This window comes from Pagrus major, chromosome 22 (genome assembly GCF_040436345.1).
Source record: "Pagrus major chromosome 22, Pma_NU_1.0".
In the NCBI taxonomy this organism is placed as follows: domain Eukaryota; kingdom Metazoa; phylum Chordata; class Actinopteri; order Spariformes; family Sparidae; genus Pagrus; species Pagrus major.
Window position 1 is genome coordinate 6,767,167 of NC_133236.1, and position 72,089 is coordinate 6,839,255.

A 72,089-nucleotide genomic window follows, 5' to 3' on the forward strand; every position below is an offset into this window, starting at 1 on the left:
GTTTCTTATTGTGAACCTTACTTTTTCCCTTTGCAGGGCTGTTTCCAGTTCTCTCCTCTCTCTCTCATATGCCCTACACTCCATCAGAACATGCTGTACTGATTCATGCTGGTCACAGGTTCTACATTTGCCAGTAGGATGTTTCCCAATTATGTGTAATGTACTGTTGAGCCCTAAATACATAAATAGACATCAATACATAAGACATAAATACAGGCAGATTTGATGTTGGTACATAGTTTGACTGACAGTAACTTAATTTCTGCACTCAGCAACAAAAACTAACTATATGTGAAGTTGCTCTGATCCACCAGAAAACTGGGTTGCTGAAATTACTAAATTGCCTCTTGCTATTAAATGCAATACACAGCAACAACAAAGTTGTTCTGGTTTTACGGCTTTGCCATCACAGCTGTTCAGTGGCCAGAGCCCACTCACTTGCTCAAAGACGACTGATGGCGGAAGTTGTACATAACGTTCACAAGCACGAGAACATTAGTTTGACATTATGAACCTTGAAGCTTAGATGGACACCTGTATATGTTGGCAGATTAAGTATTTCATATGCAGGCTGAATCTGGGAGGTGAATGAAGTAGATGTTTTAAATACAGAATTTAACAACTGTACGGTCTTGAATTACACAAATGTTGATTAAAACAGTATTCCGTTTAAAATTATGCACTGCAAATGCTCAATAATTTTGAGGCATTATTTGAGAACAATACAAATATGTAGCCTACTATATACTTTGACCACACTGAATTTTTTTTTGTTTTCTGCAGGAAAATATTATTTTGAGGGATTGCATGACTGCAGCTGACTGGTGAAATAAAGAAAATTGGTGATGACCATGGTGATGAGGATTCTCCAACTGAATTCTTCACTTTTGCCTTTGAAAAAAGAGAGGACTATAACAAACTGTGCAAAACTTTTGAATGCAGCAAACTACTAAGTACTACTAAGTTTTTGCCAGATTTGAGGAAACAGAGGAAGAGGCATTATTATTCAAAATTATGTTTCCATTCAGTTTATAATCACCTGAAACAAGCAATTGTTGTGTTATTTAATGAGCCCTAAATATCTACAGAGGGAGTGACTTTCATGAGGCATTTCATGCTCGAAGCTTCATGATGTCATGAATATGTTATTTAATGAGCTCTGTTCAATATTATGATTGTTGACCATTTATATTTATCAGACGACTTTTCTCAAGAAACTGATGCAATAAAATCTCTTGTCTGTCTCCATATTCTAGTCGTCAATACGGCCTGAAAACCACTTTGTAACTGTTTATCTGTTTTATTCTACATGATGTATTTATCCATAATAAAATATGACATTATGATTCATATCTCATCTCTCCTGTACTGGACTCCTGCAGGATGTCATGAAGCTTCAGGTGAACTGATCTGCTTGTTCTCATGTGTTGTATGATGTCACAGGACACACAGGAAGTGATGTCTTTATTTATTTCATCTTAATCTTTGTCTTCTCATGAACATTGTTACTGTCTTTACCTGATGTTGTGTTTATAATGTGAACATGCTGTGAATAAATCCTTTAATATGAGAGAAGCTGTTTTTATTAACATGGTGTTTATTTAATAGGTCAAATAAAATCATGTAGTCACATTTAAACAGAGAAAACTTCAGATCAAACTTCTTTCCATCAGGAGAAAAGTGGAGTGTTTCCCATCATGCACTGTGTTCTGTGGGGAGAGAGAAACATCTGCAGCTCTCTATGATTTAATTCTGATGCTTCAACACATCGAAATATACGAGAGGAAGCTGGAAGGCAACAACTTAAACAACTGTAGTTTCACTCTGAACCTGCGCAGGAAACTTAACCAGAACACAGTCAGAGAGTGAGGGCAGTCTTAATCCAGGTTGACGCCTACTCGACTCAATGACTTGCCAGAGCTAAGGGCGTGCTTGTTAATAAATAACCAGTACGTGACTGAAAGGCGTCGTACCTTGACATACAGTCTTTAGTCCTTGGTGGTGCATATATGTGAATGGGTTTATCTACATACCCACAACAGTAGAAAGGATGTCCGAAGTCTCCGGAGCGTGTCGGTCTCTCTTCCGAAGAATTTATCTTCAACCGACCCAAGACTTCAGAAGCTCTTCTCTGTAAGTAATCGTGTTTGTTGAAGTCAGATGAATCAGTCAGCTGTGTGAGGGACATTCTACCAGAAACATGAATTACACTTGTATAAATCTTGTGTGAGAAGATGAAACTAAACAGTCAGTGTTGATATTTACCTCCACCTTCATCTACACAGTTAAACACATTCATTCATCAATATGTAGTCAAACAGTCAGTTGTGAGCTCCTGATGTCCTGTGTGACAGTGATGTGAATGTGAATTGGGATAAAGTCGTCGTTCGTCTCCAACTGACTCTGTTTTGTCTCTACTGAACTTTACTAACAGCCGCTGGGTTTCAACATGTTTGTCTTTTATTCTGCTGCACATTTAGTGAAGCTCAATCCTCAACAAACTTGTTTTGACTGTTGATGTTTCAGCTTTCTTCTTCTTCAGGACGTTTCAACTGGACTCATTCACTTTTTACTATAAAATCATCAAATATGACGCATTGTTACTGACATCTGACAACAACTTGAGCCTGTTTGTGTTTATTTGCAGTTGTTTTCTCATGACTTTATATGGAGACACTGTTTGTTTATATGTGTTTCGAATGTATCAGTGTTACAACATTGACAACATGTCACCATGTTCCAGATACACAGCTTTCAAATGTCGGCAGCATTGTTCTGCACTGCCGCTAGATGGTGCTGTTGTCATGTGTCCTGCTGATGGTGGTGGACAGTTTAACCACTGGCGCCATCTTGTGAGAGACGTACAATACAGCAGTTTAGCGTCAGCATCGAGACTGTCCAGTCAGGAAGTCCTTGTGTGTAATAATGAGCAGGACAATAAAGACAAAGGAGTATTGTAGAGACTAAAGACAGACTGTAGGTGTTTGTTGTGGTACATGTGAGGACTGAACTGTGATCACATGTCTCTTCACCTCTGTCTCCTCTCACAGGGAGAAGATGATCTGCAGGATCCTGCTGCTCATCAGCCTCAACTGTGTCTGTGGTTAGTTTACAGCTTCTCTTTATTACACTGTGATTCAATGAATCAGTTAAAGTAGCCACATGTGAGCAAACAGTTGATGTTGATGAGCCTCTGCAGCTCTGAGACGTCACTAAACTGTCCACAGAAACATGTGTAGATGGAGTTTAAAGTTGTCAGTGTGTCTGCTCCTCACTTTCCCTCTCTTTCTCCTCAACAGGAACATTTGTAGTGAATGTGACACAGACCTCCTACCAGGCAGAGAAGAACCACAACATCACACTGGAATGGATGTTCACAACCACAACTGTCACTTCCCCCAACTCCCTTTATATCATCTGTGAGATGAAAACTGATCACACAGGCTTAGTCCTGTTTCATCTACATGGAGGTGTTGAGGTTCCAGAGTCTCAGGATCAACAGTTTGTAGGACGAGTCCAGTGTGACAAAGACGTCCTCAGAGATGGACGACTCAGACTTCATGTGTCCAGACTCAGGACTGAGGACTCAGGCTGGTACCTGTGTGAAGTGAGGACAAACTATGGTGTGGACTTTGGTGAATGTCGGCTCAACGTCTCTGGTAAGTTGGTTGACTAGAAGTCAGTAGAACTATTATCAGGTTAAATTCAGCAGCTTTTTTGGATCAATAAGAACCTGAAGAAAAGTATTGAGGACGACCACAATCCACAATCCTTCACTTCATTCTCACAGAATCTGAGAAATATGTCACAACTTCAGCTGTTCTGTTGTTTGGTCTCTTTACAGCAGCGATGGATTGGTCCGAACCTGAGAGACCCAACACAGACACACCTGAGGGACTCAAATGGCCCATTTGGGGAACAATTGCCTTCGTCAGCGTAGTGGGACTGGCAGTGGTAGTTGTGTCTGTTATTTATCTTTTAAATATTCACTTTCTGTCTGTTGAACAAGATTGTGCCTCAGACTCCAGGAGAGGACTTAAGAAAAGTTACAGCTCAGCAGAAACAGTTTGATCAACATCTCAATGAGACGTTAGGACAGACACCTTGAGAACATAACGCCTCCGTGCCAGTGATGACTACATCCTCAGGCACCTGGACTCCCCAGGAGCCTCCACCAGGATCCTGTTTGTGGACTCAACACCATCATCCCGGCTCTGCTACAGGACAAGCTCTCCCTGCTGAGCGTGTCCGGCTCCACCTGCAGCTGGATCACAGAATATCCATCAGTACTGTGACCTTGAACAATCCATGTCAAACATCCTATTTACATTTATATTTATATTATGTCTTCATTATTTTTTGTGGTGTTTGTTCTTTTGCACCTACACACCACAGCAAATTCCTCATATGCGGAAACTTACTCAACAAAACTTAATCAAAAGGATTCTGATTCTGATAGCAGTGACCGGACTACTGATAAACTGTACATGTTATATATTATCAGACTTTTTCTGAGATTTTTTATGGTTTTATATGTGTATATTTGTATATATGAGTTTATATTATATATTTGTGCTTTTTAAATTGTCTGTCAAACCAAACTGAAAATGATCCTCCTGTAAATCATTCTGACTTTGAAGCTCTTTAGAACTTTGCTCTTAAATATGAAATGTGACTGTTATTAAAATAAATCTTTCTGTTACTTCACTGTGTAACATTACTGTGGCTGTAGGAGCTCAGAGGGAGTGTGGTGACGGATGATTGCTGTTTGTCAAAATCTCTCTTTTGTATTAAGATTGAGGTTTTTCCCCCTTTTAACATCATCATCTGTTTGAGTACAGAAGATTAAAAATAAGTGAATGTTTGAATCATGAACTGAATCAGTCCACTGGGAACCTGTTGGGTCGACATGAAGGAGACTCAAGTTTCTGACGAAGCTGCTGTTTCACTCCAAACAGAATAAAGTCCAGCTGTAACCAGACAGCAGCAAACTCAACACGACACAGATTCTGTAGCATAGAGATCCATATGAGAACTTAAAGAATGACCTAAAACAGCCTCTACACTCAACATACCATTCAAAGGTTCAATAAACAAGTTAGAGCTGAACAATCTTGACTTTTATTCAGGAGTTGTGAATTAATCAGGTCAAACGTCTTCATGTGTGACACTGATGTACTCAAATACTCAAGTAATGTGAGACAAACTGAGTCAGAAGTCACATTTAAATCAAATATCACAGATAAAACACAACGTGAACATCTTTGAGACCTTCAGTCACATTTCAACAACCTGATGAACTAAATCAGAGGTGTCCAAATTCTGTCCCGCGGCCAATCACGGCCCGAGGTCAGATTTTATACGGCCCGCAGCTTATGTCTTAAATGTTATAATTTAAACACCTCAAATTTGATCACGTTATGAGAACAAACAGAGAAAAAAGTTACCTACACACACACACACACACACAAATCTCAACCCTGGGTTGTTTGATTATTAGGGTAAAGCAGCAAAATTCTATAGCCCCCCACCTGCTGATTTTGGCATTCATAACTTCAACAAATATTTAGTGCTCTGATAATGCTACATTCTTATGTGCCAAGTCTTTATGGTTACATCACTTCCAAAGTGGAACAAGCGGAGATCCTCAGTTCACTGCAAAAATGGGGAAATGACTATGGTGACGAGGAATCTCTAGCTGAATTCTTCACTTTTGCCTTCGAAAAAAGAGAGGACTATAACAAATTAGGTCGGTAAAGTCAGTGGCACCTCACGTTGCCACCGGAAGTGCCACAGCAAACAGCGACAGCTGCCGCTGCCACGATTTGCGCATGCTCTGTCCGCACACACTGAAGCTGGTCTGCTGCTCTCTCCTTCACTGCCAGTTTACACTCTGGGATGTAAACGGCTGCCCCCATATGCCCAGTTTCTGGATCTTTTCACCCATCTGTAAATATTAATAGCTTATTTGCATCGTTCTTTCCAATATAGTGTTGCACTATTACGCCAGTGTCACTCTGTCCTGACTTCTTCTTGAGTCTGTGCTGAATATTAAAATCCACCGACGGCTCCTGAAACACCCGAGGAGGAATTTCTGGTAGAGGAACACTCAACATATACTGCACATGACATAAACCAATACTTTCAGCCTTTACATTTCCAACCCAGCCCAGACTCCAGAAGTTTGTCTTGCTGTGCTCTGAGCACTCCTCTAGTATGGCCTTTGCTGGGTGAGACCTTTTGTGGCCCTGCAGATACACCCAGTCTGCCAACATGAGCTTCACCCTCCTTATTCTCAGAGGTTCTTCCCCCATCTCAACTTGCAGGACTGCTGCTTCTTCTTCTTCAGATTTTAATCATGTTATATACGTTGTGTTATTTAATGAGCTCTGTTCAATATTATGATTGTTGACCATTTGTATTTATCAGACGACTTTTCTCAAGAAACTGATGCAATAAAATCTCTTGTCTGTCTCCATATTCTAGTCGTCAATACGGCCTGAAAACCACTTTGTAACTGTTTATCTGTTTTATTCTACATGATGTATTTATCCATAATAAAATATGACTTTATGATTCATATCTCATCTCTCCTGTACTGGACTCCTGCAGGATGTCATGAAGCTTCAGGTGAACTGATCTGCTTGTTCTCATGTGTTGTATGATGTCACAGGACACACAGGAAGTGATGTCTTTATTTATTTCATCTTAATCTTTGTCTTCTCATGAACATTGTTACTGTCTTTACCTGATGTTGTGTTTATAATGTGAACATGCTGTGAATAAATCCTTTAATATGAGAGAAGATGTTTTTATTAACATGGTGTTTATTTAATAGGTCAAATAAAATCATGTAGTTACATTTAAACAGAGAAAACTTCAGATCAAACTTCTTTCCATCAGGAGAAAAGTGGAGTGTTTCCCATCATGCACTGTGTTCTGTGGGGAGAGAGAAACATCTGCAGCTCTTTATGATTTAATTCTGATGCTTCAACACATCGAAATATACGAGAGGAAGCTGGAAGTAACAACTCAAACAACTGTAGTGTCACACTGAATCTGCGCAGGAAACTTTGAACCAGAACACAGTCAGAGAGTCAGGGGAGTTTTAATGCAGGTTGACGCCTACGACTTGCTTACACTTCCTAGAGATAAGAATGTGCGTGTTAATAGAAAAATGGGGCGTATCTGGTGAAAACGAAAGAAGAAAAAAAGAATCTCATCACTAGCGGAGCGAAGGGGCGTTTCTTGGTCACACAGTCAGTAGTCATTGGTGGTGCATATATGTGTATGGGTTTATCTACATACCCACAACAGTAGAGAGGATGTCCTAATTCTCCGGAGCGTGTCGGTCTCTCTTTCGAAGAATTTATCTTCAACCGACCCAAGTCGTCAGAAGCTCTTCTCTGTAAGTAATCGTATTTGATGAATCAGTCAGCTGTGTGAGGGACATTCTACCAGAAACATCATTTCCACTTGTATAAATCTTGTGTGAGAAGATGAAACTAAACAGTCAGTGTTGATATTTTCCTCCACCTTCATCTACACAGTTAAACACATTCATTCATCAATATGTAGTCAAACAGTCAGTTGTGAGCTCCTGATGTCCTGTGTGACAGTGATGTGAATGTGGATTGGGATGGAGTCGTCGTTTTGTCTACTGAACTTTACTAACAGCCGCTGGGTTTCAACATGTTTGTCTTTTATTCTGCTGCACATTTAGTAAAGTTCAGTCCTCAACAAACTTGTTTTGACTGTAGATGTTTCAGCTTTCTTCTCTTCAGGACGTTTCAACTGGACTCATTCACTTTTTACTATAAAATCATCAAAGAACAAACAGACTCGGGAACAGCTTCTTTCCACAAGCCATCACTGCACGGAACACAATAGAAACACGCTCGCTCGCTCGCACGCACGCACGCACGCGCACACACGCACACACACACACACACCCACACACACACACCACCCAAGGACAATGTGCAATAATTGTAAAGAATATCTTACTGTACATACTTACAACCTGCAGCACTGCACATATGTATTTACATTTTTATACTTACATTGCACTACTTGCCTTGTACTTTTTACTTTATTTTATGTTTGTGTGAAATACTCGGATGCTGCTAAAATTTCGTTGTACACTTGTGCAATGACAATAAAAGGATTCTGGTTCTGAAAGTCATCAAATATGACGCATTGTTACTGACATCTGACAACAACTTGAGCTTGTTTGTGTTTATTTGCAGTTTTCATGACTTTATATTGAGACACTGTTTATATGTGTTTCTAGTATATCAGTGTTACATATTTACATAATATAAGTTTTATACATCAGCTTCATTCTTTAAATAAATAAAATACCAAATCAGACTCTGACGTCATGCTACATGCAGCTGATAGGAACCCTGTGGTGTTTTTTTTGTTCCTGAGATGTCCACATACTATTGGTCACTTTAGTTTTATTATGAAGTTAAATGATTTTCTGTTTTCGCCATTTAATTTGTTGAACCACAGAGCTGTTGATGTGTTTTTACTGAGTCACCATCAAAGCTGTTGGACAGCAGGACAATAAAGACAAAGGAGTATTGTAGAGACTAAAGACAGACTGTAGGTGTTTGTTGTGGTACATGTGAGGACTGAACTGTGATCACATGTCTCTTCACCTCTGTCTCCTCTCACAGGGAGAAGATGATCTGCAGGATCCTGCTGCTGCTCATCAGCCTCAACTGTGTCTGTGGTTAGTTTACAGCTTCTCTTTATTACACTGTGATTCAATGGATCAGTTAAAGTAGCCACATGTGAGCAAACAGTTGATGTTGATGAGCCTCTGCAGCTCTGAGACGTCACTAAACTGTCCACAGAAACATGTGTAGATGGAGTTTAAAGTTGTCAGTGTGTCTGCTCCTCACTTTCCCTCTCTGTCTCCTCAACAGGAACATTTGTAGTGAATGTGACACAGACCTCCTACCAGGCAGAGGAGAACCACAACATCACACTGGAATGGATGTTCACAACCACAACTGTCACTTCCCCCAACTCCCTTTATATCTTCTGTGAGATGATAACTGATCACACAGGCTCAGTCCTGTTTCATCTACATGGAGGTGTCGAGGTCCCAGAGTCTCAGGATCAACAGTTTGTAGGACGAGTCCAGTGTGACAAAGACGTCCTCAGAGATGGACGACTCAGACTTCATGTGTCCAGACTCAGGACTGAGGACTCAGGCCGGTACCTGTGTGAAGTGAGGACAAACTATGGTGTGGACTTTGGTGAATGTCGGCTCAACGTCTCTGGTAAGTTGGTTGAGTAGAAGTCAGTAGAACTTTATTATCAGGTTAAATTCAGCAGCTTTTTTGGATCAATAAGAACCTGAAGAAAAGTATTGAGGACGACCACAATCCACAATCCTTCACTTCATTGTCACAGAATCTGAGAAATATGTCACAACTTCAGCTGTTCTGTTGTTTGGTCTCTTTACAGCAGCGATGGATTGGTCCGAACCTGAGAGACCCAACACAGACACACCTGAGAGACCCAACACAGACACACCTGAGGGACTCAAATGGCCCATTTGGGGAACAATTGCCTTCTTCATCATAGTGGGACTGGCAGTGGTAGTTGTGTCTGTTATTTGTCTTTTAAATAGTCCCTTTCTGTCTGTTGAACAAGATTGTGCCTCAGACTCCAGGAGAGGACTTAAGAAAAGTTACAGCTCAGCAGAAACAGAAGAAACAGTTTGATCAACATCTTAATGAGACGTTAGGACAGACAACTTGAGAACATAACGCCTCCGTGCCAGTGATGACTACATCCTCAGGCACCTGGACTCCCCAGGAGCCTCCACCAGGATCCTGTTTGTGGACTCAACACCATCATCCAGCTCTGCTACAGGACAAGCTCTCCCTGCTGAGCGTGTCCGGCTCCACCTGCAGCTGGATCACAGAAGATCCATCAGTACTGTGACCTTGAACAATCCATGTCAAACATCCTATTTACATTTATATATATATTATGTCTTCATTATTTTTTGTGGTGTTTGTTCTTTTGCACCTACACACCACAGCAAATTCCTCATATGCAGAAACTTACTCATCAAAACTTAATAAAAAGGATTCTGATTCTGATAGCAGTGACCGGACTACTGATAAACTGTACATGTTATATATTATCAGACTTTTTCTGAGATTTTTTATGGTTTTATGTGTATATATGTATGTATGAGTTTATATTATATATTTGTGCTTTTTAAATTGTCTGACAAACCAAACTGAAAATGATCCTCCTGTAAATCATTCTGACTGTGAAGCTCTTTAGAACTTTGCTCTTAAATATGAAATGTGACTGTTATTAAAATAAATCTTTCTGTTACTTCACTGTGTAACATTACTGTGGCTGTAGGAGCTCAGAGGGAGTGTGGTGACGGATGATTGCTGTTTGTCAAAATCTCTCTTTTGTATTAAGATTGAGGTTTTTCCCCCTTTTAACATCATCATCTGTTTGAGTACAGAAGATTAAAAATAACTGAATGTTTGAATCATGAACTGAATCAGTCCACTGGGAACCTGTTGGGTCGACATGAAGGAGACTCAAGTTTCTGACGAAGCTGCTGTTTCACTCCAAACAGAATAAAGTCCAGCTGTAACCAGACAGCAGCAAACTCAACACGACACAGATTCTGTAGCATAGAGATGGATATGAGAACTTAAAGAATGACCTAAAACAGCCTCTACACTCAACATACCATTCAAAGGTTCAATAAACAAGTTAGAGCTGAACAATCTTGACTTTTATTCAGGAGTTGTGAATTAATCAGGTCAAACGTCTTCATGTGTGACACTGATGTACTCAAATACTCAAGTAATGTGAGACAAACTGAGTCAGAAGTCACATTTAAATCAAATATCACAGATAAAACACAACGTGAACATCTTTGAGACCTTCAGTCACATTTCAACAACCTGATGAACTAAATCAGAGGTGTCCAAATTCTGTCCCGCGGGCCAATCACGGCCCGCAGCTAATGTCTTAAATGTTATAATTTAAACACCTCAAATTTGATCACGTTATGAGAACAAACAGGGAAAAAAGTTACCCACACACACACAAATCTCAACCCTAGGTTGTTTGATTATTAGGGTAAAGCAGCAGAATTCTGTAGCCCCCCACCTGCTGATTTTGGCATTCATAAATTCAAACAATATTTACAGCTCTGATTGTGCTACATTTGCACGAAGTCTTGATTAAATCAAATGTATTATCAAAAACTAGCCAATGTAAAACCAGAGTCACTTCATCCTGTGGCAGGTGAGTGGCAACTGATAATGCTACATTCTTACGTGCCAAGTCTTTATGGTTAAATCACTTTTTATTATCATTAATTTTTAATTAAAAACTATCATTTAACAGCCCCACAGTCACTTCATCCTGTGGCAGCTGCCTCAAAAAGCTGTAGTTGCCGTGGCAGGTCGGTAAAGTCAGTGGCACCTGAAGATGCCACCGGAAGTTGCCACAGCAAACAGCGACAGCTGCCGCTGCCACGATTTGCGCATGCTCTGTCCGCACACACTGAAGCTGGTCTGCTGCTCTCTCCTTCACTGCCAGTTTACACTCTGGGATGTAAGCGGCTGCCCCCATATGCCCAGTTTCTGGATCTTATGACCCATCTGTAAATATTAATAGCTTATTTGCATCGTTCTTTCCAATATAGTGTTGCACTATTACGCCAGTGTCACTCTGTCCTGACTTCTTCTTGAGTCTGTGCTGAACATTAAAATCCACCGACGGCTCCTGAAACACCCGAGGAGGAATTTCTGTTAGAGGAACACTCAACATATACTGCACATGACATAAACCAATACTTTCAGCCTTCACATTTCCAACCCAGCCCAGACTCCAGAAGTGTGTCTTGCTATGCTCTGAGCACTCCTCTAGTATGGCCTTTGGGTGAGACCTTTTGTGGCCCTGCAGATACACCCAGTCTGCCAACATGAGCTTCACCCTCCTTATTCTCAGAGGTTCTTCCCCCATCTCAACTTGCAGGGCTGCTGCTTCTCCTTCTTCTTCAGATTTTAATCATGTTATATACGTTGTGTTATTTAATGAGCCCTAAATATCTACAGAGGGAGCGACTTTCATGAGGCGTTTCATGCTCGAAGCTTCATGATGTCATGAACAATATGTTCAATATTATGATTGTTGACCATTTGTATTTATCAGACGACTTTTCTCAAGAAACTGATGCAATAAAATCTCTTGTCTGTCTCCATATTCTAGTCGTCAATACGGCCTGAAAACCACTTTGTAACTGTTTATCTGTTTTATTCTACATGATGTATTTATCCATAATAAAATATGACTTTATGATTCATATCTCATCTCTCCTGTACTGGACTCCTGCAGGATGTCATGAAGTTTCAGGTGAACTGATCTGCTTGTTCTCATGTGTTGTATGATGTCACAGGACACACAGGAAGTGATGTCTTTATTTATTTCATCTTAATCTTTGTCTTCTCATGAACATTGTTACTGTCTTTACCTCATGTTGTGTTTATAATGTGAACATGCTGTGAATAAATCCTTTAATATGAGAGAAGATGTTTTTATTAACATGGTGTTTATTTAATAGGTCAAATAAAATCATGTAGTTACATTTAAACAGAGAAAACTTCAGATCAAACTTCTTTCCATCAGGAGAAAAGTGGAGTGTTTCCCATCATGCACTGTGTTCTGTGGGGAGAGAGAAACATCTGCAGCTCTTTATGATTTAATTCTGATGCTTCAACACATCGAAATATACGAGAGGAAGCTGGAAGGCAACAACTCAAACAACTGTAGTTTCACTCTGAACCTGCGCAGGAAACTTTGAACCAGAACACAGTCAGAGAGTCAGGGGAGTTTTAATGCAGGTTGACGCCTACGACTTGCTTACACTTCCTAGAGATAAGAATGTGCGTGTTAATAGAAAAATGGGGCGTATCTGGTGAAAACGAAAAAAGAAAAAAAGAATCTCATCACTAGCGGAGCGAAGGGGCGTTTCTTGGTCACACAGTCAGTAGTCATTGGTGGTGCATATATGTGTATGGGTTTATCTACATACCCACAACAGTAGAAAGGATGTCCTAATTCTCCGGAGCGTGTCGGTCTCTCTTTCGAAGAATTTATCTTCAACCGACCCAAGTCGTCAGAAGCTCTTCTCTGTAAGTAATCGTATTTGATGAATCAGTCAGCTGTGTGAGGGACATTCTACCAGAAACAATAATTCCACTTGTATAAATCTTGTGTGAGAAGATGAAACTAAACAGTCAGTGTTGATATTTTCCTCCACCTTCATCTACACAGTTAAACACATTCATTCATCAATATGTAGTCAAACAGTCGGTTGTGAGCTCCTGATGTCCTGTGTGACAGTGATGTGGATGTGGATTGGGATAAAGTCGTCGCTCGTCTCCAACTGACTCTGTTTTGTCTCTACTGAACTTTACTAACAGCCGCTGGGTTTCAACATGTTTGTCTTTTATTCTGCTGCACATTTAGTAAAGTTCAGTCCTCAACAAACTTGTTTTGACTGTAGATGTTTCAGCTTTCTTCTTCTTCAGGACGTTTCAACTGGACTCATTCACTTTTTACTATAAAATCATCAAAATCATCAAATATGTTAGAATCAGAATCAGAATCAGAATCAGAAAGAATCAGAAACAGATTTATTGCCAAGAAGGATTTTACACCAACAAGGAATTTGTCTAGGTGAATAAGGTGCATACATTGAAGACAATAAACATTAAACAAACAGTGACTGTAATAAATATTAAAAAGAAAAAATATTTTTTTAAAATATTAAAAATAGAAGATGTACAAATTCTGCATTAATGTAATGCAAAGATATCAAGGGCGGTGATGAGTTTGAGTGCCAGAGTGCAAGAGTCAGTGTCAGTTTCAGTGTCAGTGGGGGTGGGGGTCCAGGTGTCGTGCCAAAAAGTGATTGTCTGCCAGAATCTGACTTCCGGCCGCGGGAGCGCGCACAGCAGCCCGTTGAGCGGTAGCGCAAAACCGTCTGCTTTTCTCTGGATTAAACAGTCATAATATGCAGAAACACACAACTGCATTATAATGTAGGCCTAATTATAGCTTCGAAAGCTTAACGTTTATCACGTAACGGCAATTACGTGATAGACATGTCTCTGTGCTTGGTTGTCTGATGACTTTGTGTAGCCCTGTCTTTGGAAATTAGACTGTAATGAATATGATTTAGGCTATTGGTGGGGTTTCAATAAAGATATGATAACTTTTGCAACGATCCTCGTGACTGCATTGTTTTTTATCTGATCTGGGCCCTTCATAGTATTTGCTTTCCATGTTTGGATGTGTTTTGCAGTTTTCAATCACTTTTCACCTGTCAAAAATTGATTGAAGGCCAAATACAGTTAATGAAAGGTGTTTTCTGCCTAAATATGACTTGATCTCATTCATAAGCTTCATAATATAAACACTAGAGCTCACAGGACAACTTGGAATTCTTTTAAAGGACCATTACAACAGAAAATGTGCATTTTCACCTGCCAAAAATTGATTGAAGGCCAAATACAGTTAATGAAAGGTGTTTTCTGCCTAAATATGACTTGATCTCATTCATAAGCTTCATAATATAAACACTAGAGCTCACAGGACAACTTGGAATTCTTTTAAAGGACCATTACAACACAAAACGGGCTTTTTGACCTGCCAAAAATTGATTGAAGGCCAAATACAGTTACTCAAAGGTGATTTCTGTCTAAATATGACTTGATCTCATTCATAAGCTTCATAATATAAACACTAGAGCTCACAGGACAACTTGGAATTCTTTTAAAGGATCATTACAACAGAAAATGTGCATTTTCACCTGCCAAAAATTGATTGAAGGCCAAATACAGTTAATGAAAGGTGTTTTCTGCCTAAATATGACTTGATCTCATTCATAAGCTTCATAATATAAACACTAGAGCTCACAGGACAACTTGGAATTCTTTTAAAGGACCATTACAACAGAAAATGTGCATTTTCACCTGCCAAAAATTGATTGAAGGCCAAATACAGTTAATGAAAGGTGTTTTCTGCCTAAATATGACTTGATCTCATTCATAAGCTTCATAATATAAAGATCTGAGCTCACAGGACAACTTGGAATTCTTTTAAAGGACCATTACAACAGAAAATGTGCATTTTCACCTGCCAAAAATTGATTGAAGGCCAAATACAGTTAATGAAAGGTGTTTTCTGCCTAAATATGACTTGATCTCATTCATAAGCTTCATAATATAAACACTAGAGCTCACAGGACAACTTGGAATTCTTTTAACGGATCATTACAACACAAAATGGGCTTAACAATGGGCAAACAAAAAAAAAGTATTTTCATGGAGGGATTGCCTGTATGGTCGATCCGGCCATGCTCACACTGGCCCTTTTCACAGTTTACAAGTAGTGACAAGTAATGGTTAAGATATATTCTTCAAAATATAACTGATGAGTGATATGAAGTGACTTTGAGGCAGAGCACCCCTTTCAGTCCTACATCAGGAGCTGGAAACAATATTTGGCAAGTGTAAAAATGCTATTTATGCATTGCATTGGCCCTTTAACGCATGCAGGCTGCACATGCATCTACTATGTGCCCATGCACACTTGATTAATTAACAGGCCTGTTTAATTGACGCGTGCATGCATAGGCTGCTAGATCCACTTGAGAAGACTTGACTTTATTTCAGCATTCATCATGGATCCCTGTCTGTTTGACCAGATAAAGGCTTTCTTGAATGATGGAACCCTTCCCCCAGGATTATCTACAGTCAAGAAAAGTAATTTTTGCCGGAAGACAAAGGCTTTTGAAGTGCAAGGTGAGATGGGTCCTCAAGCTGTATTCTTAGACCTAACCTGAGTATACATGAGGGGCGTCCGAGGGGCTTATAAATTATATTAATCTGACAGAGGTGGCATACATTAAATATATCATGTATAGTAAGTATAGTAAGTATAGTAAGGATAAGTAAGTAAATTATATTAAGTAAGTATAACTGTATTTGTATTTGGCCTTCAATCAATTTTTGGCAGGTGAAAAAGCCCATTTTCTGTTGTAATGATCCTTTAAAAGAATTCCAAGTTGTCCTGTGAGCTCAGATCTTTATATTATGAAGCTTATGAATGAGATCAAGTCATATTTAGGCAGAAAACACCTTTCATTAACTGTATTTGGCCTTCAATCAATTTTTGGCAGGTGAAAATGCACATTTTCTGTTGTAATGGTCCTTTAAAAGAATTCCAAGTTGTCCTGTGAGCTCAGATCTTTATATTATGAAGCTTATGAATGAGATCAAGTCATATTTAGGCAGAAAACACCTTTCATTAACTGTATTTGGCCTTCAATCAATTTTTGGCAGGTGAAAATGCACATTTTCTGTTGTAATGATCCTTTAAAAGAATTCCAAGTTGTCCTGTGAGCTCTAGTGTTTATATTATGAAGCTTATGAATGAGATCAAGTCATATTTAGACAGAAATCACCTTTGAGTAACTGTATTTGGCCTTCAATCAATTTTTGGCAGGTCAAAAAGCCCGTTTTGTGTTGTAATGGTCCTTTAAAAGAATTCCAAGTTGTCCTGTGAGCTCTAGTGTTTATATTATGAAGCTTATGAATGAGATCAAGTCATATTTAGGCAGAAAACACCTTTCATTAACTGTATTTGGCCTTCAATCAATTTTTGGCAGGTGAAAATGCACATTTTCTGTTGTAATGGTCCTTTAAAAGAATTCCAAGTTGTCCTGTGAGCTCTAGTGTTTATATTATGAAGCTTATGAATGAGATCAAGTCATATTTAGACAGAAATCACCTTTCATTAACTGTATTTGGCCTTCAATCAATTTTTGACAGGTGAAAACTGATTGAAAACTGCAAAACACATCCAAACATGGAAAGCAAATACTATGAAGGGCCCAGATCAGATAAAAAACAATGCAGTCACGAGGATCGTTGCAAAAGTTATCATATCTTTATTGAAACCCCACCAATAGCCTAAATCATATTCATTACAGTCTAATTTCCAAAGACAGGGCTACACAAAGTCATCAGACAACCAAGCACAGAGACATGTCTATCACGTAATTGCCGTTACGTGATAAACGTTAAGCTTTCGAAGCTATAATTAGGCCTACATTATAATGCAGTTGTGTGTTTCTGCATATTATGACTGTTTAATCCAGAGAAAAGCAGACGGTTTTGCGCTACCGCTCAACGGGCTGCTGTGCGCGCTCCCGCGGCCGGAAGTCAGATTCTGGCAGACAATCACTTTTTGGCACGACACCTGTACTTGTTAAGGATCCCAACAGTCTGACATCTGACAACAACTTGAGCTTGTTTGTGTTTATTTGCAGTTGTTTTCTCATGACTTTATATGGAGACACTGTTTGTTTGTATGTGTTTCTAATGTATCAGTGTTACAACATTGACAACATGTCAGCTTTCATGTCTGTAGCAGCAGCACTAGTTCTGCAGTGTTTGCATGCAGCTGCTAGATGGTGCTGTTTGCACCTGAATCCTGAATACATGTTGTCATGTTTCCTGCTGGTGGTGGACAGTCGATCAAACGCCATCTTGTGTCAGAAGTACAATACAGCAGTTTAGTGTCAGCATCAAGACTGTCCAGTCAGGAAGTCCTTGTGTGTAATAATGAGCAGGACAATAAAGACAGAGGAGTATTGTAGAGACTAAAGACAGACTGTAGGTGTTTGTTGTGGTACATGTGAGGACTGAACTGTGATCACATGTCTCTTCACCTCTGTCTCCTCTCACAGGGAGAAGATGATCTGCAGGATCCTGCTGCTGCTCATCAGCCTCAACTGTGTCTGTGGTTAGTTTACAGCTTCTCTTTATTACACTGTGATTCAATGAATCAGTTAAAGTAGCCACATGTGAGCAAACAGTTGATGTTGATGAGCCTCTGCAGCTCTGAGACGTCACTAAACTGTCCACAGAAACATGTGTAGATGGAGTTTAAAGTTGTCAGTGTGTCTGCTCCTCACTTTCCCTCTCTGTCTCCTCAACAGGAACATTTGTAGTGAATGTGACACAAACCTCCTACCAGGCAGAGAAGAACCACAACATCACACTGGAATGGATGTTCACAACCACAACTGTCACTTCCCCCAACTCCCTTTATATCATCTGTGAGATGAAAACTGATCACACAGGCTCAGTCCTGTTTCGTCTACATGGAGGTGTCGAGGTCCCAGAGTCTCAGGATCAACAGTTTGTAGGACGAGTCCAGTGTGACAAAGACGTCCTCAGAGATGGACGACTCAGACTTCATGTGTCCAGACTCAGGACTGAGGACTCAGGCCTGTACACATGTGATGTGAGGACAAACTATGGTGTGGACTTTGGTGAATGTCGGCTCAACGTCTCTGGTAAGTTGGTTGAGTAGAAGTCAGTAGAACTTTATTATCAGGTTAAATTCAGCAGCTTTTTTGGATCAATAAGAACCTGAAGAAAAGTATTGAGGACGACCACAATCCACAATCCTTCACTTCATTCTCACAGTATCTGAGAAATATGTCACAACTTCAGCTGTTCTGTTGTTTGGTCTCTTTACAGCAGCGATGGATTGGTCCGAACCTGAGAGACCCAACACAGACACACCTGAGAGACCCAACCCAGACACACCTGAGGGACTCAAATGGCCCATTTGGGGAACAATTGCCTTCTTCAGCGTAGTGGGACTGGCAGTGGTAGTTGTGTCTGTTATTTATCTTTTGAAATATTCACTTTCTGTCTGTTGAACAAGATTGTGCCTCAGACTCCAGGAGAGGACTTAAGAAAAGTTACAGCTCAGCAGAAACAGTTTGATCAACATCTTAATGAGACGTTAGGACAGACACCTTGAGAACATAACGCCTCCGTGCCAGTGATGACTACATCCTCAGGCACCTGGACTCCCCAGGAGCCTCCACCAGGATCCTGTTTGTGGACTCAACACCATCATCCCGGCTCTGCTACAGGACAAGCTCTCCCTGCTGAGCGTGTCCGGCTCCACCTGCAGCTGGATCACAGAATATCCATCAGTACTGTGACCTTGAACAATCCATGTCAAACATCCTATTTACATTTATATTTATATTATGTCTTCATTATTTTTTGTGTTGTTTGTTCTTTTGCACCTACACACCACAGCAAGTTCCTCATACGCGGAAACTTACTCAACAAAACTTAATCAAAAGGATTCTGATTCTGATAGCAGTGACCGGACTACTGATAAACTGTACATGTTATATATTATCAGACTTTTTCTGAGATTTTTTATGGTTTTATATGTGTATATTTGTATATATGAGTTTATATTATATATTTGTGCTTTTTAAATTGTCTGTCAAACCAAACTGAAAATGATCCTCCTGTAAATCATTCTGACTTTGAAGCTCTTTAGAACTTTGCTCTTAAATATGAAATGTGACTGTTATTAAAATAAATCTTTCTGTTACTTAACTGTGTAACATTACTGTGGCTGTAGGAGCTCAGAGGGAGTGTGGTGACGGATGATTGCTGTTTGTCAAAATCTCTCTTTTGTATTAAGATTGAGGTTTTTCCCCCTTTTAACATCATCATCTGTTTGAGTACAGAAGATTAAAAATAACTGAATGTTTGAATCATGAACTGAATCAGTCCACTGGGAACCTGTTGGGTCGACATGAAGGAGACTCAAGTTTCTGACGAAGCTGCTGTTTCACTCCAAACAGAATAAAGTCCAGCTGTAACCAGACAGCAGCAAACTCAACACAACACAGATTCTGTAGCATAGAGATCCATATGAGAACTTAAAGAATGACCTAAAACAGCCTCTACACTCAACATACCATTCAAAGGTTCAATAAACAAGTTAGAGCTGAACAATCTTGACTTTTATTCAGGAGTTGTGAATTAATCAGGTCAAACGTCTTCATGTGTGACACTGATGTACTCAAATACTCAAGTAATGTGAGACAAACTGAGTCAGAAGTCACATTTAAATCAAATATCACAGATAAAACACAACGTGAACATCTTTGAGACCTTCAGTCACATTTCAACAACCTGATGAACTAAATCAGAGGTGTCCAAATTCTGTCCCGCGGGCCAATCACGGCCCGAGGTCAGATTTTATACGGCCCGCAGCTTATGTCTTAAATGTTATAATTTAAACACCTCAAATTTGATCACGTTATGAGAACAAACAGGGAAAAAAGTTACCTACACACACACACACACACAAATCTCAACCCTGGGTTGTTTGATTATTAGGGTAAAGCAGCAAAATTCTATAGCCCCCCACCTGCTGATTTTGGCATTCATAACTTCAACAAATATTTAGTGCTCTGATAATGCTACATTCTTATGTGCCAAGTCTTTATGGTTACATCACTTCCAAAGTGGAACAAGCGGAGATCCTCAGTTCACTGCAAAAATGGGGAAATGACTATGGTGACGAGGAATCTCTAGCTGAATTCTTCACTTTTGCCTTCGAAAAAAGAGAGGACTATAACAAATTATGTGCAAAACTTATGGATGCAGCAAACTACAAAGTACTAAGTTTTTGCCAGATTTGAGGAAACAGAGGAAGAGGCTTAAAACAACATTAATAAAGAGTGAACAAAAAAAGCTAAATAGTGTCTTCTTTACTGTGCTGTTGAGACTGACAGAACAAACAGGGAAAAAAGTTACCCACACAAACACAAATCTCAACCCTGGGTTGTTTGATTATTAGGGTAAAGCAGCAAAATTCTATAGCCCCCCACCTGCTGATTTTGGCATTCATAACTTCAACAAATATTTAGTGCTCTGATAATGCTACATTCTTATGTGCCAAGTCTTTATGGTTACATCACTTCCAAAGTGGAACAAGCAGACCCACTGAGCATTAGACGTCTATTAGACGTCTAGTCTAAGTTTAGACCGACATTCGCCCGTCTATAATCGGTCTATATTTTAGCCCAAACCTAGACGATACAATTTAATCCATTAATCATTAAATATTAAATAAAAAAACAACTGTAAATTGTATAAATGGTGGCCAAATGTTGGATTAATACATTTTTAACAGTCATTTATCAATGTACATTGTAGTTTAGATTTAGACTCGATTTAGACGTCTAAATCAGGACCTCATATCAACGTCTATTTTTAGACCAAATCTAGACGATTGAATTATATAATGAATACTGACCAAAGAAAACAACTGTAAATTGTATAAATGATGGCCAAATGCTGGATTAAAACATTTTTAACAGTCATTGATCAATGTACAGTGTTGTTTAGATTTAGACTCTATTTAGACGTCTAAATCAGGACCTCTTATCAACGTCTATTTTAATACCAAATCTAGATGATTGCACTAAATGATGAATACTGTCCAAAAAGTAACTGTAAATTGTATAAATGATGGTCAAATGCTGGATTAAAACATTTTTAACAGTCATTGATCAAAGTGCAGTGTAGTTTAGATTTAGACTTGATTTAGACGTCTAAATCAAGACCTCATATCAACGTCTATTTTTAGACCAAATCTAGACGATTGAATTAAATACATTAAATAATGAATACTGACCAAAGAAATAACTGCAAGTTGCACAATGGTGTCCAAATATTGTACTAAAATCATCTGAATGACCATTGATCAATATACAGTGAAGTTTAGATTTAGCCTTGATTTAGACGTTTAATCAGCATCTAGATTTAGACCAGGTTTAAACTATTAAGTTATCTTTATTTTTTAATGTTGTTTATGTTATGTTTACATCTTATGCTTTCTTTTTTAAGCATATGCCAACCATGTTTAGAAATATTTAGATATCACTATTAACCTATAGGCCTAATTAAGGCAGTTTGCAATAAAGTTTATTGAGCATTAATGCAAATAATTCCTTTGAAAAAAGAATTATTGGTGAACAGTAAAATAAAATGGCAATTTGCACTAAAGGTGATCGGGGACAGTTATGCAGATACTGTCAGCAGATCCCTCTATGATCCCTCCCCTCCCCACTAGGAGGCAGCAACACGCTGGAAGTTGTCTTGTGGACCGGAAATCAGTTTCGGGAAGATCAAAAACGACTTCAGGCCGTCTATGCTTTTGGGCACCGGCTTCTTTTTACAGTCTGTGGGCACCGGTCGAGAGCAGAGAGTGTGTGAAAAGAAGAAGAGCTTCCCATAGGTGAGTGGTCAAGGTAACGTTATTGAAATGCTGCTTTTTCCTGCAATGTTTGTTCATTTAATTGTCATCAATCCGTTTTAAAAATGCCGACGATATACTTGATATGCTAGCTATGGCTTGCCTGCCCTGCTAGCTCGCTAGCTATGGCTTACCTGCTAGTACAAGCATATCATTGGCATTTTCTTTCCAAAACATGATACATTTCTGAACCGTTTGTGATAGAGACGAGCAGTAAACTGCTTTGTTTGCAGAAGCTGTACGAAAATCCTTCAAGGATGCCACCGATGACCGCATTGCCTCAGCAATGGGGCTACATTTCAAGCAGGCCCCAGCTCGCAGCGGTGGAGGGGGCTACAAGCCATCGGTGTAGTTGTTGTTTGTCTTTTTGTTCACAGTTGAAGGGTGTTCTTTTAAAATTTATAATGTTTTTAACCCTCCTGTTCTGTTCTGACTCTGAAATTGACCCAATCTGTTCACTTCCTCCATCCTTGGTTCTTTCCTTCCTTCCTTCCATTCCTTCCCTTCATCCTTACTACTTCTTCCTTCTTCTTGATCCACTTGTTCCCTCCCTCCATGTTTTGTATTTTCTATTTTGTAAAAGAATTAAAAATATTTATATTGCACTTTCATATGTTTGTGATGGTTGGAATTTGTTTTATAAATGTAGGTTGATTGAGATTACAGTAGGATAGTTTGGTTAATGTTCCCATCAAGAGATATATTTATATCCAGTGGTAAAATAAGCATGACATTAGTGTTACTGAAACCTATTTAAAAGACCAAAAAAACACATGTGAATAGATTGTCATAACATACTGCAACTACATCAAGGTAAGGATCACAGGTTAAATTTGGTCATGATGCATTTTTGACAACTTTAATGTCCTTTTTAATATAGGGTTCTTGTTAATAATTTGATAGATTGTAATTACATTACTTAAATATCTAGATTTATTATAATATCCATATAATATGTTTAATTGACGGCTAGATTTTGTAATGGGGTTTAAATATGGTATAAAAGTAAACGTCTTAAATTAGTCGTCTATAAATAGACGTTCATTAGCAGTTATTTAAACGTCTAAGGTGAGACGAGTCGTATACATTTGGTATAAAAATAGACGTCTGGCAAACGTCTAAATTTAGACGTCTATAAATAGACGTATATTAGCGGTTATTTAAACGTCTATGATTAGACAAGATGTCTAGACGTAGTCGTCTTTTAGACGTCTATTAGACGGCTAGTATAAACTTAGACGTCTAAAAAACTTTCACTTTTATACCAGTGGTAGACCGATTTTAGCCTAGACGTCTAGGGACCATTTAGACGTCTATTAGACGTCTTTTAGACCGGAAAATGCTCGGTGGGGAGATCCTCAAATCCGTGTATCATTCGTTCATTCGTTTTTCAAAATAAAACCAAAAATAAGAAAACGAAAAAACAATTCCTTTTCTCAGTATTCGTTTCCTAAACTAAAATGAAAAAACGGATAACGACTCGTTTTTTTCAGTTTTCGATTTTATGCTCAAATGAATAATGGAAAAAACGGATAACGAGCGTTTCCCGTTTCATGTTTTATCCCATTTTGATCTGAAAAAAGTTCAATGAGCCGGAAGCGGAAGTGACCGTCTCTGTCTCTGTACTGCGAGGGCGCGCAAAACAAAAATAATGGCAGGACTTGAGGATCATGCAGATATAATTGGACATCTTTTTGAGGATGGTAAAACGCATGCCGAGATTTCTACCACGCTCTGGTAACGTCAGAGAATTGACTGGCTCTGCTAACGTTAGCTTTGCTCCAGGCCACTTCCGGGTGACGGTAATTTCCGGTGTAGGTACCAAATGCTTGCAACATGAAACGGGAAACGCTCGTTATCCGTTTTTTCCATTATTCATTTGAGCATAAAATCGAAAACTGAAAAAAACGAGTCGTTATCCGTTTTTTCATTTTAGTTTAGGAAACGAATACTGAGAAAAGGAATTGTTTTTTCGTTTTCTTATTTTTGGTTTTATTTTGAAAAACGAATGAACGAATGATACACGGATTAACCTCAGTTCACTGCAAAAATGGGGAAATGACTATGGTGATGAGGAATCTCTAGCTGAATTCTTCACTTTTGCCTTCGAAAAAAGAGAGGACTATAACAAATTAGGTCGGTAAAGTCAGTGGCACCTCACGTTGCCACCGGAAGTGCCACAGCAAACAGCGACAGCTGCCGCTGCCACGATTTGCGCATGCTCTGTCCGCACACACTGAAGCTGGTCTGCTGCTCTCTCCTTCACTGCCAGTTTACACTCTGGGATGTAAACGGCTGCCCCCATATGCCCAGTTTCTGGATCTTTTCACCCATCTGTAAATATTAATAGCTTATTTGCATCGTTCTTTCCAATATAGTGTTGCACTATTACGCCAGTGTCACTCTGTCCTGACTTCTTCTTGAGTCTGTGCTGAATATTAAAATCCACCGACGGCTCCTGAAACACCCGAGGAGGAATTTCTGTTAGAGGAACACTCAACATATACTGCACATGACATAAACCAATACTTTCAGCCTTTACATTTCCAACCCAGCCCAGACTCCAGAAGTTTGTCTTGCTATGCTCTGAGCTCTCCTCTAGTATGGCCTTTGCTGGCTGGGACCTTTTGTGGCCCTGCAGATACACCCAGTCTGCCAACATGAGCTTCACCCTCCTTATTCTCAGAGGTTCTTCCCCCATCTCAACTTGCAGGACTGCTGCTTCTTCTTCTTCAGATTTTAATCATGTTATATACGTTGTGTTATTTAATGAGCTCTGTTCAATATTATGATTGTTGACCATTTGTATTTATCAGACGACTTTTCTCAAGAAACTGATGCAATAAAATCTCTTGTCTGTCTCCATATTCTAGTCGTCAATACGGCCTGAAAACCACTTTGTAACTGTTTATCTGTTTTATTCTACATGATGTATTTATCCATAATAAAATATGACTTTATGATTCATATCTCATCTCTCCTGTACTGGACTCCTGCAGGATGTCATGAAGCTTCAGGTGAACTGATCTGCTTGTTCTCATGTGTTGTATGATGTCACAGGACACACAGGAAGTGATGTCTTTATTTATTTCATCTTAATCTTTGTCTTCTCATGAACATTGTTACTGTCTTTACCTGATGTTGTGTTTATAATGTGAACATGCTGTGAATAAATCCTTTAATATGAGAGAAGCTGTTTTTATTAACATGGTGTTTATTTAATAGGTCAAATAAAATCATGTAGTTACATTTAAACAGAGAAAACTTCAGATCAAACTTCTTTCCATCAGGAGAAAAGTGGAGTGTTTCCCATCATGCACTGTGTTCTGTGGGGAGAGAGAAACATCTGCAGCTCTTTATGATTTAATTCTGATGCTTCAACACATCGAAATATACGAGAGGAAGCTGGAAGGCAACAACTTAAACAACTGTAGTTTCACACTGAATCTGCGCAGGAAACTTTGAACCAGAACACAGTCAGAGAATGAACTCAGTTTTAATCCAGGTTGACAAGCTGACCACCGGCAGATTCTGAGAAATTGCTCTGGCTATTTATACCAAGCCGACCTGAACCAATCAGCGTTAACTTCCGTGCATGTCATCTGACTGAGCGCGTCACCGGTGGGGTGCCTGATTCCGCCTGAAACGCTCTTGCCGCAGAAATTGAGGTGGCTTAAAGACTGTGGAAGTACTGAGGCGAGCCAATCAGCGCGCAAGTCGCTGGGCGTAACGAGCGAAGTTCATGGATCTGTTGGTGTAGTTTATGTCCAAAAGGCATCTATCTCCGCTGCGTGTTTGCGAACTTGTCTGAAGTTTTCTTCTTCAAATGACCCAAGACTTCAGAAGCTCTTCTCTGTAAGTAATCGTGTTTGTTGAAGTCAGATGACTCAGTCAGCTGTGTGAGGGACATTCTACCAGAAACATCATTTCCACTTGTATAAATCTTGTGTGAGAAGATGAAACTAAACAGTCAGTGTTATTTTCCTCCACCTTCATCTACACAGTTAAACACATTCATTCATCAATATGTAGTCAAACAGTCAGTTGTGAGCTCCTGATGTCCTGTGTGACAGTGGTGTGAATGTGGATTGGGATAAAGTCGTCGTTCTTCTCCAAATGACTCTGTTTTGTCTCTCCTGAACTTTACTAACAGCCGCTGGGTTTCAACATGTTTGTGTTTTATTCTGCTGCACATTTAGTAAAGTTCAGTCCTCAACAAACTTGTTTTGACTGTTGATGTTTCAGCTTTCTTCTCTTCAGGACGTTTCAACTGGACTCATTCACTTTTTACTATAAAATCATCAAAATCATCAAATATGACGCATTGTTACTGACATCTGACAACAACATGAGCCTGTTTGTGTTTATTTGCAGTTGTTTTCTCATGACTTTATATGGAGACACTGTTTGTTTATATGTGTTTCTAATGTATCAGTGTTACAAAATTGACAACATGTCACCATGTTCCAGATAAACAGCTTTCAAATGTCGGCAGCACTTGTTCTGCACTGCCGCTAGATGGTGGTGTTGTCATGTGTCCTGCTGATGGTGGTGGACAGTTTAACCACTGGCGCCATCTTGTGAGAGACGTACAATACAGCAGTTTAGCGTCAGCATCGAGACTGTCCAGTCAGGAAGTCCTTGTGTGTAATAATGAGCAGGACAATAAAGACAAAGGAGTATTGTAGAGACTAAAGACAGACTGTAGGTGTTTGTTGTGGTACATGTGAGGACTGAACTGTGATCACATGTCTCTTCACCTCTGTCTCCTCTCACAGGGAGAAGATGATCTGCAGGATCCTGCTGCTCATCAGCCTCAACTGTGTCTGTGGTTAGTTTACAGCTTCTCTTTATTACACTGTGATTCAATGAATCAGTTAAAGTAGCCACATGTGAGCAAACAGCTGATGTTGATGAGCCTCTGCAGCTCTGAGACTTCACTAAACTGTCCACAGAAACATGTGTAGATGGAGTTTAAAGTTGTCACTTTCCCTCTCTGTCTCCTCAACAGGAACATTTGTAGTGAATGTGACACAGACCTCCTATCAGGCAGAGAAGAACCACAACATCACACTTGAATGGATGTTCACAACCACAACTGTCACTTCCCCCAACTCCCTTTATATCTTCTGTGAGATGAGAACTGATCACACAGGCTCAGTCCTGTTTCATCTACATGGAGGTGTCGAGGTCCCAGAGTCTCAGGATCGACAGTTTGTAGGAAGAGTCCAGTGTGACAAAGACGTCCTCAGAGATGGACGACTCAGACTTCATGTGTCCAGACTCAGGACTGAGGACTCAGGCCTGTACACGTGTGATGTGAGGACAAACTATGGTGTGGACTTTGGTGACTGTCGGCTCAACGTCTCTGGTAAGTTGGTTGAGTAGAAGTCAGTAGAACTTTATTATCAGGTTAAATTCAGCTGCTTTTTTGGATCAATAAGAACCTGAAGAAAAGTATTGAGGACGACCACAATCCACAATCCTTCACTTCATTCTCACAGAATCTGAGAAATATGTCACAACTTCAGCTGTTCTGTTGTTTGGTCTCTTTACAGCAGCGATGGATTGGTCCGAACCTGAGAGCCTCAACACAGACACACCTGAGAGACCCAACACAGACACACCTGAGAGCCTCAACACAGACACACCTGAGGGACTCAAATGGCCCATTTGGGGAACAATTGCCTTCTTCAGCGTAGTGGGACTGGCAGTGGTAGTTGTGTCTGTTATTTATCTTTTAAATATTCACTTTCTGTCTGTTGAACAAGATTGTGCCTCAGACTCCAGGAGAGGACTTAAGAAAAGTTACAGCTCAACAGAAACAGAAGAAACAGTTTGATCAACATCTTAATGAGACGTTAGGACAGACAACTTGAGAACATAACGCCTCCGTGCCAGTGATGACTACATCCTCAGGCACCTGGACTCCCCAGGAGCCTCCACCAGGATCCTGTTTGTGGACTCAACACCATCATCCAGCTCTGCTACAGGACAAGCTCTCCCTGCTGAGCGTGTCCGGCTCCACCTGCAGCTGGATCACAGAATATCCATCAGTACTGTGACCTTGAACAATCCATGTCAAACATCCTATTTACATTTATATTTATATTATGTCTTCATTATTTTTTGTGTTGTTTGTTCTTTTGCACCTACACACCACAGCAAATTCCTCATATGCGGAAACTTACTCAACAAAACTTAATCAAAAGGATTCTGATTCTGATAGCAGTGACCGGACTACTGATAAACTGTACATGTTATATATTATCAGACTTTTTCTGAGATTTTTTATGGTTTTATATGTGTATATTTGTATATATGAGTTTATATTATATATTTGTGCTTTTTAAATTGTCTGTCAAACCAAACTGAAAATGATCCTCCTGTAAATCATTCTGACTGTGAAGCTCTTTAGAACTTTGCTCTTAAATATGAAATGTGACTGTTGTTGATTTCCAGTAGGTGAAAATAAATCTTTCTGTTACTTCACTGTGTAACATTACTGTGGCTGTAGGAGCTCAGAGGGAGTGTGGTGACGGATGATTGCTGTTTGTCAAAATCTCTCTTTTGTATTAAGATTGAGGTTTTTCCCCCTTTTAACATCATCATCTGTTTGAGTACAGAAGATTAAAAATAACTGAATGTTTGAATCATGAACTGAATCAGTCCACTGGGAACCTGTTGGGTCGACATGAAGGAGACTCAAGTTTCTGATGAAGCTGCTGTTTCACTCCAAACAGAATAAAGTCCAGCTGTAACCAGACAGCAGCAAACTCAACACGACACAGATTCTGTAGCATAGAGATCCATATGAGAACTTAAAGAATGACCTAAAACAGCCTCTACACTCAACATACCATTCAAAGGTTCAATAAACAAGTTAGAGCTGAACAATCTTGACTTTTATTCAGGAGTTGTGAATTAATCAGGTCAAACGTCTTCATGTGTGACACTGATGTACTCAAATACTCAAGTAATGTGAGACAAACTGAGTCAGAAGTCACATTTAAATCAAATATCACAGATAAAACACAACGTGAACATCTTTGAGACCTTCAGTCACATTTCAACAACCTGATGAACTAAATCAGAGGTGTCCAAATTCTGTCCCGCGGGCCAATCACGGCCCGAGGTCAGATTTTATACGGCCCGCAGCTTATGTCTTAAATGTTATAATTTAAACACCTCAAATTTGATCACGTTATGAGAACAAACAGGGAAAAAAGTTACCCACACACACACAAATCTCAACCCTAGGTTGTTTGATTATTAGGGTAAAGCAGCAAAATTCTATAGCCCCAAATAAGTATAAGTATATATGTGATCTTTTTGCTTTAAAAGACAGACCGAATAACCTGACAGAAATAGAAGGTATTTGTATTAAAGATGTTATATCATATCTGGGCATTAAGATATGCAAGAATCAAGAAATAAGCCCCACCAATTAAAACGAACAGTACTGTGCAACCCATACTGTCAAGGGGGCTTAAATGCATTGGACTTTAATACATCTAACACAATTTTTAAAATAAACTGGATGAAGAGATATTTGCAGGGAAAAAGTAAATGATGGTACATTATACCAGAACTTATTTTCAAGAAGATCGGGGGATTGAATTTCTTTTAAACTGTTATTATAGTGTTGATAAACTTCCTGTCAATCTGGCAAGTTTTCACAAACAAGCTTTACTTTCTTGGATGTTAGTCCACAAACATAATTTTTCACCACACAAGTGTCTGATCTGGAATAATCAAAATATTCGATATAAGAACAAATCTTTGTTTTTCAAGAGATGGTTTGACCAAAATATCTTGTTTGTGACACAGTTATTGAATGAATATGGACATTTGTACAACTACACTGAGTTTTTAAAAAAGTATGCAATTCCTATTACACCTAAAGAATTTGCCATAATATTTGACGCTATACCTGCGGAACTGTTGATGTTATTGCGAGGAGATAGTAGACCACAGCCAAATGTACACTTTGAGGCAAATTTAATGTTAGATGGTATAAATTAAACAGACAAAAAATGCACCAATAGACATATAAGGAAACTTTGCCAAGAAATTATAACTCAAAATGTATAGGCATAAACTGGAACTCAGTGTCGACTTCAAGCAGCAGATACTGTGTCACAAACAAGATAAAGGAAGTTTCTTTTAAGATCATACATTCAATTTATCCTGTCAATCAGGCCATCTCCAGATTTAAAGATGTTAATATCAACTGTACTTTTGTGAACAGGAGGAGGAAAATATTTGTCATCTTTTTTTGAATGTCATTATACTGTTTTGGATGGAACTGGAAAACATGTTTGAATCTTTGACAGGCATCAAGCTTAAACTTAAAAAAAAAAAAGATATAATTCTCACTTATGATAAAAAAAAAAAAAACTTAAGGGAAAGGAATTGTTTTGTTGAATCTTTTTATTTTACAAGGAAAATATTACATCCATAAATGCAAATGGTCATCCAAAAAAACAATTTTTTATGAATTTAAAATAGAAACCAGATATTACATGCAGCTACTAAAAACATGAAAGACAGAAAAGCTACCTTGGAATATTATAAATTATTACAAACAATTATATGATTTGCTAATACCCCTATCTATGTATATATGTAAATATATATATATATATTTTGTTGTGTTTGTTTGTTTATTGTCTGTTTATTGTATGAATGTATATATGTTTGTTTACGTGTAGTTATTAAAAAAACAAAAAAACAAAACAAAAAACAACCAAAAAAACGTGTTTTCTACACAGCAGTCATTTGTGTTGTTAACCACTAGAAGACGGCGTTGTTGCTTCCTGAGATGTCCACATACTATTGGTCACTTTAGTTTTATTATGAAGTTAAATGATTTTCTGTTTTCTCCATTTAATTTGTTGAACCCCAGAGCTGTTGATGTGTTTTTACTGAGTTTTGAGACTTTAACTTGTGGGAAACAAAATCTACTTAATACAATAACTTTAAAGTGAAGAGCGCCCTCTCTTGTCATTACAACAAGAAAAGGTTAAAGCTCTGGACAGATGATCAAAACTGAAAGATTAAAAAAAAAAATCTTGATAAAAGGCAAGGCAAGGCAAGTTTATTTGTATAGCACAATTCAGACACAAGGCAACTCAAAGTGCTTTACAGGCGCATAAAAATGACAGTAAAAGCATTTAAAATACATTAAAACAAAACATAAAAAACAAGTTAAGAAATAGGAAAATAAGCAAAATTAGAAAATAGAATAGGTTTCTTACACCAGCTTCCTGTTTTTGGCTGGATTTAACTCCCATTGTTTTACTTGTCACTCGTCCCAGTGCACTTTATATTTATCCTTAAGACTGAATTCAGTTTGTTTACGCTACAAATTCTGAAAAAGCAGCCAACCAGCGGTGATAACCTTAAGAGACCCCTTGTCTCCACTTGGTTCCACTCGGCCCTGAGTTGGCCCCCAATCCAGCAGTGAAACAGCTTAATAGAAAAAAACACCTTTTCTTCCCATTAGCTCTGGCGTTCCCAGAACCCGGTATTACTCTGCCCTGAATTGGTCCGAGTCGCCCAACTATCACAATGATCAACAGAAATCCAGCAAAAATTACTATTCACAATAATATAAAACAAAAGTCACAGAGAAAATAAAAGTTACAGTGCAGTTCAAAGCCTTAAAATTGCTTCAGTGAAAGGCAGTGGCAAACAGAAAATTCTTCAGCCTTGATTTAAAAGAGGTGAGAGTTGGAGTTGACCTGCAGTTTTCTGGGAGTTTGTTCCAGATATGTGGAGACCCGAAACCAGTCAGTGCTTTATAAACCAACAACAGGATTGTGAAATCTGTTCTTTGACTGATAGGGAGCCAGTGTAAAGATCTGAGAACTGGAGTAATGTGATCTACTACTAAAAAAACAAAAATAACACAAACAGAGCAGAGTGAACACAAAACACACTCAACACAAAGTGCATATAGAGGGATCATGTATCACAATATTAAAGACAAATATGTCTTTACAGATTTCTAATGTTTTCAGTGCTTCACAGTTCTTCAGTTCATTTCATGTTTTAACATGTCATTTCTGATTTGATCTGCTGAATGTTCACCTGATTCTTCTTTACATCCTGCAGGAGGCCAGTACAGGATATACAGGATATACTGTCACTGTTAATGTCATATCTTATTACGGGCTAATTCATCATAAAGAGCTATAAATGAAAAAAGTAACAACATAAAGTGCACAGAGTCGTTACACATGGTGTACAAGGTCGACATGTGTCTCAGCATTATTTCACTAAAGTGAACACAGAGCAGATTTCAGATCTGTCTAATAAGTGACAGTTTGATGAGACGTCCTGTCAAAATAATGGACAACATAAAGGTGAAGAACAACGTTTCCTCCATCAACTCCATTATTGTTGTTAAAAATGGTCTCATTAAGTTGTTGATCAAACTGTTTCCTCTGATCCTGCTGAGCTGGAACTTTTCTAAATCCTCCACTGGACTCATCAAACAGACAGTGAATAAACAAAAGGTAACAAACACCCAACACAACTCTCCATCACACTCTGTCCACCTGCCTACTGCAACAGCCTGATCCAGGGTGTTGTGGTGGAGACAGGTCTCTGTGGGCACACAATAGTCCTTGATTTAATGTTGTTTAACCAGCCTGAGCCTCATCTGTCCATTTCCTTTTCCAGCTACGGGACATTAGCCAGGAGCAGCCTTATAACAGAGCTTGATTAGCATGAATCCCATCCTGGAACTCTCGCCTCTCCTCCCTCGTTCCCTGATTGTCTCAAAGTCTGCCGCTCTGTTCAGATCTGTCCATCGTATAAGATCATTAAGTTTTGTTAATCAAACTGTTTCCTCTGAGCCTGCAGAGATGTACATTACCTCAGATCCTCCACTGGAGATAGTGAATAAGTAAAATGTAAAAAACAACCAACACAGCTACCACTGGTGCTGTCAGTCCCAGTCTACAGTAGAGGCTGATCCATCCACGTCTTGCTGTGTTTGGTCTTTCAGGTGTGTCTGTGTTGGGTCTCTCAGGTTCGGGACAATCCCTCGCTGCTGTAAAGAGACCAAACAACAGAACAGCTGAAAAAGCTGCTGAATTGAACCTGATAATAAAGTTCTACTGACTTCTACTCAACCAACTTACCGGAGACGTTGAGCCGACATTCACCAAAGTCCACACCATAGTTTGTCCTCACATCACATGTGTACAGGCCTGAGTCCTCAGTCCTGAGTCTGGACACATGAAGTCTGACTCGTCCATCTCTGAGGACGTCTTTGTCACACTGGACTCGTCCTACAAACTGTTGATCCTGAGACTCTGGGACCTCAACACCTCCATGTAGATGAAACAGGACTGAGCCTGTGCGATCAGTTTTCATCTCACAGAAGATATAAAGGGAGTTGGGGGAAGTGACAGTTGTGGTTGTGAACATCCATTCCAGTGTGATGTTGTGGTTCTCCTCTGCCTGGTAGGAGGTCTGTGTCACATTCACTACAAATGTTCCTGTTGAGGAGACAGAGAGGGAAAGTGAGGAGCAGACACACTGACAACTTTAAACTCCATCTACACATGTTTCTGTGGACAGTTTAGTGACGTCTCAGAGCTGCAGAGGCTCATCAACATCAACTGTTTGCTCACATGTGGCTACTTTAACTGATTCATTGAATCACAGTGTAATAAAGAGAAGCTGGAAACTAACCACAGACACAGTTGAGGCTGATGAGACGCAGCAGGATCCTGCAGATCATCTTCTCCCTGTGAGAGGAGACAGAGGTGAAGAGACATGTGATCACAGTTCAGTCCTCACATGTACCACAACAAACACCTACAGTCTGTCTTTAGTCTTACAATACTCCTTTGTCTTTATTGTCCTGCTGTCCAACAGCTTTGATGGTGACTCAGTAAAAACACATCAACAGCTCTGTGGTTCAACAAATTAAATGGAGAAAACAGAAAATCATTTAACTTCATAATAAACTAAAGTGACCAAAAGTATGTGGACATCTCAGGAAGCAACAACGTCACCATCTAGTGGTGAACAACAAAAAATGACTCTGCTGTGTAGAAAACACCACAGGGTTACTGTAGTCAGCTGCATAGCATGACGTCAGAGTTTGACTTGGTATTTTATCTATTTAAAGAATGAAGCTGATTATTTTAAACTTATATTATGTTGTAAACATGTAACACTGATACACTAGAAACACATATAAACAGTGTCTCCATATAAAGTCATGAAAACTGCAAATAAACACAAACAGGCTCATGTTGTTGTCAGATGTCAGTAACAATGCGTCATATTTGATGATTTTCAGAATCAGAATCCTTTTATTGTCATTGCACAAGTGTACAACGAAATTTTAGCAGCATCTGAGTATTTCACATAAATTAAAGTAAAAAGTACAAGGTAAGTAGTGCAATGTAAGTATACAAATATAAATAAATATGTGCAGTGGTGCAGGTTGTAAGTATGTACAGTAAGATATTCTTTACAATTATTGCACATTGTCCTTGGGTGGTGTGTGTGCGCGCGCGCGTGTGTCAATGTCAGTGCCCTATTGTGTTCAGTGCAGTGATGGCTTGTGGAAAGAAGCTGTTCCTGAGTCTGTTTGGTCTTTGATTACTTTAAAGTAAAAAGTGAATGAGTCCAGTTGAAACATCAACAGTCAAAACAAGTTTGTTGAGGATTGAACTTTACTAAATGTGCAGCAGAATAAAAGACAAACATGTTGAAACCCAGCGGCTGTTTGTAAAGTTCAGGAGAGACAAAGCGACGACTCCATCCCAATCCACATTCACATCACTGTCACACAGGACATCAGGAGCTCTCAACTGACTGTTTGACTACATATTGATGAATGAATGTGTTTAACTGTGTAGATGAAGGTGGAGGTAAATATCAACACTGACTGTTTAGTTTCATCAATAAAATCTTCTCATACACAAGATTTATACAAGTAGAATGATGTTTCCGGTAGAATGTCCCTCACACAGCTGACTGATAGATAGACATAGATAGATAGATATAGACACATCAAATCGCCCACTTCAGACAGTCACAACCCTATGAATCTGGTCACAACTCTCAACCGCTCACACGAGCCCAGACCGAACTGCACAGATCACTGCGCGTGAGAAGTTGCCTCAACAACGTAAAAGTAACTCCTTCACAGAGCATGACAAGCATGTGCAGACGTCGCAGACATGGATATCCGTAGCTTTTTCAGGCCAAAGGCAATGCTGGCAAAGAAACAAGAACCAACTTAGGTAACGATAACGTTAGATAGCACCTCACCTGTAGGCTACTCACCTGCACAGTGGTATTTTCTCTTAACGTGGAAACAGAGTAACAGTTAGGCTAGCAGTAAAATATTGTGTTTTGTTATGAGAGTCGCAACAACAGCTTAACCTCAGTTTAATTGCAACCACATGACATAACGTTAACGTTACTTGGGTAGGCAACTGTTTAGCACAGCTTCCTGCACTACTCAGGAGCTGTCAGCCGGGCAGAGCTGCTCTACCAGCCGGTTTGTTTACTCACGTCACGTGGGTCTGTACACGCCCTTCCACACGTGTTGCTCCAAACAAACTGTTTGCTACGTTAGTTTATCTTCTGTTTTAGTCCAGACAAGCAGCGCCGGGCTGTCCGCTGAAGGAAAGTATTCCTCAAAATGGCAAAATTATGTTGTGTGTGTGATGTGATCAGTGTGTGTACAAAGTTCCAAAACCAAACATACTTCGTCAGAATTTGTATGTGTGCAGAGGAATCACTTTCTCCAACTTTCAAATTAAAACATTATTTTTGGCTCCAACATTTTCGGTTTCAAGATGTATTGGAGTTGTATTTATAGGCTACAATTCAATTTCTACCTCATAGGCTACTACTAGAAGTCATGCAATTCAGTAAATCATGGAATGCAGACCAGATTTAATAGTAATACTTTATTTCAGATCCGTAGATCCTTAAAAAAATAAAGAAAGCAGCATACATCATAAAATGTTGACCCTCGTGAAGCTATAGCTACAGTGTTTCAACTGTGAATACTCTGATTTCACATTTTTAGAAAAAAACATTGTGCAGCACAGACACTCACCGACACTCACCGCGTGCGCAAAGAGCGCGCACAACTTCAGCCCCTGTTCTTTTCCCCTTAGCCCCTGATGTTCTTAAATCCTAAAATCGCCCCTGAGCTTGTGAAATCTTCAGAGAAGAGAGCGAACACGCCTCGGAGACTTTGGATATGCCTTCTACGGCCGACGGCTTCAAGTAGCCGAAAATGAATGCCCATTCGTAGTGCTTACTGTGATCTGCTCCCTGTGTCAAACGTCGGGCTCCGCACACATTGAGTCCAGTTCCTTCCTGACCATTGATGCGTTCCAGTGGTACACGAATGTCGGAATTTCCAAGCTCCAAGTCAAAACCCCCTGTGAAGTCGGATCTCCAACTCGGAAAGTCGGATTAATCTCACCAGCTCGACATAGAATTCATGCTATCTGCTACTCACGCAAACAGTAGTTAGCTACATGTTTTGTTGTACGTTTGCAAGGCTGGGAGCACTCAACTTTGGGGTTAAGTTGTTCCGAGGTCTAAGTTCCGCCATTCAGTACAGTTCAGTAAAGCTAACACGATGTGTACTTTACTCAGTACAGTTCAGTAACGCTAACACACGATGTGTACTCGTCGTTTTGTCTCTCCTGAACTTTACTAACAGCCGCTGGGTTTCAACATGTTTGTCTTTTATTCTGCTGCACATTTAGTAAAGTTCAATCCTCAACAAACTTGTTTTGACTGTAGATGTTTCAGCTTTCTTCTCTTCAGGACGTTTCAACTGGACTCATTCACTTTTTACTATAAAATCATCAAAGTCATCAAATATGACGCTGACATCTGACAACAACTTGAGCCTGTTTGTGTTTATTTGCAGTTTTCATGACTTTATATGGAGACACTGTTTATATGTGTTTCTAGTGTATCAGTGTTACATGTTTACATAATATAAGTTTTATACATCAGCTTCATTCTTTAAATAGATAGAATACAAAGTCAAACTCTGACGTCATGCTACATACAGCTGACTTATTTAATCCTGTGGTATTTTCTGCACAGCAGAGTCATTTGTGTTGTTCACCACTAGATGGCGGCGTTGTTGCTTCCTGAGATGTCTACATACTTTTGGTCACTTTAGTTGTTTTATTATGAAGTTAAATGATTTTCTGTTTTCTCCATTTAATTTGTTGAACCACAGAGCTGTTGATGTGTTTTTACTGAGTCACCATCAAAGCTGTTGGACAGCAGGACAATAAAGACAGAGGAGTATTGTAGAGACTAAAGACAGACTGTAGGTGTTTGTTGTGGTACATGTGAGGACTGAACTGTGATCACATGTCTCTTCACCTCTGTCTCCTCTCACAGGGAGAAGATGATCTGCAGGATCCTGCTGCTGCTCATCAGCCTCAACTGTGTCTGTGGTTAGTTTACAGCTTCTCTTTATTACACTGTGATTCAATGGATCAGTTAAAGTAGCCACATGTGAGCAAACAGTTGATGTTGATGAGCCTCTGCAGCTCTGAGACGTCACTAAACTGTCCACAGAAACATGTGTAGATGGAGTTTAAAGTTGTCAGTGTGTCTGCTCCTCACTTTCCCTCTCTGTCTCCTCAACAGGAACATTTGTAGTGCATGTGACACAGACCTCCTACCAGGCAGAGGAGAACCACGATATCACACTGGAATGGATGTTCACAACCACAACTGTCACTTCCCCCAACTCCCTTTATATCTTCTGTGAGATGAGAACTGATCACACAGGCTCAGTCCTGTTTCGTCTACATGGAGGTGTTGAGGTCCCAGAGTCTCAGGATCAACAGTTTGTAGGACGAGTCCAGTGTGACAAAGACGTCCTCAGAGATGGACGACTCAGACTTCATGTGTCCAGACTCAGGACTGAGGACTCAGGCCTGTACCTGTGTGAAGTGAGGACAAACTATGGTGTGGACTTTGGTGAATGTCGGCTCAACGTCTCTGGTAAGTTGGTTGAGTAGAAGTCAGTAGAACTTTATTATCAGGTTAAATTCAGCAGCTTTTTTGGATCAATAAGAACCTGAAGAAAAGTATTGAGGACGACCACAATCCACAATCCTTCACTTCATTCTCACAGTATCTGAGAAATATGTCACAACTTCAGCTGTTCTGTTGTTTGGTCTCTTTACAGCAGCGATGGATTGGTCCGAACCTGAGAGACCCAACACAGACACACCTGAGAGACCCAACCCAGACACACCTGAGGGACTCAAATGGCCCATTTGGGGAACAATTGCCTTCTTCAGCGTAGTGGGACTGGCAGTGGTAGTTGTGTGTGTTATTTATCTTTTAAATATTCACTTTCTGTCTGTTGAACAAGATTGTGCCTCAGACTCCAGGAGAGGACTTAAGAAAAGTTACAGCTCAGCAGAAACAGTTTGATCAACATCTCAATGAGACGTTAGGACAGACACCTTGAGAACATAACGCCTCCGTGCCAGTGATGACTACATCCTCAGGCACCTGGACTCCCCAGGAGCCTCCACCAGGATCCTGTTTGTGGACTCAACACCATCATCCCGGCTCTGCTACAGGACAAGCTCTCCCTGCTGAGCGTGTCCGGCTCCACCTGCAGCTGGATCACAGAATATCCATCAGTACTGTGACCTTGAACAATCCATGTCAAACATCCTATTTACATTTATATTTATATTATGTCTTCATTATTTTTTGTGTTGTTTGTTCTTTTGCACCTACACACCACAGCAAATTCCTCATATGCGGAAACTTACTCAACAAAACTTAATAAAAAGGATTCTGATTCTGATAGCAGTGACCGGACTACTGATAAACTGTACATGTTATATATTATCAGACTTTTTCTGAGATTTTTTATGGATTTATATGTGTATATTTGTATATATGAGTTTATATTATATATTTGTGCTTTTTAAATTGTCTGTCAAACCAAACTGAAAATGATCCTCCTGTAAATCATTCTGACTGTGAAGCTCTTTAGAACTTTGCTCTTAAATATGAAATGTGACTGTTATTAAAATAAATCTTTCTGTTACTTCACTGTGTAACATTACTGTGGCTGTAGGAGCTCAGAGGGAGTGTGGTGACGGATGATTGCTGTTTGTCAAAATCTCTCTTTTGTATTAAGATTGAGGTTTTTCCCCCTTTTAACATCATCATCTGTTTGAGTACAGAAGATTAAAAATAACTGAATGTTTGAATCATGAACTGAATCAGTCCACTGGGAACCTGTTGGGTCGACATGAAGGAGACTCAAGTTTCTGATGAAGCTGCTGTTTCACTCCAAACAGAATAAAGTCCAGCTGTAACCAGACAGCAGCAAACTCAACACGACACAGATTCTGTAGTATAGAGATCCATATGAGAACTTAAAGAATGACCTAAAACAGCCTCTACACTCAACATACCATTCAAAGGTTCAATAAACAAGTTAGAGCTGAACAATCTTGACTTTTATTCAGGAGTTGTGAATTAATCAGGTCAAACGTCTTCATGTGTGACACTGATGTACTCAAATACTCAAGTAATGTGAGACAAACTGAGTCAGAAGTCACATTTAAATCAAATATCACAGATAAAACACAACGTGAACATCTTTGAGACCTTCAGTCACATTTCAACAACCTGATGAACTAAATCAGAGGTGTCCAAATTCTGTCCCGCGGGCCAATCACGGCCCGAGGTCAGATTTTATACGGCCCGCAGCTTATGTCTTAAATGTTATAATTTAAACACCTCAAATTTGATCACGTTATGAGAACAAACAGGGAAAAAAGTTACCCACACACACACAAATCTCAACCCTGGGTTGTTTGATTATTAGGGTAAAGCAGCAAAATTCTATAAACGGCTGCCCCCATATGCCCAGTTTCTGGATCTTTTCACCCATCTGTAAATATTAATAGCTTATTTGCATCGTTCTTTCCAATATAGTGTTGCACTATTACGCCAGTGTCACTCTGTCCTGACTTCTTCTTGAGTCTGTGCTGAACATTAAAATCCACCGACGGCTCCTGAAACACCCGAGGAGGAATTTCTGTTAGAGGAACACTCAACATATACTGCACATGACATAAACCAATACTTTCAGCCTTTACATTTCCAACCCAGCCCAGACTCCAGAAGTTTGTCTTGCTATGCTCTGAGCACTCCTCTAGTATGGCCTTTGCTGGCTGAGACCTTTTGTGGCCCTGCAGATACACCCAGTCTGCCAACATGAGCTTCACCCTCCTTATTCTCAGAGGTTCTTCTCCCATCTCAACTTGCAGGGCTGCTGCTGCTTCTTCTTCAGATTTTAATCATGTTATATACGTTGTGTTATTTAATGAGCCCTAAATATCTACAGAGGGAGCGACTTTCATGAGGCGTTTCATGCTCGAAGCTTCATGATGTCATGAACAATATGTTCAATATTATGATTGTTGACCATTTGTATTTATCAGACGACTTTTCTCAAGAAACTGATGCAATAAAATCTCTTGTCTGTCTCCATATTCTAGTCGTCAATACGGCCTGAAAACCACTTTGTAACTGTTTATCTGTTTTATTCTACATGATGTATTTATCCATAATAAAATATGACTTTATGATTCATATCTCATCTCTCCTGTACTGGACTCCTGCAGGATGTCATGAAGTTTCAGGTGAACTGATCTGCTTGTTCTCATGTGTTGTATGATGTCACAGGACACACAGGAAGTGATGTCTTTATTTATTTCATCTTAATCTTTGTCTTCTCATGAACATTGTTACTGTCTTTACCTGATGTTGTGTTTATAATGTGAACATGCTGTGAATAAATCCTTTAATATGAGAGAAGATGTTTTTATTAACATGGTGTTTATTTAATAGGTCAAATAAAATCATGTAGTTACATTTAAACAGAGAAAACTTCAGATCAAACTTCTTTCCATCAGGAGAAACGTGGAGTGTTTCCCATCATGCACTGTGTTCTGTGTGGAGAGAGAAACATCTGCAGCTCTCTATGATTTAATTCTGATGCTTCAACACATATCGAAATATACGAGAGGAAGCTGGAAGGTAACAACTCAAACAACTGTAGTTTCACTCTGAACCTGCGCAGGACACTTAACCAGAACACAGTCAGAGAATGAATGAAGTTTTAATGCAGGTTGACGAACTCAACGCGATGGGATCCTCCCGACTTGCACTGGTTAATTATAGCGAGCCGTCACACTGATCAGCATTGTCAGCTCCGTGGAAATCACCACGGTAGAATGTACCAAACACTCTCTGCTGCAGTATGCAGGTCGGGGAGTGGCTCAATGTGGGCAGAATTAAACGTTTCACACACCCCACTTGCCCCCACATTGAACCGCTGGAGAGCAAGTATGTGTGTCTCATACAAGGATCTATAATAAGACCTGGATACGACGCCGCCTCTCAGCAGACACGCCGATTTTTCCCAGTGGCCACTCGTGGTATTGCAACAAAAAATCCCATGGGGCCCAGAAAGCATTTTTCCCATAGACCGTAATAGTAAAAGAGAAGCCTGTAAAACTGTTCTCAGGACACCTCCAGCTGTAACCACTGTTAATTGCTAATCTTTGTATTCCATATTTTTAAGTCATGGACTTTTAAACCGTCAAAAAGTTTTCTAAAGGCCAGAAAAGCCCCCCCAAAGTCTCATTTTCCATGGTGACGTCACAGCTGTGTACGTGAACTCCGAAGCGCGGTCGTGCTGTGCCTCGGGAGCGAGGATGCCTGTTGGCTTAATGACAGCTCTGAACGGGGCTAAACGTGGTCGGAAAAGTGAATTAAACGACTCCAGGATGAGTTTTTTTCGAGACAGTTGTGATACAAGTTTCATATTTTAACGGCATTTATTTTTAAATGCAATTCTAAAGGTATTTTGGCGTTAAATTACCCGCTTAATGACATTTTCACTTACTGCCAGTGCCACTGCTGTGTAAAAGTCGAAGTTATTTACCTGCATGTGATAGTTTCGGTGATGTGTGTCACCAGGGTCTCAGTCTCACCTTGACTGATGTTCAATATCCTTTTCATCCTATAACGACCTTTTATTACGGTTTGAACCGTCTAAGTCTGATGGCCTGGAATTATGCAATGTGCAGCAGAACATACTGATGATGATGAAGTATAAACTACAACGCAATAAATAATAAACATGAATAATAAAATATAAAAATATAAAATTAATTAATTAAGAAATGCACATTTTACTTACATAATGTCAAAGCATTCTCTATTTAAAGAAAGTAAGAAACAACAGTCAACATGCAGTTACATATGTTATACTCTCACTTGGCTCTTACAAACTATTCTTCTCAGTTTTGCAGACTGTAATCACAAATTAAACAATTTTTACTTGGGACAGATTTGATTGAGCCTTGGAAATATTTTACAATTATTTTTTATACATATATGCACAATCAACTTAACAATGCACATGAATAATGGCGCTTGCACTTCGGTAGAGATATTTGCACTGTATTGGATTCGCACACAACATTGTTTACACATCACACCAGCTCCGCCTGAAAGGGAGATAGTCAGGATCCTGAATAGAGGGAGATTGGACATGGTGGATCACTTTGTTAGTATTTGGTGGAACATGTGCCATAATTACTGTGGCTTACATGTGTAGAATATCGTGCCATAAGTGTGTGCATTTAGTTGAATCATTGTGTACAGTATGAAACACTAAACTGTCCTCTGTGCTCCAGGGTTTTTGGCCAGAAGGCTTCCCCGGGGGCCAGACACCTCTTTATATCGGTGAGAGATGTCTTGTGTAGATGGTGGAAAGCTGATAATTTATAATAGATCCATGGTCTGAGAGAGAAGCAATACAGTTGGCAAAATGGAGGTAAGCAAGGTTTTTTATTTTGTTTAACGTGCTACTTTGCAATAGTTGTGACAGACAAGGAAGGAAGTAACATCATTTTATTTTTAAAAAAAGTTATGCTCTGTATGTATTTGCATTCTACACCTTGATGATACACCAAGTTGTGTCAAACGCAGGCGGAGTCAAACGTTTAACCCCGCCCACATTTAGCCACTCCCCGATATGCGTACTGCAACCAGGGGGACTCGGAGTCAGTGGCTCAGTGTTGCAGAACTATGTTTATGAATGCGGCCGTTTCTCTTCCCACGGCAGTAGAAGGCATGTCCCAAGTCCCCGAGGCGTGTACGCTCTCTGCTGTGAGGATTTGTTCTTCAATTGACCGGAGACTTTAGAATCTCTTCTCTGTAAGTAATCGTATTTGATGAATCAGTCAGCTATATGAGGGACATTCTACCAGAAACATCATTTCCACTTGTATAAATCTTGTGAGAAGATTTTATTGATGAAACTAAACAGTCATTCATTCATCAATATGTAGTCAAACAGTCAGTTGTGAGTCCTGATGTCCTGTGTGACAGTGATGTGAATGTGGATTGGGATGGAGTCGTCGTTTTGTCTCTCCTGAACTTTACTAACAGCCGCTGGGTTTCAACATGTTTGTCTTTTATTCTGCTGCACATTTAGTGAAGCTCAATCCTCAACGAACTTGTTTTGACTGTAGATGTTTCAGCTTTCTTCTTCTTCAGGACGTTTCAACTGGACTCATTCACTTTTTACTATAAAATCATCAAAGAACAAACAGACTCAGGAACAGCTTCTTTCCACAAGCCATCACTGCACGGAACACAATAGAAACACGCTCGCTCGCACGCGCGCGCGCGCACACACACACACACACACTCACACACACCACCCAAGGACAATGCAATAATTGTAAAGAATATCTTACTGTACATACTTACAACCTGCAGCACTGCACATATGTATTTACATTTGTATACTTACATTGCACTACTTGCCTTGTACTTTTTACTTTATTTTATGTTTGTGTGAAATACTCGGATGCTGCTAAAATTTCGTTGTACACTTGGGCAATGACAATAAAAGGATTCTGATTCTGAAAGTCATCAAATATGACGCATTGTTACTGACATCTGACAACAACATGAGCCTGTTTGTGTTTATTTGCAGTTTTCATGACTTTATATTGAGACACTGTTTATATGTGTTTCTAGTGTATCAGTGTTACATGTTTACATAATATAAGTTTAAAATAATCAGCTTCATTCTTTAAATAGATAAAATACCAAATCAGACTCTGATGTCATGCTACATGCAACATGCAACTCTGCTGTGTAGAAAACACCACAGGGTGTCTTCTACACAGCAGAGTCATTTGTGTTGTTCACCACTACTACTGAGTCACCATCAAAGCTGTTGGACAGCAGGACAATAAAGACAAAGGAGTATTGTAGAGACTAAAGACAGACTGTAGGTGTTTGTTGTGGTACATGTGAGGACTGAACTGTGATCACATGTCTCTTCACCTCTGTCTCCTCTCACAGGGAGAAGATGATCTGCAGGATCCTGCTGCTGCTCATCAGCCTCAACTGTGTCTGTGGTTAGTTTACAGCTTCTCTTTATTACACTGTGATTCAATGAATCAGTTAAAGTAGCCACATGTGAGCAAACAGTTAATGTTGATGAGCCTCTGCAGCTCTGAGACGTCACTAAACTGTCCACAGAAACGTGTAGATGGAGTTTAAAGGCGTCAGTGTGTCTGCTCCTCACTTTCCCTCTCTGTCTCCTCAACAGGAACATTTGTAGTGAATGTGACACAGACCTCCTACCAGGCAGAGGAGAACCACAACATCACACTGGAATGGATGTTCACAACCACAACTGACACTTCCCCCAACTCCCTTTATATCTTCTGTGAGATGAGAACTGATCACACAGGCTCTGTCCTGTTTCATCTACATGCAGGTGTTGAGGTCCCAGAGTCTCAGGATCAACAGTTTGTAGGACGAGTCCAGTGTGACAAACATGTCCTCAGAGATGGACGACTCAGACTTCATGTGTCCAGACTCAGGACTGAGGACTCAGGCCTGTACACGTGTGATGTGAGGACAAACTATGGTGTGGACTTTGGTGAATGTCGGCTCAACGTCTCTGGTAAGTTGGTTGAGTAGAAGTCAGTAGAACTTTATTATCAGGTTAAATTCAGCTGCTTTTTTGGATCAATAAGAACCTGAAGAAAAGTATTGAGGACGACCACAATCCACAATCCACAATCCTTCGTGTGTGGAGGAATAACATCAGTCAGTAGAACTTTAGTCAGTAGAACTTTATCAACAGGTTCAATTCAGCAGCTTTTTCAGCTGTTCTGTTGTTTGGTCTCTTTACAGCAGCGAGGGATTGTCCCGAACCTGAGAGACCCAACACAGACACACCTGAGAGACCGAATACAGCAAGACGTGGATGGATCAGCCTCTACTGTAGACTGGGACTGACAGCACCAGTGGTAGTTGTGTTGGTTGTTTTTTACATTTTATTTATTCACTATCTCCAGTGGAGTATCTGAGGGAATGTACATCTCTGCAGGCTCAGAGGAAACCGTTTGATTAACAAAACTTAATGCTCTATATACGATGGACGGATCTGAACAGAGCAGCAGAATTTGAAACAATCAGGGAACGAGGGAGGAGAGGCGAGAGTTCCAGGATGGGATTCATGCTAATCAAGCTCTGTTATAAGGCTGCTCCTGGCTAATGTCCCATCGCTGGAAAAGGAAAAGGACAAATGAGGCTCAGGCTGGTTAAACAACATTAAATCAAGGACTATTGTGTGCCCACAGAGACCTGTCTCCACCACAACAACCTGGATCAGGCTGTTGCAGTAGGCAGGTGGACAGAGTGTGATGGAGAGTTGTGTTGGGTGTTTGTTACCTTTTGTTTATTCACTGTCTGTCTGATGAGTCCAGTGGAGGATTTAGAAAAGTTCCAGCTCAGCAGGATCAGAGGAAACAGTTTGATCAACAACTTAATGAGACCATTTTTAACAACAATAATGGAGTTGATGGAGGAAACGTTGTTCTTCACCTTTATGTTGTCCATTATTTTGACAGGACGTCTCATCAAACTGTCACTTATTAGACAGATCTGACATCTGCTCTGTGTTCACTTTACTGAAGTAATGCTGAGAAACATGTGGACCTCGTACACCATGTGCAATGACTCTGTGCATTTTATGTTGTTACTTTTTTCATTTATAGCTCTATATGATGAATTAGCCCTTAATAAGATATGACATTAACATTGACAGTATATCCTGTACTGGCCTTCTGCAGGATGTAAAAAAGAATCAGGTGAACTTTAGAGCAGAGAACATTCAGCAGATCAAATCAGAAATGACACGTTACAACATGAAATGAACTGAAGAACTGTGAACCACTGAAAACATTAGAAATCTGTAAAGACATATTTTTCTTTAATATTGTGTTACATGATCCCTCTATATGCACTTTGTGTTATGTGTGTTTTGTGTTCACTTTGTTCCGTTTGTGTTGTTTTGTTTTTTTATCAAGATTTTTTTGAATCTTTCAGTTTTGATCATCTGTCCAGATTTTATAATCAGATTGAACTTTCTCTCGTAGAGCTTCAACCTTTTCTTGTTGTAATGTGCAGTTTAAACTGAAATGAAGTGCTGCTGTTTGATTTGTGTTTGTTATTTACTGTCTGTTACTGATTGTCATTCTGCCTCTGTATGTGTGATTGTAAGAAAAGCTGATTTGTTAACGCTGGTGTTAAAGATAAAGGTCAGCAGAGGGCGTGCTTCACTTTAAAGTTATTGTACTAAGTAGATTTTGTTTCCCACAAGTTAAAGTCTCAAACAACTGTGTAACTTTCACAGGAGACAAGTTTGTGTAGTTGGTATTGGGCTGTCCACTGAGGCTGATAGTAACAGTATAAACACATCATGATATAACAAATAACACTGTAATGGAAGATAAAGGATCTCTGACATGACAGTATAATCAAACCTTCTCAGCTCCAGTCATGTATTAATGTCAGCAGGTGGCGCCAGTGGTTACCAACTTGTGACAACATGTGGCTCAGGTGCTGGATCAGGTGCTGCTGCTGCTGCAGAGAAGATCAGATACATCATCAGCTGTGAGCTTCAGTTTGATTTACTCACAGTCTGTGCAGGAAGAGGAGGATCAGTGAAACATAGAGTGTGTTGGTCTTGGTTTTTTTTTACCTTAATGATAGCTGACAATATTTTGGTCTATATTAAAGTGTCTTATAAAACATGACATATATTGTTTGTAGGCCTGTAGTTGATTTTCCAACACATCGCTTTGTCCATTGTCTTCTTGAGAAAACATGAGCCGAAGGCAGTTTCAAACTGCTTTACAGGCCACATTAATGACTAGTAACATCATAGTGGTGAAGACTGCACGTTTATAAACCATTTAACCATTTTACTGCTGCGTCTCCAAACATCAGTGATGTTAACGTCCCTAAAGCACAACTCAAGAGACAGACAGGTACAGTTAAAGATCAGTTTTAGACCTGGACGTCACAAACAGGCCAGCAGCCTGAACACAAACTGAGAGAAACACAGACTTTGATCAACACCTTTACTTTTAGAGGGCAGGGTCTGAGTCAGAAAACTGACACACAATCCTCAGGTGTTGAAAGTCTTAAAGTTTTAAGGAAGGAGTTAGTAGTTCATTCCTCAATGCATTAATCAGCAATCATCAATTAATCAGCACTCCCTTAAAACTGACCTTGTGGACCTTGTAGATGAGGTGTGATGGACCTGTCAGCTCAGGTCTCTTACACAGACCACAATACTCTGTTGTCTCATCATGGTTTCATCCACACATGACCGATCACTTACAAGCTCATCTCTGTCAGTATTTAAGTTTCCTTCACAGCAGGATGACCTGCCACTCGTTCATGTGATGTGCTCAACACAAGGTCTCTGTTCACCACAAGGTTCACACTCCCCTCCCTGCAATCCTCCATCAAGAATCAGCTTGTTCTTTAATACACTCCTGTGGACAGAGAGGGCAGTGGGATACAGAAACAATACATGTATTGAGGATAAGTTAACATAGTGAAGTGTGGCTGTTGGGTGCATTTAAAGTGTAGCTGTTAACCATATGTAATGGGAACAAAGGCCAAAACTAAACACAATGACAACTGAACAAACAGGGACACACTGCTCACAAACAGCAAACAGCAGTGTTTACTGATTTTTCACCGTGGTAATAAATGTCTGTTCAGTAATAAAATGTAGCAAGAGGCTCTATCACTTTGTATATTGACTGATTAATAACTTAGTGACTATGGACCCTGCATGGCACCACCATGATCAAGGAAATAACATTGTTGCTTTAGACACTGAAATGAATACAGACCGGTTGTCTAAGCTAACAGCTGAGGACAGTATGTGTCCATGATATAAGAGTCAGAGGAGATAAACAATAATGGAGTTGATGGAGGAAATGTTGTTCTTCCCCTTTATGTTGTCTGTCCATTATTTTGACAGGATGTCTCATCAAACTCTGTCACTCACTCATCTCTCCTGTACTGGACTCCTGCAGGATGTCATGAAGCTTCAGGTGAACTGATCTGCTTGTTCTCATGTGTTGTATGATGTTACAGGACACACAGGAAGTGATGTCTTTATTTATTTTATCTTAATCTTTGTCTTCTCATGAACATTGTTACAATGCACTGCCTGCCAGTTTCTCTTAATGCAACGAGTCTCAAAATTGAGCGTTTTCTTATTGGAGTCTGGTGACTTTCTCCAGGGACGACAAGAAGCAGTTTATATTAGTTACTGTTAACTGTATTTGTAAAATTTGACATGTTTACTGTGAAAATGTCATATTCTTTATTTAATTTGTTGTAAATGTTCTCACTGACAATAGATGTAGTGACATCATTGTGACAGGCAGCCTCAGGTGTGTGCTGTTCGATGGGGGTGTATACGTCTGCATCAAACACCTCAACAGTGTAATGCACTCCAGGAAGTAACCCATAAAATGGTCACTACTGTCTAAAATCACCACTGACTGAATCATGTAGTTACATTTAAACAGAGAAAACTTCAGATCAAACTTCTTTCCATCAGGAGAAAAGTGGAGTGTTTCCCATCATGCACTGTGTTCTGTGGGGAGAGAGAAACATCTGCAGCTGTCTTTATGATTTAATTCTGATGCTTCAACACATATGGATATATATGAGAGGAAGCTGGAAAGCAAACAACTTAAACAACTGTGTTTTCAACCTGAACCTGTGCAGGAAACTTTGAACTAGAACACAGTCAAGTAGTCAGACCAGTCTGTATTCGAAGCCCTCCCATCTCTGAAGGTTAACAAGTAACAGGCTTTACTTGGTGGCTACAGGGAAAAGTTAAACATTGTTGCCCAACCCCTGTACAAATGTGTTCACCCATCATGCACACACAATCTCGTTTGTCAACAGGTGGGACCACTGACGCAAACAAAGGAAAGTCTTGGTGATACCTACATCACTTCAGGAACGTGCATCTCTGACAGAGAGAACGCTCTTAATCCATAAGACTTTACTCAGCGCTTCAAAACTTCATCCTCAAATGACCCAAGACTTCAGAAGCTCCTCTCTGTAAGTAATCATGTTTGATGAAGTCAGATGAATGAGTCAGCTGTGTGAGGGACATTCTACCAGAAACATCATTTCCTCAGTTAAACACATTCATTCATCAATATGTAGTCAAACAGTCAGTTGTGAGCTCCTGATGTCCTGTGTGACAGTGATGTGAATGTGGATTGGGATGGAGTCGTCGCTCGTCTACAACTGACTCTGTTTTGTCTCTACTGAACTTTACTAACAGCTGCTGGGTTTCAACATGTTTGTCTTTTATTCTGCTGCACATTTAGTAAAGTTCAATCCTCAACAAATTTGTTTTGACTGTAGGTGTTTGTTGTGGTACATGTGAGGACTGAACTGTGATCACATGTCTCTTCACCTCTGTCTCCTCTCACAGGGAGAAGATGATCTGCAGGATCCTGCTGCTCATCAGCCTCAACTGTGTCTGTGGTTAGTTTACAGCTTCTCTTTATTACACTGTGATTCAATGAATCAGTTAAAGTAGCCACATGTGAGCAAACAGTTGATGTTGATGAGCCTCTGCAGCTCTGAGACGTCACTAAACTGTCCACAGAAACGTGTAGATGGAGTTTAAAGGCGTCAGTGTGTCTGCTCCTCACTTTCCCTCTCTGTCTCCTCAACAGGAACATTTGTAGTGAATGTGACACAGACCTCCTACCAGGCAGAGGAGAACCACAACATCACACTGGAATGGATGTTCACAACCACAACTGTCACTTCCCCCAACTCCCTTTATATCTTCTGTAAGATGAAAACTGATCACACAGGCTTAGTCCTGTTTTGTCTACATGCAGGTGTTGAGGTCCCAGAGTCTCAGGATCAACAGTTTGTAGGACGAGTCCAGTGTGACAAACATGTCCTCAGAGATGTACGACTCAGACTTCATGTGTCCAGACTCAGGCCTGTATACATGTGATGTGAGGACAAACTATGGCGTGGACTCTGGTGAATGTCGGCTCAACGTCTCTGGTAAGTTGGTTGAGTAGAAGTCAGTAGAACTTTATTATCAGGTTCAATTTTTTTGGATACATTTTTGGATCAATAAGAAACTGAATAAAAGTATTGAGGATGACCATAATCCACAATCCTTCACTTCATTCTCACAGTATCTGAGAAATATGTCACAACTTCAGCTGTTCTGTTGTTTGGTCTCTTTACAGCAGAGGGATTGGCATTGATGCGACAAAATGTAACTTCCTGGAGAAAGATGGTTGATTGTTGAATCTCATTTCCAGGTCATCAAATACTGATGCTTTGTGTTGACATCTGACCTGAGCTGCCAACCAAAGGCATCATTATTAGACGACCTGGAGATGAGACTCATCAGCCATCTTTCTCCAGGAAGTTACATTTTGTTGCTTTAGTGTCACTATTTGGCCTTTTAAATATATCACATAAACCACTGTACCACGTGTTTAATATGAATCCTGATTTTAATAGTGTATCAACATGAACTTAGCGGGAAAAAATATTTAGAGTTTAAAATTTTGGACACACGTAGTAAAAACCTGAGGAAGCAGGAACATTACATAAAGCACAAAATGTTGGATAATTCAATATGAACACACTAAAATAAATTTCACTTGATCCAAGTAAAATTCAGAAGAACAAAGTTTGTTTCTGTTCAGCAGGTTTTGGTAAATAAGTCAATAAATTTGCTACAGTGCCACTGTGTGGCCATGTGGTGTAACTTCTGTTATGTGACTAGCAGCTGGTTGTGAGACAGGTATTTACTTGTTTTTACCTGTTTATTTAGTCACTTATTGTCTCATTTCTACGTTTGCTGAGTTGGTATAAATGTTATTGATGTGGTGGTTTGACTCTGATGACTTGATGCTCCTGATATCAGATACTAACACTGGTTTTCTGTCTTCATGCAGATACAGAGCACACACCAGGAGGGCCGAATAAGGAAGTGACGTAATACGATTGGAACAAAGTTAAAAGGATTATCGCAGTCCTTAACTGTAGAGTTTTTATAGTTGGTTTTATAATATTTCTCCTTGTTGCAGCTGTAAGATGTCTGGCAGCTGTCAATCATCGATGTAAAAAAGGTGTGTTTGTTCTTCATATGGTTCTGAAATGAAATGAAACTGAAGTTTTTGGTTCCAAATCATCTTTTTGACAGTGACCACAAGCCTATAAAAGTAGAATTTTTCAGAGGTTTTTTTTCTGAAAAATCAAATCAAATCATCTCTCATGTCGGGCCAACTTTGCCCAATTTAGCTGCCCTGATCTAGAACATCAGCATGTTGTCTGCAGTAGTGAGTGCGTTAACATGCCGTCAGCTGTCCAAAACTGACAAAATGCAACACGCCAGATTAAATAAAAGGCAGGAACAGATGTACCATCACATACGCACTTGATGTGTAATCATCTTTTCAAGTGGTTCATTGTATAAAATATATAAAACTTCCTGTCATTGGGCACCGAGGCCAACAAGACTGTTCCTTTGATGCCAAGCACTCACATTTCCATCCAACTGTATTGGTGCATGTTCTGAGTGGAAACGTCAGAAATTTGAGTAAGAAGAGAAAATATTGCAAAAACCCCATGGGTTTCAGTGGAGAGGCTGGCGAATGGAAAAAAAAAGGCAACTGGTTTTCACATGTTGACACTGCGATACCTGCCTCCTCTTCTGCTGTAGACAAAGCCACCCAGCGTTTCACGCCTCCACTCCACCAGAAAGTCTGAAAATAAAGACTACAGACAGGTAGGAATAGATTAACCTGAGGAAAATAAATTCAAACTCTCAGTGCATGTCTTTAATTCATCAAAATACATCATGTAAGCACAACATCAGCTTAAGTAAGACAGGTCTAAAAACTGGAGTTTGATAAAGGGGTTGTCTTCAAGACAGATTATAAAGCACCAAGTTGAAAGCCCAGTCATGTCAGTCGATTTGAACTTTTGGGGAACCCTGTGTCATCCCAGGGCAAAAAAAAGCACCACAAGGTTCACGAGGATGAGAGGAGACAAATCACCTCAACAGAAAATTAAAAAACGAAAACACCCTCCATACAGTAGACCAGAAGCAGAGATACAGCATACATTGCTCCTTAATTAATGATTCAATCTTGTCATGTCCTCTGAGGTGAAATATTGTTGCAGTTGATTGAACATGACATGGTTCACTCTGGGTTTAACCTTGTGATTGTGCTCTGGGTGGAGATGGTGTGAACTGTTCATCATTACAGTGACACATCAGGAGTGTCTGCCAGTCTGTTGAGCCAATGAAAGCTCAATCACATCACTTATGTATAGAAACAGGGTTCCAGTTATGGAGCCAGAGGGGGCTCAGCTCTCATGAGAAGACATCTGAGCTCCCATGAAAGCAGTTAAATAGTACATTAGTGGGGTCATTAATACGTCACCAACAACCATTATTGTAATCTCAAATACTGCATTTTTTACGGTAATGAGTTATATTGATGTTAATGATACAAATAAACGAGTCAAGAGCCAAACCTGACCACCACACTGAGCAGTTCAGTGTTTTATTTATTTATTGATCTCTGGCCTAACGTTCATTATCTTAGACCCACACACAGTGAAGATTATAAGTGGAGCTCTTGTAGAAACACCTGCTGCACACACACACAGTTTACATCTGTCAATTCAAATAAACTTTATTGGCATGAGTGAAGTTACATTATTGACACATTTAAATGACATATTATTGAATGAGGAGATTTTACACAAGAAAACTAAATAAATCAATTTGCTGCACAGAATCCGTCACTCGGGCACGCACATGCACGTACGCACGCACGCGCGTCACTGAAGGCCATGGAAACAGAACGTTGACCAAAGCTATAAAAGCTGCAGCCCTGCCTCCATTTCTCTGTTCGCACATTAAACTTTGACAAGTTGACCTACTGCGGATCTGCTGTTGGAAAGTTGCAATCTGGGAAACCTGATCAACTGGAAAACTTCTTCATAAACAAACCTGTTGGATTATATCTGACCACCTGGAAAACTTCTTCTTAAATAAAACTTTGGATTTTACCTGAACACCTGAAAACTTCTTCTTAAATAAACCTTTGGATTTTACCTGAACACCTGAAGACTTTTTTTCTAAGAAACCTTTTGGATTACTTTGCTCGAGGACAACTACCGCAGAGCGTGGACCACCTTTAACTGCTGAGAAGTGGTTTCTGGTGGACCCCCTGTGGCGAAGAACCTGCTGTCCAGAGTCTCTGCAGGTGGGACATCCTTTATTATCACACCAAATGTATTTATTCATCTTCATAAACGTGTAGAAGTGGGTTTCAGTTGACAATGTTGACAATATACCCTTGGTAAATTGTTGAATTTACAGATAGGATATTGATAGCATTTTAGCTAGCCTTTCATGAAAAGTCAGTTTTGAGTGACACTTGACGTTTTCTCTGTGTAAAATGATTTTAGATGATAAGAATGTGCTGAAAGTCCCGCGACAGGTGAGGAATGTGTTCATGGTTGTGTAGTGATTTTTAAATACTGTTATTTTTGTGTGAGGTTATCATTTTTAGATATTTAATGTTGAAAATTTAGAGGAAAAGATGGCGACCGGGCCTTTTTTTGAAAAATGCCAAAATAAACAAGGTTGTTGTCTCGTGCGCCGCCACGGAGACGATGGAACGTGAGGAGATGAGCTGCAGTGTGACCACACCAGGCCCGTCTCTCTGTGTGCAGCTCAGGTTGCTGCTACAATTGTTGAAACTGAACTTAAAGTGTAACCGGATATTTTGTTGAGACAGTTCAAGTTCACAGCTGATCATATTTTTGAAGGACCTTTCACTGTTGTGTTCAGTCAGCACTCAGAGCTTGTAGCTACTTGAGGTGTTGGTATTGAAAAGGTCATGAAGAGATGAGAGTGGCGTCCTGTAACCACAGTCTCCTCCACATGCATGACTTGGGACTAATAAACAACATAGTGGCTTTATTAGTTTTCCCTGCTGAGAAGAACAGATTATTGTGTGCTTATTTTGGAGAAGTCCTGTTGTTAACTGCGTGCTTTTTAATCAAGGTAGGCACAGTTTAGCCTGCGTGATGGCGCACGCTGTTCTGTGCACAACAAACATTTTGGCAAATATACAGTATATAGTATATAATATATGTATATATATATATATATATATGTATATATATATATATATATATATATATATATATATATATATATATATATGTATATATATATATACATATATATATATATTGGTGTGTTGGTGTTCATGTTGTTATTTGAATTTGAATATAAATAGGACAATGGGAAAATGGTTGTGTTCTTGGAGGATAGGCCTACTTACTGTACATGATAAACTGTTATAATAAATGAATCAACTGGCATTCAAGTCTGTAACACTGCATCATATTTTATGAGCTAATCACAATAAGAGTATCTGAAATAAAAGGCTCCAACAGCACAAACACAATGAGGTGAAGATCAGTGACTGAATGATCTGAGGTGAGACAGCACACAGTTCACAGCTACCTGTCACTCAAAGAGACCACGCCCCTAATTATGCATAACTTTAAACATTAGTATAATTTAAAGCAGTGAGTTATATAAAAGTTCAGATGAAGGGATAAATAATCTACAGAAAGCAGCTGTAACATGTTTATATTTCTGCTGGAAAGATATTTTAACATGGACTCTTATGGGGACTGACTCACTGGTGGAGCCTCCAGTCGCCGCTAGAGGAACTGCAGGTTTGGTACTTCAGTGTCGGCTTCAATCCTCAGAACAGCAGATTGATGCTGGTTTAAAAAACAACCAAAACAACATCAAATGTCTCCATACAGCTCGTCTGGTGTAATCCAAGTCTGCAGAAGCCCTGAGATCACAAACTGATCTGAAAAGATGTTATCTTCACGCTTTATTAACCTCAAATCTTCACTGTAGCTGCTGAGATAAAAGTGTTAGTGCGCACGAGCTCGACCGCATGTTGAGGGTGTAAATAACGTCTTTTCAAATCAACATTTTTAAATGGTTCTCAGGTGTTCTTTCTGTGGTGGACGGACACATTTATTTGGACAAAGTATTTGCAGCAAAAACACCACAAACAAAGAACTTTTTGAGGCACTTTATTAAAGAGTAACTAAACCCACTTTTTTTCTGCTGAAAACAAATGTATTTTGGTATGAAGTACTCACGAAAGTGTGTGTGTGTGTGTGTGTGTGCTCCTGGAGCCCCGCTCAGAATCAAGGCATTTTTTGAATTTCCAGCTTAGATGCACCTCAGCCAAAACCTACAGGTTTAGTTACTCTTTAAAGAGTAACTAAACCCCCAAACCACTTTTTTTCTGCCAAAAACAAATGTATTTGGGTATGAAGTAGTGTTGTTGATTGATTCTGGTCCAACTCTTGACATTTTAGTCAAAGTATTTCAATTTGGCGTATTTTGTTGTAAAAATGTAAGAGTGACTGCCCTCTATGGGTTGAAATCCAGCTTTTACAATCAAATTGTACTATTGGCTGAGATGGAGGCTGATGACGTTTTGGAGGCGGCTTTCGTCACGAAAGTGTGGGTGTGTGGGGGGGCTCTGTTGGAGGCTGCACAGAGTGACTGGGCGTGTCTTAATTGCTCCTGGAGCCCCGCTCAGAATCAAGGCATTTTTTGAATTTCCAGTCTAGATCCACCTCAGCCAAAACCTAGGGGTTTAGTTACTCTTTCAGTGAATACAGTTCAATACTCTTGATCACATACTGGACAGAATCTTTACAAAAATTCAAAACTTCACTGATAAAATAAATTCATACAATATGAAAAGGAATCCTTCACATTCATGTTAATACATGAACTCTGAGTGCAAACTCCAGAGAACATTCAGGGGCTCGTTTCTGCTTTTTGTTTTCAAAAAACACAGACGTCACCAGCGTCATTACAGAAAGTATCAATCACTGAATCAAATCTGAATCACATCGGAGCATCTCGTTTGTCAGAGTTTGTTGTCACAGCTCGGCTCAAAAGGAGGAAAAATGCTTCACTTTGTGTTGTTTTAAAGTCCAGTGTGTTGGATTTAGTGCCATCTAGTGGTGAGGTTGCTGATTATAACCAACTGAAGACTCCTCGTCTCACCGTACCCTATGGTGGCTGCTAAAAACATGCAAGTCCCTCTGTGGAGTCAGTGTGTGGTTTGGCTGTTCTGGGCTAATGTAGAAACATGGTGGTGAACCTCCACAAGAATTTCATATTTTTAGAGCCGAACACGTTTCTCCAAAATGTTTGGACACGTCCAGAAGATGTTGGAGTGATGTGTCCGCAGTCACACTGCTGTTGTGACTGAGATCATTTACTTGTAATGTGAGACGAATGAAGAAGCCAATCAGATTTTTCCAGACAAATTGTCTACACCTCTTGGAGCATGTGGTTGAGTGCTGTGCTTCCCACATTGAACACCATTCCTCCTGTAATATTTCTGTTTTTATACTTTATTTTAGTTGTGTTTTTTGTTTTTGTATGACAACAAACAAATGAGCAGAATAAGAAAGAAAATTGCAGACAGATAGAGTGATAGGGTCATCATGGGTAGAATGAAATGCTTTGCAATAAAAGCAGCTCATCTTATAGATCTGATCTCTGTTACTACATCTGTCCAGTAGGCAGAGATATTAGGACACTCCCAAAAATTGTGATAGTGACCTGCAGACATGTTACCACACATTCTCCAGCAATGGCCACATTTGGATTTGTTACTGCAGGATGTTTTTATTCTGAGAGTAATGAAAAACCTTAAGGTGTTTTTCCAGGTGAATTCCCTCCAGATACCTGAACTTGAGGTGTTTGACTGTGTCTTACAGATATTTATTCATTTTCAGTCATTTGTATGTTAGCTTCCGTCTCCCATCTTGATTTAATATACATTGTGGAAAGGCTCCTTTCCAGTTGTAGAGATGAATAAATCCTGGAGATAAGTTTTCTGTTAATTTGACCTTTAAATGCATCAATGAATACCCTAATCAGACTCATCTCTGTTTCCCCAATACTTTTAATATTATTGTCGAAGCCTCTTGTCATATTTCTGTGTCTAGTTCTTTTTCCCATTTCACTTTAACATATTCGGTATTGTTCCCCTTCTGCCTCTGCCTCCTTTTTTTGTGTTTATAAGCTTGAATTATCACTGCATTACCCTCCTCAGAGAATTCTGGTTTATCTGTTTTTCATATATTATTATTTTCTTATTGTAGATACCTGTAGAAATCATTAACATTTAGTGGAAATTCCCCTGATTTTGCTCTGACCTCAGACGATCAGATGATCACTGAAAATGTGGAATATGAAATAAATACGATTGTCTTTGTAAAGACCTGAAGCGGTGGTTTAACATGTTTTGTGTCATCTAATCGTTGACGGGGTAGAAACTGTTGGATGGTAGCAAAATTAAATATACTCAATATCTGAAACATTATTATGGTCCTTCAAAGGGAATGAAAGTAACTTCTCCTTTTTCTTGTTTTCACCTGTTTTGTTTCAGTATTCTGAGAGACAAAATGGGCTCCAATGTGTCCATCGAGTCCACCTCATCTGCCCAGATGAAACCCGTCCAGCTCCCCAGCGGATATGAAGTCCTGGAAGTTCTGGGAGAGGGCTGCTTCGGAAAGGTGGTGAAATGTTGGAAAAAGGACATCGAGCAGACTGTGGCTGTGAAGATTCCTAAATTCTTCTACGAGGACACCATCAATGAGGTAGGAGGTGTTGATTTTGATGTTCACGGTTGTAAAAGATATTTTATAGTCAGAGGTGCAGTAAGTGCCTCGTGCAAACAAGCAATTCCTTTTACTTTAAGCTACTTTAAGCTTTCTACAAACGTCACTATGTGAAGATGTAGTGATTATCTGTACTCTAAGTTTTAAGCACCACATTATGAAGACACGTTAACACATTAACTGACTGTAAAAACTAATCATGTCAAACTTGCCGTGTGTCTCCAGATTTCCATGCTGAGACGGTTCAAGCGCCTCAAACTGGACCGACACAACATCGTCGAGTTCATCGATTGCTTTCAAACCGAACATGGAAGGGCAATCGTGTTTGAGGCGCTGGATATCAGCCTAGGCGACTACCTTAAAAAGACAAATTTTGCGCCTATGCGTCTGATTGACATCAGCACCGTCATCCAGCAGGTATGAACTCAGCACCATCAGATGGAAAGCAAAGCACTGAGCACTCTGTCACTTTTAGGCTTTGGTACATTCTTACCGACCTTGTACTTTCAGATGGCTACAGCATTTGAGGCGCTGAAGGGGATCGGGGTGATCCACGGTGACGTGCACCTCCATAACATCATGATGGTGAATCACCAAACACGACCCTTCAGAGTCAAGCTCATTGACTTCGGTGTTGCCATGTCCAGATCAGAAGCCAGCCAGGGCCTGCCCCTGCAACCACTGTCTTTTAGGTAGGGTTCATTATTTTTATTATTACACTGGAGTGAGTGAGTAGTTTACCATTTATTGCTCACTTCCCAAGTCTGACAATGTAAATATCCTGTGTAATGTTTCTCCTCCACATTCAGGTCTCCAGAAATCATGTTGGGCTGTCCTTTTTCTGAGGCCATTGACATGTGGTCCCTGGGCTGTCTGATGTTTGTAATGACCTGTGGCAAACTACCGTTCAATGGATTCTCATTGTTCAATGGAGAGTATGAAATAGTAAGTCACCTACTATATTCAGACAGTCTGTCAGTTACTCATACTTGCGTGTCTTCACTCGTGCTTGTGGTTTTGCTCTAATTAGTGATCAATGTACATCCCACATGTATGATGAGAAATCTAAACCTGGGAATCAAAAGGAAATTTAAAGAAAATAGGAAATGAGAAACCATCTTGGTATTTTGTTCAAACAGATAGAAAAATGCTCTAAGTTTACTTTGAGTGTGACAGAAGGAAGTAATCTGATGTTTAGTGGTTCAAAGAACTTTGTACCTTAGCTACTATGGGAGGTGTTAGCATTAGCATGTAGTCAAAGAATGACCTGCCCTACTTTGCCTCTGATTGGCCAATCTCACTCCTCGTGCCTGGACCGAACCAACCGATGAGAACTGGCCATTCAGATACGGAGAGTCATTACTTTGCCCTCCTGAGAACAATATTTTGCTTCCTCTTGCATATTTTGATTTAATACTGTGTTTAATCTCCAGCTGCAGAGCATCATTGATCTCCTGGGTCAGCCAGAGGACCGTCTTCTCAGTGCCGGTCTAAAGACAAAGAACTACTTTAACCGGACTGGGTCCAACAGCTGGGAGCTCAAGGTACCACAGTGAACCTTTTCTTGTTAACATTTCCCAACATTTAACAGTCAGTCATTCAGACTGATTTTGAACCACTTTGAACCTTCTCTCAGACATCTATGGAGTATCACGGATATCACCTCATCCGTGCCAACAAGGACCAGCTCCAGTCTCTGGACGATCTCAAAGAAGTAAGTGTGAAGGAACTTTCATCGTCACTATGATCGATTGTCTTTTCATGATGCTGGATTTGACCATTGTTTTCTCAACTAGATGCGTCTTGAGGAAAATCATGAAACTGAGGCCACAGAGCGAGAGCAGTGCATGGAGCTCCTGAAGGCCATGCTGAAGATGGATGCGGATGAGAGGATCACTCCCCGTGAAGTCCTCACTCATCCATTTATTACCAAAGACTACCCAAAGTAAGTGTGTGTGTGAGATGTGAGTCCTGTAGGTGGTGCTTTGTTAGTTAGTGATGATTTATCATTTGATCCGTGTCCTGTCGTGTTTCTGGGACATCAGAGTAACAGTGAGTGTGTCTTTTTGTAGCAATGGGGCTTTGGCAGCAGCATCCCATCCCAGCTGCACTCCATCTCCAGAAATTCCACCAGCAGGTGTGATCCTGGTTCGGCCTGCGGCAACTGAGAACGCACTGCTGCTGGAAGGTCAGGGGAGCAAAGTCAGGTGAGATGTCTTCCTCTGGTCACGACACCCATTTCTCAGATGAGAAAATAGTTCAGATCATCACAAAGAATAGCAGAGAAATGATGTTTGAAGATGTCATGACAATAACAGGACCATTCTGTGTGTGTGTTTTCATGTTCAGTGGCAGGACTTACATTGTCAAGATCTCAGGAAGTTCTGCCTTCACTTCCTCGAGTGAGGACTTTGACTGTGAGCCTGCTGCCACTCCTCTGACGGATGATGATGTCATCAACATCTGACCATACTGCTGCACTCCGTATCCCACATTTCTACCATCAGGTGTGATCCTGGTTCGGCCTGCGACAGCCCAGCGCACGCTGCTGGAATACCAGGAGAGTGCAGTCAGGTGAGATGATGAAAAATAGTATCAGAACCTGTTGCCTTTGTCTTTCACTCACTTCCACATCAAATCCACACGATAGCTAGATCAAGATCTTTACTTCAGGAGGTTTTGGTCCGCAGGAGCCTCAGAAAAAACAAAAATGAAAAGTTCCTTGTTGCAGCTTTAAGATGTGATGACAATAACAGGAATAACACTCTAACTAACTTTTTTGTGGTGTTTTCAGTTTTCAGTCTGGCCTGAACGAGACGTCAGGGTCCTCAGTGACCAACACTGAAAGTAGCATGAAGTCCTCAATATGTGAGGACTCAGGCTCATGTGGTAAGTAACAGTCATCTCTACTTGCGTCTGAACTGTTGTGCACTTTGGAGTACGGCTGAGGTCTTTAATGTCCTTTGACTTTCAGAAAACGTGGGGGCAAAGAAGAAGCGTCAGAAGAAGAAGAATCGCTTCAGACGTGTCTTCTCCTGGATAAGGAAGACCTTCAGTTCATGTTGTACCTGTGCTGAGGAGGATTAGGGAATCACCAAAAGACTTCCCAAAGTAAGTGTGTGTGTGAGATGTGAGTCCTGTAGGTGGTGCTTTGTTAGTTAGTGATGATTTATCATTTGATCAGTGTTCTGTCGTGTATGTTAAGTAGTTGAATCTGTAACAAATCGTCACTTTTCTCTTAACCAGTCATATATTTTGTCTGTATCTGCTGTCATATAAATGCAGTGAAGTACAATATATCCCTAAGTGAATATAATATATGTTAGTCCTGGTACAAGTGTCTCAATAGTAGCTTCTTTACAATGTGTGTGACCAGAAACTCCAGTGACAATCCTGACCTCCTCCTCCCGACCCTGCTGTGCTGGAACTGAACACCCAGCCTGAGCCTGTGCCTGCACACAGAGGACGTGGTGGACGTCTGCAAGGCGTAGAGTATCACGGATATCACCTCATCCGTGCCAACAAGGACCAGCTCCAGTCTCTGGACGATCTCAAAGAAGTAAGTGTGAAGTAACTTTCATCGTCACTATGATCGATTGTCTTTTTATGATGCTGGATTTGACCGTTGTTCCCTCAACTAGATGCGTCTTGAGGAAAATCATGAAGCTGAGGCCACAGAGCGAGAGCAGTGCATCGAGCTCCTGAAGGCCATGCTGAAGATGGATGCGGATGAGAGGAGAACACCCAGCCTGAGCCTGTGCCTGCACTCACTCCTCGTGCCTGAACCGAACCAACCGATGAGAACTGGCCATTCAGATACGGAGAGTCATTACTTTGCCCTCCTGAGAACAATATTTTGCTTCCTCTTGCATATTTTGATTTAATACTGTGTTTAATCTCCAGCTGCAGAGCATCATTGATCTCCTGGGTCAGCCAGAGGACCGTCTTCTCAGTGCCGGTCTAAAGACAAAGAACTACTTTAACCGGACTGGGTCCAACAGCTGGGAGCTCAAGGTACCACAGTGAACCTTTTCTTGTTAACATTTCCCAACATTTAACAGTCAGTCATTCAGACTGATTTTGAACCACTTTGAACCTTCTCTCAGACATCTATGGAGTATCACGGATATCACCTCATCCGTGCCAACAAGGACCAGCTCCAGTCTCTGGACGATCTCAAAGAAGTAAGTGTGAAGGAACTTTCATCGTCACTATGATCGATTGTCTTTTCATGATGCTGGATTTGACCATTGTTTTCTCAACTAGATGCGTCTTGAGGAAAATCATGAAGCTGAGGCCACAGAGCGAGAGCAGTGCATCGAGCTCCTGAAGGCCATGCTGAAGATGGATGCGGATGAGAGGAGAACACCCAGCCTGAGCCTGTGCCTGCACACAGAGGATGTGGTGGACGTCTGCAAGACGCGTACATCCAGGCACAGGTGAGATACTAAGTATAGATTAGGCAAAGATGTCATTAGAAGTAGATCAGTGTCTGTATTGATACAGATATTTGACAATGGTCGGTGCTTTGTGGCAAAAGAAGGCAGGAAAAATGTTCATTTTAATGTAAGACGACTTTGTTTTCCTGAATGTAATGTCTGTATTCTTCTGTGTCTTCATGTTTGGAGGAAGGGTGCCATGGGTTTATTAAATGTCTCTCTCTCTCTGTCTGTCTCTCTGTCTCCACAGGTCCTGCCGTATCAGTGGCCTGTGTACGGCGTCCTGATACCCGCAGCAGCAGCCGTCAGTCACCCTGCTGCTCCTCCACACACAGTAAGACCCTGGTTCACCACACACTCTGAACATCTCCACTGTTTGGTTGCAGCAGAGAGCAGGTTTAGTGCTGTAGGAGAATGATATCAGTGCAGGAACAGTTTTACAGGACAAACACAAGTAAAATCTGACTTTGTCCTGCAGTTCCAGTTCAAAGGTCCCTTAGAAAAATGGCACATTTTAGAATTATTTAAAGTAAAGTGAAGCTGTGTGCTCTTGAAACTCAGTTGTGTGTTTTGTGAGGGATTCGGGTGTCAGGCTGAGGCCAAGTACATCTTAACATTAAACAACTCTGCAGGTTAATTACATCAGTAAAACAGTAAAATTAGCCATAATTTCTTAGACAGTCTATCATCCCAACAAATAATTTGTTACATGATAAATCTAAAACTTACAGTTCACAGGTGGATGTTATTTCATTTTTATAGCTAGTCAGAGGTGAAGCACAGTTTTAATCAAGTTAGGACACATTCAATGCTGCATTATGGAGGACTGAAACCGCCAAATCAAAATATATTAAGAAATGAATGTGTTTCAATAAACAAAAACATAACATTAAAAATGAATGGAGGCATTAATCAATTAATAAAATAAAAACAAAAAATGATAATTGTATAATGTGCTTCTGTATTTAATTATGTATTTATTCCTGATTTGCATTATGGAGGAAAAATGGTGAAGGAAATGTAGAAGAAAATATACTGAAATAAGTAAGTTAGCTTGTCTAAGCACCTGTTCTGTGTGTGTTTGTGTCTCCAGTATAACAAGGTAGCAGTGGTGAGACTCCCTGGAGGCTTCGACCACAACCTGTAGTGTGTTGCAATGATGTATGTAACACACACATGAATGCAAACAAACACACCAGTGCACACAGCTATAGAGCTTCAGTTTTCATCACACACACGCACGCACACACACACACACACACACACACACACACACACACACACACACTCTCTCTCTCTCTTTCTGCTGTCTAATCATGTGTGTATCTGACCTGTTATCTGTGTAGGAATGTAGAGCTGTTGCACTCTCCTCCAGCTGGAGTTTTCCCTCCTCCTGCTGTCCCTGCTGCTCCTCAGCCGAGCACCTCCAACTCAAAGTAAGTTTACTGTGGACACTTTTGATCAAAATGTACTTTTCTCCTTATTGTGACTTTCTCATGATCAGTCTTGATAATTTTAAACTGAATTCCATCAGCTTTTGTTTTGTTGTGATTGACACCATTAATGAGAACCCATGTGCATATACGTGCGTGCGTGCGTGCTTACGAACCGTGTGTTGTCCGTCTGTCCACAGTGGAAGTCACTGTCAGCGGGGGAGCAGGCCATATACTACCAACAGGCCAAATGAGAAAGAGAGCTCCACGCCATGAGACACCCCCGGCTGGACTGTCAGCCAAAACGATGTAAGTACACACTGCTCACACACAACTCATACATGTTTACATCACCACATACATCACTGGACAGGAGTCACTGCAAACAGTCTTTATTGGCTGATGTCAGAGGCAAAGTGTAGAGACGTGTTTGGTATTATGTCGGGCAAAAAGAGGAAGAGGGACAGCAGAAAAGCTCCTAAATCTGAGGACTGTCATGTGAAATGTGATGAAAACTACATTCATTTTTCAAACAAGGAAATGGTATTTCAAGGTATTTATCTCAAGTAGTTCAACACTTTGGAGCGCCATTGAACATTTACATGAATACAAAGTTCAGGATCATTACAGGTGACCAATTGTACATTTTATTAGATTTAATTTGAATGGCGCAAAACAACTTCCCCACTGTGAACAATAACACTGAAGTACAATGGTTCTTGGTACAGGATCTTTAGAGGGGCACTATTTTTAATCAGAAGAAAAAGATCTTTATTGACTGATTTTTTTTATGCTTAAAGAAACTAAATAAAAACACTCTCTTTGTTTTCATGACTGAATAAACAAAGTCATGTAAAGGACAACACAATTTCATACTGTTTTACTTTTTTTTTTATATGTGGCGGACCCTGCCACCTTTCTAGCTTTAAACAGTATAATGGAGACTGAATTGTACATCTTTACAAAAGTTGTAAATCTCAAATGAATATAATTCGATCCAATATTAGTATTCAGATGTAGTTTACTGCAGCTTTAAGAAAAGGCATCTTATTTTCAGAGTGATATTAAAGTTTTAGAAGACTGATCTGTGTTTTTGTTTGTTGGTGTAGCAGCGTCCAAGAGGCTGTGTGTGTCACCAGTGGCATCCACCTCATGGGCAGCTGTGATGGAGGCCTCGTCACAGCACACATCAGCGGACGGCCGTGGTGCAGCTGCCGCACACACAGACTCCAGTGACCGTGCATGTGAGTGACATATATCACCTGCCACCGGAGTACAATGTAAGTGCTGCCTCCTGGATGCATGTTCTGGAAACAGCAGTCACATCTCTGTCCTCCTCATACAGAGTCCAGCCAATCAGAGGATGTGGAGCATCACCCGGTGACGGAGCAGCTTGATCCTCCACCAAGTCCATCCAGTGTACAGCATCAGCTGCCCTTCTCTCCTCACTGTGGACTTCTGGGATATCATGCAGATTGGTCCATGGATGTATAGATAGATGTACAGATAGATGTTTAGATAAATGTATGGATTGATGTATGTATAGTTGTATGTATAGAGTGATGTATCGATTTATGTATAGATAGATGTATAGATAGATTTTAAGGCAGATGTAGAGATATATGTATAGATTGATGTATAGGTGTATGTATAGATTTATAGATGTATGTATAGATAGATAAGATGTATGTATAGATTGATGTATGTATATATGTATGTATAGATAGATAAGATGTATGTATATATGTATGTATAGATTGATAAGCTGTTTGTATAGATGTATGTATAGATTGATTTATGTATGTATAGATGTATGTATAAATTGATTTATGTATGTATAGATGTATAGATTGATGTATGTATGTATAGATTGATAAGATGTATGTATAGATTGGTAAGATGTATGTATAGATGTATGTATAGATTGATAAGATGTATGTATAGATGTATAGATTATAAGATGTATGTATAGATGTATAGATTGATTTATGCTTGTATAGATGCATGTATAGATTGATAAGATGTATGTATAGATGTATGTATAGATTGATTTATGTATGTATAGATGTATAGATTGATGTATGTATGTATAGATGTATGTATAGATTGATAAGATGTATGTGTATAGATTGATGTATGTATGTATAGATGTATAGATTGATAAGATGTTTGTATAGATACATGTATAGATTGATAAGATGTATGTATAGATGTATGTATAGATTGATAAGATGTATGTGTATAGATTGATAAGATGTATGTATAGATGTATGTATAGATTGATAAGATGTATGTATAGATGCATGTATAGATTGATAAGATGTACGTATGTATAGATGTATGTATAGATTGATAAGCTGTATGTATAGATGTATGTATAGATTGATTTATGTTTGTATAGATGTATGTATAGATTGATTTATGTATGTATAGATGTATGTATAAATTGATTTATGTATAGATGTATAGATTGATGTATGTATGTATAGATTGATAAGATGTATGTATAGATTGGTAAGATGTATGTATAGATGTATGTATAGATTGATAAGATGTATGTATAGATGTATAGATTGATGTATGTATGTATAGATGTATGTATAGATTGATAAGATGTATGTGTATAGATTGATGTATGTATGTATGGATGTATAGATTGATAAGATGTATGTATAGATGCATGTATAGATTGATAAGATGTATGTATGTATAGATGTATGTATAGATTGATAAGATGTATGTGTATAGATTGGTAAGATGTATGTATAGATGTATAGATTGATAAGATGTATGTATAGATGCATGTATAGATTGATAAGATGTATATGTATAGATTGATAAGATGTATGTGTATAGATTGGTAAGATGTATGTATAGATGTATGTATAGATCGATAAGATGTATGTATATATAGATGGATTAGTTGCCATCATTTAAAGTAAACGTTTTTAAACTATATTTAATCAGCTCAATGATTCATTTTCTGCAATTACATGGTAAATACACCAATAACTTTGTTGCATCACACTGACTTATTTTTTCACAGTGGAGTTTTATTAATTGGTAACTACAGAATACATAAAGCTCTGTTTAACATAACTGCTGTAATTAATAACTTGATTCATAAGACAGAGACAAGAGCCAAAGTATCAGAAATGACAGCAGGCTTGTGGGAAAATGTTTCATATACATGGTAAACAAACAAAACAACAACACAAACAAACAATACATCAAGGTGCTACTTCTAGCAAATATGAATAGGGCGTGGTAGCTACAACTCCACAAAAAGCTGTTAATGAGGTGTTAGTGCATCATCAATACTTGCTGTAGATCATAAATATGTAAAATAACATAGCAAATGAACACACTTCTGAAAGTTGAGTCAATGACTCGATGTTAGTAGCACATCCTTAAGAAACCAGCTCAAGTTTAGTACCAAAGCAAGCCCGGCCATACAGTACGTGGACAGACACCGTGATCTGTAAAACATTTACCAATGCTCAAATGCTTGAAATCTATCAAGGTGGTCAAGTCATACAGAAATGTAATTAACACTAAATGATGGTGAATGTGATTATTTAGGTCTGGTTCAGGCTAAATACACAGTAGGACTGCTGGCAAAGAAACAAAATGGATAGACCAAGTTCTAAAGATATCTGAGACAATGACCAAACTCAAGTACTTGTGACAAAACAGCTTAATGCTTCAAAATAAGACTTAAATATAGTAAAGAACCAGTGGTAACTGACAGCATTTTTAAGCTATGATAACCAATTAGTTCACTACCTTGTTATGATTTAAATACACAGAGGAACATTTTTTTATATCAAAACCTTTATTACTGAGGAAAACCTTAAAGCAAGCAGTGAATATACTGTCATTTATCATTATTTACAACACGATAGCTTCTCTAAACAGGTGCAAGCAGTTAATGATGCATTGTTAGTTATTGGACCACACGGGGACTCTGTGTGGGTGGCGATTTAAACATGCACTGTTTCACTGCTCCCTCTAAGCCTTAAGAGCAAAATGGGACCACAACACTCAGCAGATAGAAAGACAGACCAGCTCACTTCTTTTCACATCAGTTTCCACATCAGGAATCTCAGATATATCTGTTAGTTTTGAAGGATGATTATTCTCCTGAAATGAATCTTAAACTCTGAATTAGAAATTGCTTATCAATGCCATGTTTCAAGCTCAAGATCTTTTGTTGTTTTCACAGTAAATGTGCTTTCAAGTTAAAACAGATACTTAAACCACCTTCACTGTAGGCCTGTATATGTCCACGCTGTAACATCACCTGCAGCAGTTTAAATGAACAGTTTGGCAAGTGCAGATAAGGCCTGGTAGAGTATGGATTTATGTGTACGCAGGTGGGTAAAATCTATTACCAAATAAACTAAAATACCTCCAACCTACATATAGTTCCTCCTTAGAAATAAACTTGCTTCTATCACCTGTTTGTTCACAGAGCAGCATCTGTATAATGTGGCCAAACTCTGCTTCTCTTGCCTGATCTGTCCTTCTGCCAGTGGTGGCTGCGTTAGTAGCAGTGGATATATGCTGTTACAGCATCTATAAGCAACCCTCTTGTTAAGTGTATTAAGATGAAATAACTTGTAATGTATATTTATGTGTAGCTGCAAGCCTCTAGGTTCGTTAGAGCTAGCTAAAAGCAGGCTAGACTATCAAATCAAAGCATTAGCAGTTTTATTGCTGTAGCTAGCTTATTAGTGTTTGCAGCAGCTATCATTTTTAGCACTGGCAGTATTGCACTCGTATTAGCAAGCAATATAACAAGCTGTAGAGGCTTCTACAAGCTTTTACTGCCTATCAAAAATGCATAATGAGCATATTAGCCTACTCCAAGCTAATGCATGCACTGATCTGGATCAGCGTGGGCTATAAGCTCTATGGTGTTGGCTGAGGTGTGACAGAGCAGGCATAGAGGGAGCACTGATTGATTCACTGGTGTCACATCAGTATGTCCAGGTCGTCGCCATGGTCGTCCTCCTCATCACCCGTAGTGACAGCACCTCCTCGTTCAGAAACAGTCCACTCAGATGCTCCTTGCCGGCCTGTTGCTGCTCTTTTAGCTGACGCTTCCAGAGGGCTTTCTGCTGAAGCTTGCGCTGCTTTGAGCGTTTCTAAAAGATGGAGTGGCAAGACAGAGAAAGAGAGGTTAGAAATGATACCTAGAAGAGAATCAAGGACATCTAATTTCACATGCTCTGTAAGATGGCGAGGTGAAAGAAACCAAAATAAAAGTACAAAGTCAAAAATGCTTGCAGTAACATCAGGCAACAAAAAATTACATTATAATGGATTTGTTACTGTTAAATAAAATGTATGCAGCAGCCAGGATCAGAAATAGGAGCGCTGAGAGGCAAACGTACTCTTCAAAGTTCAAAAGTTTAAAAAACAAAACAAAAGCCTGTTAAAAAACTCCTGTACCCCCTAGAATTATTTCCAGTGTGTTCCCACTAATGTAAAATAAGTGGTATTTGTCCAGCACAATAGCATCACAAGAAAAATGGAGACATGTTCACACGTTCGTGTTTCTTACTTCAGGGTCTCGTATACGTTCTGCAGCACTGGAGAGGAAACAGTTAATATTATAATCACAACATTTTACTCAGTAACTTTAAATAACCATAATGCATTTATATGTTTACTTCCTCAGCGTTTCAGGTGTAAAATAAACTACAAATACACCCTAAAACACAAAACATAGTCAGACTTTTATGTTCATTGACAACTATAATTTTATCTTCTCTGTATCATCCTGGTGACAGGCTGCTCACACACTGGTGTGTGTCATTATGAGGGACAGAACACGAGCCTTGTTAACTGGTTTGGTATCAGAGCCACTACCCACCTGCTTGAGTTTCTTGTCCGTGAGCCAGTTGAGCTCTATGATGAACTTGCTGTCAGTGGGACAAATTTGAGATCAGGGGTTGATCATCTTGATGATGTCCAGCTGCTCCCTCAGGCCCGTCTCTGTACTGACCTTTCGACTCAGGTACTCAATGTAGTACAATGTAGTACAAAGTTTTTTTTCTACCTTTTGTCTAGGCATGCCTATCTACACTGAAGACTAAAGGTGGATGTGTGTTTAAGTGTTTAACTCAGAGTAATAGGTTTGTTTTTGACTGCTGGGGTAATTGAGGCAAACCAGCAATGGACTGGAAATGGCTGACAATCCATATACAGCACCCGCTGCCGTATTTCAGCTGTTAAAACCCTGTCAGAGCTCAAGTTCGGTACTTCAGTGAAGTTAGTTTTAAGTTGGATATTCGACAGACATTGGCAAGCCACTCACACATTTCAAGTGCACCCGTATTGCAGACTTTACAGTAAACACACGGAGAAGACGGCTACAGCGTGTACCGATATCCTGTTTTCAAAATAAAAATGTGGGATATTTAAGGCAGAGATACTGTGTTTAAAGCTATTGAGAAGCTATTGAGCTAAAATGCTAATATTTACATATAGCCTAAAAATTTTAAAAAAATATGAACAGATGTAAAATGTAAAAACAAGAGGTGTATCTCATGCAACCAGTGTAGTTACATGATCCCACACTGATTTTGAGTCAATTGATCACATTACCTGGAAGCTATTGAGCTAAAATGCTAAGATGTGTGTCCTAATGAAAACACGACAAAGCCATTTGACTATCTTGTTCATAAATGATGGTGTCAGGACTTTTTTTTTTATGACACACACACTTTTATTGATATAAATACTTGGTTTTGAGGAATGACCTCTATTTTGAGCATGTGACATGCTTTTGCAGGTTATCAACAAGGTTTAGCAGTTTGTACTAATTGTTTTGAGAAATGCACCAACTGTTGTGCAAATGTAAGTAATGATGTGAGAAATGCTCCAACGCTACTGAGAAAAACTGTTTAAAAACAACATTGGGTCATATTGGACCCTGAGCACTATACAAGGCTTAATTATAGCTTTTATCTATATTTTCAAATTATTTTTTTTCACTACTTTGTGAAAACTCAATGCACTGTTAATGTTGTGGTGCAAAGAAAAAAATATGAATGCGGTGTACATATTTTTTGTGAGAATTTCTTGTACATTATTCTGTGGTTTTGAGTTATTTCCCCATCCAATGATAAATACTTTCCCTATGTCCAGCCCAGACAGGTTCAGGGCAAGTCCAGCTGGTCAATACAGGGAGAGAGCCAGACCAAAGCAGGTAGCCCAAAGACCGCACCACCTGAGAGGGAAACAGCTGTAGAGAGTGAGGAGTGTGTCAGCCCAAAGACAGGATCACCTGAGAGGGAAACAGCTGTCGAGAGTGAGGAGTGTGTCAGCCCAAAGACAGGATCACCTGAGAGGGAAACAGCTGTCGAGAGTGAGGAGTGTGTCAGCCCAAAGACCGCACCACTTGAGAGGGAAACAGCTGTAGAGAGTGAGGAGTGTGTCAGCCCAAAGACCGCAACACCTGAGAGGGAAACAGCTGTAGAGAGTGAGGAGTGTGTCAGCCCAAAGACAGGATCACCTGACAGGGAAACAGCTGTCGAGAGTGAGGAGTGTGTCAGCCCAAAGACCACACCAATTGAGAGGGAAACAGCCGTAGAGAGTGAGGAGTGTGTCAGCCCAAAGACCACACCACCTGAGAGGGAAAAGGCTGTAGAGAGTGAGGAGTGTGTCAGCCCAAAGACCGCAACACCTGAGAGGGAAACAGCTGTAGAGAGTGAGGAGTGTGTCA

The 72,089-nt window shown here is 39.7% G+C and overlaps 3 protein-coding genes across 3 annotated transcripts; 2 read left to right on the forward strand and 1 right to left on the reverse strand.

Moving 5' to 3' along the window:
- The first annotated feature begins 7,353 nt into the window (after positions 1-7,353).
- Positions 7,354-10,076, forward strand: LOC141018328 (uncharacterized). The gene is made up of 4 exons (XM_073493270.1): positions 7,354-7,408; positions 8,685-8,740; positions 8,937-9,296; positions 9,484-10,076. The coding sequence occupies exons 2-4, from the start codon at positions 8,692-8,694 to the stop codon at positions 9,741-9,743; spliced, it is 669 nt and encodes a 222-aa protein (XP_073349371.1). The 5' UTR covers positions 7,354-7,408; positions 8,685-8,691; the 3' UTR covers positions 9,744-10,076.
- Positions 10,077-27,008: 16,932 nt separating this feature from the next.
- LOC141018335 (uncharacterized) lies at positions 27,009-28,719 on the forward strand. Its single transcript, XM_073493279.1, has 3 exons — positions 27,009-27,058; positions 27,239-27,598; positions 27,786-28,719. The coding sequence occupies exons 1-3, from the start codon at positions 27,013-27,015 to the stop codon at positions 28,067-28,069; spliced, it is 690 nt and encodes a 229-aa protein (XP_073349380.1). The 5' UTR covers positions 27,009-27,012; the 3' UTR covers positions 28,070-28,719.
- Positions 28,720-28,892: 173 nt separating this feature from the next.
- On the reverse strand, positions 28,893-36,726 carry LOC141017684 (uncharacterized). The gene is made up of 5 exons (XM_073492417.1): positions 36,707-36,726; positions 33,937-33,992; positions 33,381-33,740; positions 33,174-33,289; positions 28,893-29,021 (listed from the first exon to the last, which is right to left on the reverse strand). The coding sequence occupies exons 1-5, from the start codon at positions 36,724-36,726 to the stop codon at positions 28,893-28,895; spliced, it is 681 nt and encodes a 226-aa protein (XP_073348518.1).
- Between the last annotated feature and the right edge of the window lie 35,363 nt (positions 36,727-72,089).

Bases quoted from the DNA above. Each gene is read 5' to 3' on its own strand.
- LOC141018328 (XM_073493270.1), top strand. From the start codon at position 8,692: ATGATCTGCAGGATCCTGCTGCTGCTCATCAGCCTCAACTGTGTCTGT. The intron at 8,741-8,936 runs GTTAGTTTACAG...TCTCCTCAACAG, and splicing joins CAGCCTCAACTGTGTCTGTG to GAACATTTGTAGTGAATGTG. The intron at 9,297-9,483 runs GTAAGTTGGTTG...GTCTCTTTACAG, and splicing joins ATGTCGGCTCAACGTCTCTG to CAGCGATGGATTGGTCCGAA.
- LOC141018335 (XM_073493279.1), top strand. From the start codon at position 27,013: ATGATCTGCAGGATCCTGCTGCTCATCAGCCTCAACTGTGTCTGTG. The intron at 27,059-27,238 runs GTTAGTTTACAG...TCTCCTCAACAG, and splicing joins CAGCCTCAACTGTGTCTGTG to GAACATTTGTAGTGAATGTG. The intron at 27,599-27,785 runs GTAAGTTGGTTG...GTCTCTTTACAG, and splicing joins CTGTCGGCTCAACGTCTCTG to CAGCGATGGATTGGTCCGAA.
- LOC141017684 (XM_073492417.1), bottom strand. From the start codon at position 36,726: ATGAATTCTATGTCGAGCTG. The intron at 33,741-33,936 runs GTTAGTTTCCAG...TCTCCTCAACAG, and splicing joins CAGCCTCAACTGTGTCTGTG to GAACATTTGTAGTGAATGTG. The intron at 33,290-33,380 runs GTAAGTTGGTTG...GTCTCTTTACAG, and splicing joins ATGTCGGCTCAACGTCTCCG to CAGCGAGGGATTGTCCCGAA.